The sequence below is a fragment of the Hakea prostrata genome, chromosome 2 (genome assembly GCF_041222555.1).
Source record: "Hakea prostrata isolate BN-2017 chromosome 2, UWA_Hpros_2, whole genome shotgun sequence".
Taxonomy (NCBI): domain Eukaryota; kingdom Viridiplantae; phylum Streptophyta; class Magnoliopsida; order Proteales; family Proteaceae; genus Hakea; species Hakea prostrata.
This window is the reverse complement of record NC_142601.1, coordinates 10479828-10551916: the sequence shown is the minus strand read 5'-3', so window position 1 is coordinate 10551916 and position 72089 is coordinate 10479828. Positions and strand designations below refer to the sequence as shown.

The following is a 72089-nucleotide window of genomic DNA, read 5'->3' as shown; positions in this document are numbered from 1 at the left end:
GGTAGATACTAGTTCGTTGGTGGACATATCTCTGGATGCTTTTAGAAAGTTGAAACTAAGTGAAAAGATGTTTGTCCTCTGCGGAGCTTAGATATATAGATTTATAGGATCCTCTACACGAGCAGAAGGAACAATCAAGTTAGACCTTCGAATTAGCGAACACCCATGCGACAGGGTCATTCAATCAAATTTTATGGTTGTTTGGGACTTCTTGGCTTATAATGTCATCTTAGGTCAACCCACCCTCTATGCTCTTGAAGCAGTAGTATCCATGTTGCACATGAAGATGAAATTCCCGACCAATAATGGTATTGGTGAGTGTAGAGCTGACCAGAAGTCTAGTCAACAAAGTTATGTCAAATATATAAAGAAAAGAGAAAAAATTAGTTCGACTATGGCTGTTGAAGTTAGAGATGATCGGAGTGAAAAAACAAGCAAAGAGTTGAACCAATCAAGAAGCTAAAAAGAATTTGTCTCAATCCAAATCAAGGAAAAATGATCAGTGTCGAGCAAGAATCTGATTTCAAAGCCAGATTGACTCAATTTCTAGAAGAAAACTCGAATGTCTTTGCCTGGTCGGTAGATGGTATGCCCGACATAGACAAACGAGTGGCCAAACACAAGTTATGTATTGATCCTCAAGCAATTCCGGTTGTTCAAAAAAGAAGAAACTTCTCTGTTGAAAAACACGAGGCAATTCGAACAGAGGTTCAAAAATTGAAACAGTTAGGGTTTGTAAGATCCACTGACCATCCGACCTGGTTGGCTAATGTGGTGATGGTAAACAAAGCAAACGACAAGTGGCAAATTTGCACGGATTACACCGATCTCAATAAAGCATGTCCTAAAGATTGCTATCCACTTCCAAGGATTGACCTTCTCATAGATGCAACTACTGGACATGAGATGCTTAGTTTCATGGACACCTATTCTGGGTACAACCAGATCTTAATGCACTCAGATAATAAAAAGCATACGGCCTTCATAACTGACAAAGATAGTTACTATTATAAAGTGATGCCATTTGGTTTGAAAAATGCAAGAGCTACCTATCAAAGAGCAGTAAATAAATTTTTTGCCAACTAGATTGGTAGAAATATGGAAGTCTATGTGGATGACATGCTGGTGAAAAGTGCCTCGTAAACCAACCACATGACCCACCTGGCTGAAGTATTCGACATGCTCGAACATACCAGAATGAAGGTGAACCCAGAAAAATGTGCCTTTGGAGTATCATTTGGAAAATGCCTAGGCTTCATGGTGTCTTAGAGAGGAATTGAAACCAATCTAGAGAAGATCAAAGCAATTCAGGATATGAAGCCACCAAGAAACATCAAAGAAGTATAGTGTCTCACTGGTCGGGTAGCCGCATTGAACACATTCATTGCTCAATCAAGTTATAAAGAGTGTGTCAAACCAAAAGACATAAATTTGGAATGAAGAATGTCAAAAGGCCTTCAATGAATTGAAGGAAAAGTTGTCACATCCTCCTTTGCTAGTTCGTTCGACCAAAGGAGGAGTTACTTCTATACTTTGCCACATCATCCACAACAATCAGTATTGTGCTCATCCAAGAGGGTACCGTTTAGAAACCAATATATTATATAAATCATGTATTAATTGATGCTGAAACTAGGTATCCTGAAGTGGACAAACAAGTGTTGGCTTTAGTGATTGTCGCACGAAAACTCCGACCATACTTTTAGTCACACCCTATTGCTGTGCTGACTAACTTTTCTCTAAAGAATATATTGAACCGACTAGACCTAGTAGGACGACTAGTAACATGTGCGGTCGAATTAAACGAGCACCAGATAGTCGACCATCAAAGGTCAAGCCTTGGTGGACTTCATCGTTGAAGCTTAACACACACAGGACGAGCGAGAAGATGAATTTATTTCCAAACCAATAAAAAGACGGGTCCTATCTGTGGATGTGTCCAGTAATGCACAAGGAAGTGGAGCAGGGTTACTTCAGTTACTTCGACAAAGTCTAGGAAGATTTAAAATAAAGTATGTGCTCCATTTCAAATTTAGAGCTTCAAATAATGAAGTAGAGTACGAGTCATTACTGGTTGGCCTTAAATTAGCAACAGATCTAGGGATCCATAACTTGGAAATCATAAGTGACTCACAATTGATTGTGAATCAAGTAAATGGGGTGTATGAAGCAAAAGAAAAAAGACTGGGCAAGTATCTTAGCTTGGTCAACTAGTATAGACAACACTTCACAGACCTATTAAGCAAGCAAGTACCCAGAACAGAGAACGAAAAGGAAGATGCACTCTCTTGTCTAGCCATAGAAGAACAAGACATTACAAAACTAGTGAACTATTTGGAAGAACTACAGAGTCCAAGCATATATGTAGTCGATCATATGCAGATACAAGTCAAGCAAGGCTGGATGGAACCGATCATTCATTATTTAGAGCGTGATCAACTTCCAGAAGATTGAAAGAAGCCTGACCAATTCAACAAAGAGCTCCTCGGTACACTATCAGAGAAGGCCAATTATACAAGAAATCTATAACCCGACCACTACTTCAATTATTAAGATCCCCAAAAACTATTAAAGTCTTGAGGGAGATATATGAAGGGATTTGTGGAGCACACATAGGTGCTCGGGCACTTGCTGATAAAATATTGAGGCAAGGGTATTTTGGCCAACCATGCAAGATGATGCAAGAAATTATGTTCGAAAAGATGCGACAAATGTCAGACCCATGCCAATGTACCTCACACTCTTGTTGTACCATTAACATCAGTTTTATCATTATTCCTTTTGTAAGATGGGGGATTGACTTGGTAGGGAAATTGCCTAAAGCATTAGGAGGTAGAGAGTACCTGGTGGTTACGGTCGATTAATTCACAAAATTGGTGGAAGCAAAACTTCTTGCTTCAATCAATATCGACTAGATGAAAAGATTTATCACTCACAACATCATATACAAATTTGGAGTGACAAAGATAATCATGTCCGACCATGGGAAGCAATTCGAGAATCCAATTTTCGCAAGATTCTGCAAAGATCAAGGAATTGAACACCGTCTATCCTCAGTAGCATATCCTAAGAGCAACAACCAGGTTGAAGTCATCAACAGGACTATGCTCGACAGATTGAAGAAAAGGCTAGACCAACTAAAAGGAAGATGGATTGCTAATGCACAGTGTTCTTTGGCCATATCAAACAACACCTAGAACGACCACTGATGAATCACCATTCCAACTTGCCTATGGAGTAGAAGCTCGCATACTTGTTGAAGTCTAGGTCGGATCTCTCAGAGAAGAAGAATTTGATAAAGAGGCCAACATTGAAGGAATGAAAGCCAACATAGATCTTATTGATGAAGTAAGAGAGAAAGCACAATATTGCCTAGAGGAGAATAAAAGGCGAATTACCACTTAATATAATGCGAAGGTAAAAGCGAGGCAATATTTCCCTGGAGATTTAGTTCTTCGCAGAACAGCTGCTTCAGATTTGACCAACCAAGGGAAGCTAGCTCCAAACTGGAAAGGTCCATACATAGTGATCCAGTATGTTGTTGCTGGAGCATACAATCTCTGTGATCCTGAGACCGGACAAGAGATTCCCTGATTATGGAATTCAAGCAACCTTAGAAGATATTATCAGTTTCATCTTTCAATTTTTTGACCCCTTATGGGTTATGCCTCAAATTTTGTTTCACTAATTAGCAACACTTTTGCTTTAGTAAGAAACTCAATTACTTTCGCTTTGTTAAGCAATTCAATTATTTTTTCTTTATTAAGCAAACCAATTACCTTTCTCTTTATTAAGCAATTCAATTATTCTCACTTTATTAAGCAAACCAATTACTTTTCACTTTATTGAGTAGTTTAGTACCCTGATCGAGGCTTACAACCCGGAATAGATATCCCAAACAAAAGGGATATCTTGAACTCAAAAATGCATGATAACTTGAATGCACACTTCTAAATTTGTGATTCAAAGTCACCATGCTCTAGGGGATAGTGTCCTGACCAAAAATCACAAAGATCATCGACCAAAAATATTCTAGGAAGACCACGATTTGAATATTTTGAAAGTCGAACATGTAAAGGTTTCACAAATAAAAATATGAACATTTACAAAAAAACATGGTCGATCCAAATAAGGACTCGACCAACTACACTTGAAGGATTCTACATAAAAGTCAATTACAAAAATGGAAATTCAAAACATGCTTGATCATGGTTTGGTAGATTGATCGAACTTTTCTTCCTCCAGTGACTCCTCCTCTCCCTGAGTCATTATCATCTGTCTCCTCTTCAGAAGAACTATGTTTCTTTGTGGGCTGTGAGCTGTTTGACACGCCAGCCTTAGGGATTGGCTCTTAGTCAGAATCCATAAAATCCTCTACATCCACTCCCTAAGGCTTGGGAAAACGTGGTTGACCTTTGCACCACTTGGGATGGGGAACTTTAAGGTCATCAAAGATCCCAAGATCGATCAAACTCTTAAACTCTCCAAGTCGAGGTCCTTGAACTCCCCAATAATACTCAAAAAAGTTTGCCTTCAAGCATACGATATCCTAGAGCTACCACATTCTCCATGAATTGACGAAATTTCTTTGTTCTCACCCATCTTCGGATCACCTCATGACAGAGCTCGTTAGGGAGGTCCCCAAAGGTGCTCGGAGCTATTTCTTCTATCAGCTTTAAGAGACGAGCAACCTCATGGTTGGAAGCCAAGAGCTTTCCCAGCAAGATGGAAACCTCTTTTTCCTTGTCGGCAAGAGATTGCTCCTTCCCAACTAGTGTTCCTTGGGTTTCCTCCAGCTGAATCTAAAGAGAGGTTCATTCGAACTCTATCGCAGCATTTACTCCAAAGTTGTAACCTCGCCGACCAGATTTGCTTCCCACGCAATCCAGGAATCCGTAGTCGAACGTAAGGTTGCTAATTCAACTTCTTGTTGCTTTAAGCGTTGTTCCAGTTGCTAAAGAGAGAAGTGATCTTCTTGAGCAGCATATAAAGTCTCACCTAGAGACTAGATGAGAGCAACCCATCCCGAGACAATAAAAGAGTCAACCATCAGAAGGTTACAAAGAAAAACAAAAGCAATTAAGCATAAATATACCGAGCATACCTCACAGTTACATTGTGGGCTCGGAGACGACTCATCCCACAAAGATAATTTTGGTCAGTAGGCAATAGAATGCCTGCCAACTAGTCATTGGCAACTCTGAAGCCATCTAAGCCATTAAAGATGGATGACTCACAGTTCAAAAACCAATCTGGTTGAAGAACCAAACTCTTAGAGGCAGCAGGTCTCGAGCACGAATCCTTTGGGACAAATGGCATGGTCAGCATCGTCGCTTTATTAGCAGGGTCCTCACGAAAGGGCTTCTTAAAAGGTTGCTCTTTAGTTGAAGATTTGCTCAGACCACTCGAGCTCATGACCTTTTTACTAGGTCATGGTGGAAGATCAAACGACCTTATCCTCTTCATAGCTTTGGAAGCCTCTCTTCCTTTAGAAGAAGAGGCTCAAGAACCTCGACCCTTGTCAAATTTGGTTGGCTACATGGCTTAAACGTCTTTAAAATCTTTTTGTATGGTGGCACCTTCAAACTTCTTCCCCGAGCAACATTGCATTCACAGAAATCAAACAAGGAGACTTCAAAAAATCGACAATGAGGAGAAGCACATATATTACTCCAGGAAATAGAAGGAATCTCACCAGGTAAAAGCCCCAATAATGGAGGATACTTGGGTATCCCGGGCAATATCTGTTGACTGCACGAAAATTCGGATCTTATGTTGGGATTCGTAGGATTTTGTCTCTAGCCTCCTGCGAAATTCGACCCCTCTCTAGGACCCCTTGACCACTAAATAGGGAAATTGGGAGTTGTGGGTGGTCAGAAAAAAACATATCTAGGGTGCCATCCCTTGGTGTTCGTTAGGAGAGTACCATACCTAAAGAAGTTACCATCCAAGTTCGATTGGTATGAAGTTCATTTGGACACATAGTACCAAAGGTCTTGGTCCTGCTTCTTAGCCATGAAAAAATGGAGAAATTAACAAAGCTAAAGTGGGGGTAACACCGACCTCGCGCTGTTGGAAAAAACCATATAAGCAATAATTTTGCGCCAATTGTTTGGTGATAACATTCCTGGGCACATACCAAAGTGATTAAGAATGTCTACAAAGACTGGGTGCACGGGGAGCATAAACCAACTTTTAAAGTCATCCTCAAAGACAACAAACTCTCCTAGATGGGTCTTATGGGCACACTCATGTTCGAATAATACTTGAAGAACATATTCATCGGGAATATCATAGCGCATCTGCACATATTCCAAGTCCTCTTTAGTCATCTCAGAAGGAAAAAACTTTAGACCAAAGGTGCTCGGATCAAAATCAATATGTCTGGGCGTACAAGGTTTTGACCTCTCTGCATCGAGCTCCTGCTTAGAGAGGCTATTAACCCACCTTTTTCTTTACGCCTTAAATCTAGCCCTAACACTTGTCTTCCTGAACACCAAAGGAATAAGGTTGAGATTCTTCAGAATCGTTGCTTCTAGGGTCACAATTAGACCCATGAGTAGAGGGCTTGAATGTTCGAGCACCATCACTTAGGGCATCATTCTGCCTGGTAACCCTATCATTCTCAGAGGTAGAGTTAGAAGATTCGTGGCGTCTAGACCTATGGGGCTTCGAAGCTACTGATTTTACCCCCATCTCTCTACGTAAAGGAGATTTCGAAACGAAAAGATTTTTCCAAAAATGAAGAATAAAAACAGAAAGAAATGGAAGAACAAAACAAACAACCAAATGCCATCACTTAATGCACATAAAATAACAAAAATGAAGAAACAGTAAGAGAAAGTGGAAGAAATTTATTGTTATAGTCTCAGAAGTAGAAGGAGACAACTAGCAATCAAACTGAGGGATGAAAAGAAGGGCTTGAAACAATCTCTGTTGCAGGCACTCACTTAGAATCTCAAACTTCCCTAGGGGAGGTCTTGGGTTCACACCCACTCGGCAGCATTAATATAAAAAGCTCCCCCCTGAGGAAGTACATCTTGGTGCGCGCAAGCTCGCCCGGATGAACCTCAGTTCTAAAAAAAAAAAGTGTCTTTACACCACCAGAAAGGATCTCAATCCAACGGCTTAAAGAGATGATTCATCAGACGATCAAAATCTTACCAAAGATTTTTGAAAAGATTCTCATCTAACAACAGAAGAAAAACACCATTTGACGGTTCACAAATCAAGAAGGTTGAACTTCATTTTGATTCTTCATCAAGGGACTAGAAATGCTTCATCTGAACGGTGAGGATTTTAAGCCTCTTGAGATTCAAACTGTCATACATCACCTCAAAAGACATGACCACGTGGCAAGAAATTAAGGGGTTTGAAGAACGTGCGCAACCTTTTTCGTCTACGCAACGTTCATATACAATTAATGCTCCAGCAGGTATTATCACAAACTTTGATTAAATGAAGACCTAGCTCAGCTTGATCAAAACTGTTTGAGAGAAAGTCCCTAAGTTCGAACATCAAGAATGTTCCGACCAAGTGACTAGGGGGCTTATGATATGGGAAAATCCCATTGGGTCAAATTGATAAAGACCAACCAGGTCCAATATGGTTCAACCAAGTCCTGATTGGACCATGAATGACCCAAGGTGCTTTCACCTAGTAACGTTTGCATTTAGAGTAGCAACCGACTCCCTTAGGATTAGGGATGGGAATCCTAATCAAGTCAAGAAGATCAAATTGTTCTTAGAGTCCAAGTCGAACTCAGCAATCATAATGCCAGTTAAACACTCTGTCAACGAACGAGACTTAATTACAGAGTTCAGGTCAAACTCAATCACTGCATAACCAAGGCAACTTCTCCCGAACTATTAATACCATACCCTCACTAGTTGTCAGGTACGCATTCTAGAATCATTCCACCTGGCAACCTACTTTCTGCAATCGGCTTTCTTCACCCAAGGTTGGGTACTTGACTAACTTGACTGTCGGAGACATGACTCGACCAAACAGGTTGAGCTTGTTCTTGTAGGTACACTTGATTGTGCAGTCGAGCATGAATTTTGCAGGAACACCTGCCATGCCCCATAAGATCAAGCTAACAAAGGCTCAGCTACTGGGAATTGTTCTTGATAGAAGTGAACACTTTCAAGAATTTTGTGAACAAATCAGTGAGTCTGGACTAACATCAGACGGAGTGTTGATCAACAGTTTCTACGAGTTGGAAACTTGTTGTGGATGAATACCAGAAGCTTATGAGGAAGAAAGCCTGGTGTGTTGGCCCTGTTTCACTATACAACAAGGAAGCCTCCGATAAGATTGACAGAGGCAATAAAGCAGCCATTCATGAAGATCAATGCTTAGAGTGGTTGGATTCCAAAGAGGTAGAGTCTATCATTTACGTTTGCTTTGGGAGCTTATGTCCCTTGGGTATTCACAATTGATAGAGATTGGGTCAGCATTGGAGGGATCGAAACACCCATTTATATGGGTGATCAGACAAAGCAACATAATAAAGCATCAAAGGAGTTGGAGAGATTAATCAGAAGAAAGATTTGAAGAGAGGAACAAAGAAAAAGGCCTCTTGATTCGAGGTTGGGCACCACAAGTGCTGATTCACACAGAGCAGTTGGTGGGTTTGTGACACATTGTAGGTGGAATTCATTTCTGGAAAGAGTGAGTGCAGGTGTGCCTATGATAACTTGGCCCATGTTTGCAGATCAATTCTATGAGAAGCTGATTGTGCAGATCTTGGGGATTGGTGTAAGGGTTGGCGTGGACATTGCTTGTCCTATGGCTGAGGGTGATACGGTTGTAGTGTATGTGAAGGGAGAAGAGATTGAGAAGGCAATAGGGTTGTTACTGAGTGGTGGAGAAGAAGGAACAGTTAGAAGGAAGAATTAGCGGAAATCGCAAACAGAACAATTGAAGAAGGGGGTTCTTCTCATCTTAACGTCCCACTCTTTATTCAAGATATCAGGCGTCAACTGACAGAGAAACATCCAGAAAAAAATAAGGAGAAGAGTTGCTTTCACTTGAAGTGACAACAAAGAGAGTTAGTTCTATATATTAAACTAGTAAGTTAATTTATTTTTCCGGATTTCCTGTGGTCTTACCTAGTCCATTGCACCAAGATGTGCTATGATCATTGTTTTAAGCAATATCTGTTCATGTCTATAATTGACAAGTGTACTTTTGATACAATTATGGTGATTGAATGATTGAAGGACAGGGCTTGGTGCATTTGGTAAACATTCAACATTGGATTCACTCTTTTTATGGCAATTAGATGATTGATAGTTACCAGTAGGATTGACTATGTGTGAAGAAAGAAGCCGCCGTTAGAACAAGAATAGAGAAGAGAGAGAACACCTTATTCCCCAGAATGTGAGATTGGGAGGAACTGCTCTTGATCCAACTGAAGTGGTTTGATTCTTGGTCTTCGTCACTTTAGTGGGGACAGCCATCGGACAATAGATAAGGATACTTTTTTCTCCCTTTGTTAGAAAGTCACGAGGGAATTTTCTAATCTATTTAAAAGCAAAGGAGCAAAGAGCCATAAAAAAATAATAATAATAAATAAAAAAGATGGCCAAACTGAAGGATTTGGAAGAGAGTGCCAATTGGGAGCATCTTTGATGGCTTCTAGTTCTAAGTTGTAGCCGAGAACCCTGTACATGCCACTGAGTTTGCTACATCAAATGATCCTTCAAGATCCCATAGTAGGCACCCACACCGCCTTTACGTGTATTGCTATCTCATACTATGTCTGTCTATATTGTGTAAGTGTCATTGTCTATGTCGTATGTAGATACTACCACATGTGTTTGTGGTTCCACATCATTGTCGAGAGCTCCTTTCATTGACTAAATGTCCACTAAACAGCGAAAGAAACTTGCCATTGTTGTAGGGGATAAGGGAGTCCCTTTTGAAGATAGCAGTATTTCTTGTTTTGCATATATTCCAACTTAGTGTGATCCAAATGGTACCACTGGCTCTAGATTCCGTATGTTCTTGAATTTTGAGTGAAGAAAGTGTATCCATTCTTATACTAAATTACCCACAAATTCATTTACCTCTAGTTCTAATTGCATGACACCATCGTTGTTTGGTCTTTGTGCTCTCTGAGGTTTGAGACTTTAGGAAGCAATACGGAAGGGGATTTAATTGTAAGAAGAGCACTACTTAAAGCCCTTGAGAATGGGCTGGACAAAATAGCGCTAGAGTTAGATTGCAACGAAGTGATTATCCAATTATCGGATGTTGGATGGGCTAGACATATTTCCATTAGGCCCATTCTAGATGACATTTTGTATCTGAAGTCCAAGTTTGAGTTAAGTGTTTCCGAACACATTCTTAAGTTTGTAAGTATTATATCAGATAATCTTACTAGAAGAGCTATGTCATTCGAAATTTCAACAAATATGCTCATTTCTACTTTTTGGTTGAGAGATCTTTGTATACCTTCTTCTACAAGCTGTGCTCCTTAATAGATTTTCTCATTATCAAAACAACAAAAAGATCTAATGGCATTTTCAACATAAAAAGCACAAACAACAACTACTCTCAACTAACTAATCCTCACTGTTAACTTCCCAAATAGGAGGAGGCATGACTAACCCACCTGTGCCCCCTTCCTCTCCCCCTGCAGATCCTCCTTGGTGGTCCTTCCTCTTCTCCTCTCCCGGCTCACTCTCAAACCCTAACCCCTCCTTGCATTTCATTAAGCCTTCACTTGATGGATCTTCTTTGTTTTCCCTCTATCCCAACTCGTCTCTAACCCTTGGAATTGCTAAGTGGATGTCATGCCTCGTCATTTCATTGCCCCCCCCCCCCTTCAAAGTTGTCCAAGATTCTCTCTCAAACCAATGGAACGCTTCTGGTTATCTGTATTCTTATTTGCTCAAGAAGGAGTCTTCATCATTAGATTCTCTAGCAATGAAGCTAAGATCCATGCCATGGAAGGACCTCCCTGGCAGGTTGGGAACGAGATGGTTGGGCTCCAGACATGGATTTAGAGAAAATGGACTTGCAGTCCATCCCCTGTGTGTGTTACTCTCTTATGTCCTTCCCTTGCACTTCTACAACAACTGTTGTCTCTACCGAGTAGCATCACTCATTAGAAAGCTCCTTCAGATGGTCGCAACCATTTTCAACCAAGACTAGTTAACTTTTGCCTGAATCTAAGTGGAGGTTTCTGCCTCTTCCTATCTCTGTTCTGGTAAGAGATGAATCTTACTCTGAATTCCTTCAAACCCTCATTTTTGAAAATGTCCCTGCTGTGAAAAATAACAATGCAAGTATCCACTGCCATAACAAGTAATATAATGATGAAAGAATGATCATTCCCTCGAGGACTATATGATAAGCACCAAACTAATTATACCAATTCTATTCAAACAAATAATAAGAGAGAGAATTATCCTAGACTAAGTTGCAAATTGAAATTGATGTCTGTTTAAGCTAAAAGCCTAGGGTCAGATTTCACCGTGTTTAATCCTTCCCACCTTTGATCCATCTTTATAATTTGAAATATATTTTTTGATTGATAGTCAAGATTCCCTTCCTTATCTTCTAGTCTCTCTCGAGTACTAATATAAATTCTCTCAATTGCTAATCCACTATATCTCTATGTGAATTAAAACAAGTAGGAGATCATTATCATTAGGTTCTATGGATTCCCATGTAATAACTGCACTTTTTTTAAAACCATGGAAGTATATTTTTATCCTACATGTAATTCATGGCATTTACTCCAACAAACTAAACACATAAATCCCCTATCAATTCATTATGATTAACGAATCAATTGATTAGTATTAAAAACAAAAAGTAAATACAGTCATTGTACACAATACTTAGAATTATATTGATGAATTAAATAGTGGAAATTCAAATTTAGGCTACATTAGATACCTAGAAGAAAAAAAATTAGTCAATTCTAAAGTAAAAAATATCACAAGAAACATTGAAAGTAGACAAAGAGGAAGAAACCTTATTCCAAAATCTCCAAAGTCTTCTTTCTTCTCCTTTACGTCTTCCTAAAACAGTCCTCCAAATAAACAACGTTTTTTCTCCCTCAAAAACCAACTTTTTTTCTCTCTTTTTCCTTCACTTTCGTGTCTCTCTTTGCCACCTTTATTTCCTATTTAGTCCTCTTAATCATATCTTTATAGATCATTCACTTTCCTAGAAGCAAATAAATCTTCTCAATCTTTTTTCCGTACAGATGAGAGAGAGGAAAAGAAGAAGAAGAAGAAAAAGCAACCCTACAAGTCTCCCAACAATTCTCTTTCCTTGTATGATATTAGCCCATCCACATGGAGAATTTCTATAAGATTCGGTGCTATGGCTCTGCTTTCCTTCTTTTGCTCCAAAAATTAATTATGAGAAAACACAAATTAGATCAAATATATACTAAAATCTAACAAAATGTAAACTAAAAACCAATTAATTAGTAGATACAAATTTTCTCATCAGCGCCCCCCCCCCCGCTATACCTTCGTTGTTCAATATTCAGTCACCTTGATTGCACTTCATCTTCCCCTGCTCTAGTGCCCTCTCTTTGCCCTCTAGTCAGCCATCCTCCTACTAACCCCATTGCCTTGGTTGTCTCTGTTTACAATCACCAACGGAAGCCTCTCCCCCCACCCCCTCACTAGTGAATCCTTTGATCCTATTAGAGGCCATAATTGTTTTGTGCCTATGATGAATGACAAAGAGCAATCGGGCCCCGCTCCCTTTGACTTGTCTCCATCCATCGCTGCCCCAACTCTGCTCTCTAACTCAATTGGTGTTGCCTCTTTCTCTATTGTCCCTAATACCCCAATCAACCCTGCCATCTTCCCTAATTTGTTCACACAAGAGAACTCGTCTGCTGAATTAATCATGCTTGTCTTTGCTACCTCGACTCCTTCACCTAGCCAATCTTTCCTAACATCTTTCCTTGATTCAACCTTGACCTCGTTGCTCCTTCCCCTTTTGTTCGTCACCAACCTGCTGCTTCTCTCTCTAATTTTCGTGTTAGGCTTGTTCCGCCTTTCTGGTCTCCTTGTCTCTCCTCCCCCTTCTAGCATCTTTGGTTCCATTTCTACCCCTCCCCCGATGATTACTAGAACCTAGGAGCTCCCTTTTCTGCCGTTTTCCCTCTTGGGCTTACGAAGACCCCCTCCCTTCTCCCTGCTCATACTCCCCAACCCATTACCCCCCCCCTCTCTTCCTTGGCCTAGCCCCTCTCCCTTCCCCTCCCTCTTCAACCCACCCCCACATCTTTTAGCCCTGCCCCTCCAACTTCTCTTCCCCTTACCGCCCCTTTGTTGCCTTCCCCTCTCCCCTATTCGTGAGTTGGAATCCCTCCTTTGGTGATAGGACTTCCCATACGGTCCCTTCTAATCATGTGCTTGGATGTTCTTTAGACTCAAAGCACCCTTTGCTTACCCTTTGTAGCTGCAGAAGCAACAGCTGATCCACCAGAGGTCGCCATTACTTTGAAGAAGATTTGATTGTCGATTTTCTGCCTTCTAGGTAGGAAAAAAGAATAAGAAGAATAGGAAACCTTAGGCCTTTTGCTTGTTCTCTTTGTTTGTATTTTGTTTGCTTTGTTTTAATTTTTGTTAGGCTTGTTTGGCCTTTAACCATTCCCAATTGTACTCTCACCCTTCCCATTTGGTTAATAAATTTTTTATTCATAAAATAAAAACAACCAATCTCTTTCCAATGGCGTTTTCAATATAGAAAGTACAAACAACATCCACTCTCAATCTAATGGCATTTCCAACATAAAAAAAAAACACCCACTTTCGGGCAAGAGATAATCACGACACCAAGATTTCCACAACGACCCACTACCATATGTGGAAAGAGTCGTTGCTACCAATTAATTACCTGTAAAGTTTCACTTAATAATTTTTAAACCCATCATTAATTATTCAAGAGAAAAATCTATAGAAATAGAGATATTCTGGTAGTTTATGCCACTCCGTATGACATCGGGAATCCTGGTTCATGCTTATCAGTTTGCGACCATCTTTGTTTTTTTCTGTGATATTTCAAATCACTTGTTGTGATTAGAGCTACGTAGGTCAAGCAATCATTGTTTTCTTCTGTTCGGGCAGTGAAGCAGGTCAAGCAACTATACTGATCAGTATGTGAGCACTTACGTCACTGATATCATCGTTTGGTTCGCCATCGTGGTCCAGCACCAGCTCTTCAAGCAAAGCCGTGAGCCACAGACCTGTTTGCCTGATCTATAAATCTCACCACCACCACCACCATAAAAATCTGCAGACTGCTTTCTTTCGAGAATTGTTTAATTCTGTGGGCTTGATCAATTTGAATCCCTCTGTTTCTGTTCCATATTTTGATCGATCAGTACCCATGTGTTCTTTCACAGATCACTGTGAGCTCCACTTCATTTTGATTCCTTTCATGGCGCAAGGCCATATGATCCCAATGACAGATATAGCCAGATTGCTAGCCCAACAAGGCGTCTTCATCACCATAGTAACAACCCCACGTAATGCTTTCCGGTTTAAGTCAGTCATCGCTCGAGCAGCAGAATTTGGGCTTCGAATTCAACTTCTGCAACTTCGTTTTCCATCTACAGAAGCTGGGTTGCCAGAGGGGTGTGAGAGTTTCGACAATATCAGTTCACCAGACATGAAGATTAATTTCTTCAACGCTGCAAGCATGCTTCAACCAGCTTTAGAACAATCTCTTCAAGAAATGAAGCCACGCCCAAGCTGCTTAATATCTGACATAGGTTTCCCATGGACATCCCAAACAGCCATTAAGTTTGGAATCCCAAGAATTTACTTCAACGGCATGTCCTGTTTCAGTCTCTTGTGCAACCAGAACTTAATCCGTTACAGCCCACATGAGAAAGTTGAATCCGATTCGGAGTTCTTCGTGGTTCCAGGTATGCCTCATCGAATCGAGCTTACAAAGGCTCAGCTACTTGGAATAGTTCGTCAGGGCAAACCAGAGTTCCAAGAGTTCTTCAAGAAAATTAGAGAGGCTGAGCGAACATCAGATGGTGTTATTATCAACAGTTTTTATGAATTAGAACCTGATTATGTAGACGAATACCAGAAGCTTATGGAAAAGAAAGTCTGGTGTATTGGACCTGTATCACTATACAGCAAAGAGAACTCAGAAAAGGCTGTAAGAGGTAACAAAGCTGCAATCGATGAAGAACAATGCTTGAAATGGTTGGATTCGAAAGACCCAGCTTCTGTTGTTTATGTTTGTTTTGGAAGCCTCTGTCCTTTGGTTCCTCCACAATTGCAAGAAATTGGGTTGGCCTTGGAGAGATTGAATCGGCCATTTATATGGGTGATCAGGCAAAGCAACAACAATAAACCATCGGAAGAGTTGGATAAATGGTTAACTGAAGAGCGTTTTGAAGAGAAAATCAAAGGAAGAGGGTTATTAATTAGAGGTTGGGCGCCACAAGTGCTGATCTTGTCACATGAAGCTGTGGGAGGATTTCTCACACACTGTGGGTGGAACTCAACACTGGAAGGAGCAAGCACAGGTGTTCCTATGATAACATGGCCTATGTTTGCAGAGCAATTTTATAATGAGAAGCTCATTGTGCAGATTCTGGGGATTGGAGTAAGGGTTGGTGTGGATATGCCTTGTCATGTAATGGAGGGTGATAAGGTTGGAGTGTATGTGAAGAGAGAGCAGATTGAGAAGGCCGTTAGGGTATTAATGGATGAAGAGGAAGGAAAAGTAATAAGAAAGAAAGCTAGAGAGATAGGAGAGTTGGCAAACAGAGCAGTTGAGGAAGGAGGTTCTTCTCATCTCAACATATCACTCTTCATTCAAGAGATCTATCATCTCTTAGGTCGCAGGGAAACATTCAGAAACAGTCAGGTAAGTAAGTTAACTTGTAATGGAGATGAGTAATAATAAACCTGTTTTGGGTAATTCTCCAATTTGAACAGATTCTAGATTTTTGGTTTAGTTCAGACTCGGATACTCCAATTGGAGAATCAAGTCTTTCCTATGATGAATCAAATTATTGATTCTTACAGTATCATGAGATGGCAATTGTACCTATACTTAAGATTCATGCATTGCTAAGTGTGGATATGAATTACTGGAAGAAAAAAAAAAAAAAAAGTGTGTACATGGGAAATGTGAACTAAACCGGATGGATTTGGGTATTCTTGAGCGGGTCCGCCAAAATAGATGAAACTAAGCCTAGTTTGTCGTCATGGTGGCAGCCCCTTTTGTAGGGAGGGCTTAGGACAAAGGTGGTCTCAAGTTTGAACTTCCATCCATATACATTTTTTCTTCTTCCTCTCCTTGTTTGAGCCTATAAACTCTTCATCGGTGTGACTAGGTTGATGATGACCTAAAATAAAAAATAAAAATAAAAAGTAAGGTCAAAGGAATTTTCAAAGTTTAAAGCTTTAAAAATGGCTTCAATAGGTATTATTATGAATGTGACTTCTTGTAGAATTCTTACTCTTTTATATTTAAAGGTAATGAAACCTCAACCCATAATTAAGTTGATTGGGCGGTTTTTTTGTCGCGGATGTAGAATTCACAATGAATGTTGAACCACGTTAATTCTTGGGTTATTGTATGTGAATGTTTATGATAAATTTAACATGGTATCAGAAAAAGTTCAGTGGATCGTTGTCAGAGATGTGGGAAGATCTAAAAAGGAGAAGATAGGTGTTAGAAGAACAAAGAAAGCTTCGACTAATTGATCGAATGTATGATTCTAGATCTAGAATCGTTTTGTATTTATATTTTCTCTTATGTTTTGATTGGAATGGATCACGAGTTGCCAGAAGAAGAAAAAAACTAATTTTGTGGAAGTTCGGCCAAAAGAGGGTGTTTAGTTGAAAAAAAAATCTAATTAGTCATGGAAGTTCACGAAAATAGAGGGTGTTGGGTGTTAACTTGTAGATTGAAAAAAAAAATTGCCAAGTTGAAGAATCTTGAGTGGCTGGAACATGAGAAAACTATTATTAAAAAAATGAAAAATAAAAGAAATAAGAAGAAGAAGAAAAGAAGAGAAGGATTCAATTGAGGAAAAGCCTAAAAAAATTATAATAATAAAGAAAAAAATAAATATATTTTTTTTTTTTATTATGGACGCTATACAAGTTGTCCACAGGATTTTGTATGAATGTATTTTATACGGGGTTAGGTGTTCCTAATGTTTTTGGGCGTTCCAAACTCAGTGGAAGTAATGGATCAAGGAGATTTTGCTCCGTTGGTATTTGATATTATGGATTCATACAGAGACCAATAGTTAGGTTCTTTAAATTGATATTCCCATGGCAAGTTCTTTTAACAATAAAACTCTCTCTTGAAAAAGTCATACATTTATTGCAGAACTTCATTCAGTCTCATGGTACTTACTCTTTCCCTCTCTATTTTTCAGAATTCAATTATAGTGGATTCGGGTGCAACCGACAATATGTATCGATCTACCCATCTTTTCCCTAATTTAAGCATTGTTAAGTTATAATCTTATCCTTCTATTACTATTGCTAATGGTACTATTGTCCCAATCCAAGGTCAAGGAAAATTGAACCTATTTTCAACCAAGACTGATGCATTATTTGTGCCATCATTGTTTGTGAATTTGTTATCAGTTAGTAAGATTACTCGGAGTTAAAATTGTAATGTGATGTTTTCAAAGGACAATGTAGTGTCTCGAGACAATTTAACAAGGACAACGATTGATGAAGGTAGACTGCATAATGAACTATATATGTTAGATCCTACAAAATAGTGCATTGACTTCTATGAGTAATCATGAGAAATCTCAACTCTGACATTAGTGTATGGGTCACCATTTTGATAGGATTTTATGATATTTAAATCTTTGTTTATCTTTTAATTCTACTGGTTGTGATGCTTGCTATTTTTTTGAACAACACAGATTACCGTTTCCACATCGTACTCATGTTTCAAGTGAATTATTTGATCTAGTGCATTCTGATGTTTGAGATTCTCCTATAGACTCTAGAGATGGATTCAGATATTTTGTTTTATTTTTTGATAATAAATCTCGGGCTACATGGTTGTATTTATTGTCTTCCAAGAATGAAGTGCTACAGATGTTTTAGGAATTTTGTCAAATGGTTTTGACTCAGTATTAGACTTGCATTAAAGTTTTGCGAATAGATAATGGGACAGTACACCAATAGGCCATTTCAATATATCTCAAAAATTTGGGAATCTTACATCAAACTTCATGCGCAGACACTCCTCAACAAAATGCAATTGTTGAACGCAAAAACAGATATACTTGAGGTGACTCAATCTTTATTATTTAATGGGAGTCTTCACAAGACTTATTGGTCAGATGCTGTCAGCACGAGTTGTTACTTAATCAACCTTTTCCCCGGTAAAATTTTGAACTTTAAGATACCCTTAGAGGTTCTATATGATTGTCCCATTGTGATGTCTTATCTTTGAGTTTTTGGTTGCATTATGTTCATGCCTAGGGTGGTGATAAATTTGACCATCGTGCTCGCAAATGTGTGTTTTTGAGATACTCCTCTACTAAAAAGGGTTACAAGTGCTTTGACCCATCTACTGAAAAACTTTTTATTTAACGGGATGTGTCTTTTGATGAAACTCAGATTTTTTTCTCTAACAAGAATCAAACTCAAGGGGAGCTAGATTATAGTGAATTTGTTCTTGTCCCGTTACCAAGTATACCAGACAACATGTCTGTAAAGGGTGATGCTAATGAAGACAATGTTATGGGTGACACTACTGAAAATAGTATTATTATAGGTGATGTCACTGAAGATATTGACATAAATCTACATGGTGAAGAAACTACAAGTGTACCTATTGCAAGAAATGATACAGTTGAAATTGTAGCGCAATTACCAATTAGCAGATCTACTCAATTCTCTTAACCTTCAGTGAGATTGCGGGAGTGTACCACTTATCATATAGCTAAATTCCCAATTCAATCTCATATAAGTTATGATCATATCTCCTCTCATATTTTGCATATCTTTCGGCCAATGAAGACCATAAGGAGCCGACCAATTTTATTGAAGCTAAGAATTCACCTAAATGGGTGAAGGCTATGAATGAGGAACTAGAAGCTTTTCATAAAAATAAAACATGGGATATAGTGCAACTCCCAAGTGGCAAACATCCAATTGGATGTCGTTGAGCCTACAAGACCAAATTCAAGAGTGATGGGACTCTAGAGAGGTATAAAGCAAGGCTTCTTGCCAAAGGATATACTCAAACATATGGAGTTGATTATAAAGAGACATTTGCTCATGTAGTTAAAATGAATATTGTAAGAGTGTTGATGTTGGTTGCCATTAATTGTGGATTGCCACTTTTGCAAATAGATGTAAAAAAATGTCTTTTTACAGGGAGACTTACAAGAAGAACTATATATGGAAATCCCTCCAGACCACCCATTAGAAAAACAAGATGGACTTGCTTGTAAATCAAATAAAGCAATATACGGCCTAAAGCAATCACCATGAGCATGGTATGAAAAGTTAAGTATAGCTCTTATTAGATTTAGATTCACTAGAAGGATCAAATTCCTCCATGTCTGTGAAGAAAGCTTCCACTGGCACAACAATAATTTTGGTATATGTGGATGACACTATAATTACTGGAGATGATCATCAAGGGATCAATACTCTCAAAGAATATTTGAAGAAGACTTTTGACATCAAGGACTTAGGACAACTTCAATACTTCCTTGGAATTGAAGTTGCAAGGTCTAGTAAAGGATTATTCATCTCTCAAAGGAAATATGTTCTTGACTTGTTCAAGGAAACTGCAAGTTGAATGTGAAACTAGCCAACACACCTATGGATTACACTTGTAAGCTTGGTTTAAAGTATCGGTATCAAGTATCGTGTATCAGTTAGGTGATTTTAAGAGACGTATAGTCCTGTATCGAGTATTGTATCGCTTTGGCTAATGTATTTTAATGTAATTCAATGGAGAGACGTATTGAGATGTATCGTATCGGTTGGGTCAAATATGGATACTTATCGGCTAGTATCGTATGGTATCATGGGATACTTTAAACCTTGCTTGTAAGGTTACTAATAATGATTCTCCATTGCAAGATAATAATTGTTTTCAAATGTTGGTTGGAAAATTGATTTATTTGACCGTTACCAGACCTGACGTTGCATATGAAGTTATGCATAATCCTACCAAAGGGCACATGGAATTGGTTAATCACATACTATGTTATCTGAAGTCTTCTCCAGGAAGGGGCAAGCATGAAGAAGAATAGATACACAAACATTGAAGGATATTGTCGATGCAGATTGGGTTGGCAATCCTACTAATCGAAGATCAACTACTCGCTTTTGCGTATTTGTATAGAAAATTTAGTCTCTTGGAGAAGTAAAAAATAAAATGTTGTTGCTCGTTCTAGTGCAGAAGCTAGCAGAGTACAAAGCAATGGCATTTACAACTAGTGAATCAATTTGGATTGGTGTCCTACTTCAAGAATTGGGGGTGAAAAGTTCTAAAAAAACCATGAAGTTGTTCTACAACAATCAAGCGGCTAGACACATTGCCTCTGATTCGGTGTTTTATGAAAGAATCAAACACATTGAAGTTGATTAAAGAAATTTTCAAAGATTAAAGCTTTCAAAATGGCTTCAATAGGTATTATGGCTTTCAAAGGGTTGGGATTGAAATACAATACTCATTTATGCTATGCCTGCAAATACAATGACTCTATAGCTATGCCTTGTAAGATACCCATCATCACTCCAAAAAATCTCTAGGATTAAACCACAAAATGTGATATCTACATTCACCTACATATTTGTAGAAGAGTTGTGCTCAAATCAAGCTTCTTGGTATGGCTAGGTAGAGCATAGATTCTCCAACTTTGATATGGTGTATGTAATTTGCTCTCATATATAACAGTATCATCCACCTTCTATACCATGTAGTCAAATGGAAATCCTACATCTGAGAAATGATAGCTATTTTAATCTTTGACATGGGTTTCCAATGGACATCCCAAAATGGTTTTTAAGTTGGGATCCCAACATTACCCGAAAAAGAAAAAACTACTTCAACGACATGTCTGATTTTACAAATCAGCCCTATAAAAGGGATTTACATATCACCTTCTGAGAATTACATTTGTGGATAGCAAACTAATGGATTGTTGCAATTGCAGGTTCATAGTAATTATCTAGAAAATTGAGGTTGACTTGAAACAAGGTATAGGCAAATTTCTTAACATACCCATGACTAAGTACCTTCTTTGACTAGCCCTTTTGAAAGTTTCTGTGTTGTCTGACGTATGATATCTTGATTTCCTCCAAGTGGATTACAAAAACAAGTTTGACTTCAATGATGCACAATTAGCACTGTGATGCTAACAAACAAGACCTCGATCTTGATTGTCCATTTTTTGAAAGTGTGAAAACACACTTTTCGGAAATGGACAATCAAGATCAAGATCTTGACCATTCGCTGTAGGTGTTGTGCATTAATTGCGCAACATCCAAGCAATTTCATGCAAAACCAAGAAGATCACAACTTTTGAATCCTAAAGTGCCACCTTTCAAAAGTCATGCAAGTGTCTTCCATGTAGCAGCAACAAAAAAAATCAGGTGACAAGAGTACCCTATCATGAAATAGCAAATGCTTATACTCAAAAGAGAATAAGGAAAAAAAAATTGAAAAAGGCAGTTGCACCTATAATTAAGATTTATTAATTATTTATCAATCAAAAGAGAGAACTAAACTAGGTTCATGTGGTTTGGCTGATAAAGAAGATTCAAAAAGTGGGTGGTGCATTCAGCCTCAAAAGAATTAAGCCTCAATAAACAACAAGTACTATACTACTAGTGACAGCAAAACAACTCTTCAAAAATAATTTAACATGTACAAGTCAAGAGAATCAAAGATCTGAGGTTAGAATCAAGATCTTTTACAAAGATCAACTGGGAACATAATTAAAATGGTTGGAGCTTTGGTGAGGAGCTTTCACATGTATACCCCAAATAACCAAGTCTCAACATTTTTAGCTACTGGCTCAATCGAAGCCTTGTTAGCCACCCTTATGGCTTCATCTCATTCGATATGGTAACCTGATTCTAAAGCAACACACCGTATAACTTCAACCTTGGATAATCTACATCTTAGTGATCCTTACACAGGATCTGACCAAGTGATGTGGGGTCCCCTCATAAAGTGACAATAGTCAACAAACATGTGGAAATTAAGAGTTCCTCTTAGCCACTATATTTGACTAAATGGGAGAGGAAATCTCTCTCTCTCTCTCTCTCTCTCTCTCTCTCTCTCTCTCTCTCTCCCTAATCTCTAAATCACATGGGTGACAAACCCATTAATGTGGATGGTAACTCCTTTGACAAAATGACATTGGAGATAAGGTAATGTCCATTTTTCTTCTCTTCAGCATTCCCCTCTCTAACTATAAATAGGGGTGGGGGGGGGGTTGCTTGATTGTAGAGAAGCAAGATAGAAGGGAAGTGAAGTTAGAAATCTCTTGAGTGAACTCATCAAGTGCAGAGTTCTAAGATTGAGTGCAGTGTATTTGCATTGAAGTAGTGGATTTGAAACTCTTATAGGGTTGAGAGTGTGAATTGAGAGAGGGTGTATAGGGGTATCCAGCTTTGGATATAGGGTTGGGTTTGGTTATAAATCCAAGCACTGTACAAGGGTTGTATTACTACTTTCTCATAGTGAAAGGTCCAATTACGCCCGTGGATGTAGACAAAGCCGAACCACGTATATTGTTGTGTCTGTGCTTCTTTTGTGATTATTTCTTTCGTTATCTTTCACATGGGTCCCACACAAGTACTATTCACGTGGGCCCCACACCGGCACTATTCACACGAACTATTCACAAATACAATTTTGTATTATTTTTCTCTATCGATCTTTTACACAAGCGTGAAAAGAGTGAATCATCTTTTGGTATTTTTTCCAACAAGTGGTATCAAAGCCTGGTTTGTGTGACTGTTCGTAAAAGATGTCAATGAAGGCAAGCGTTGTAGGACAAATGATTAGCTTGAACGGGAGCAACTAGATGATATGAAAATCCAAGATGGAAGATTTACTATATTGCAAAGACATGTATGCTCCCATAGAAGGTGCATCGTCAAAACCAAAGCAGATGTCTGAAGCAAAATGGAAAGTCCTAGATAAAAGTTGTTGGGTTCATACTCCAATGGTTAGATGATTCTATTTATCATCACATTTCAACAGAAACTTCAGCGCATTCATTATGGCAAAAGCTAGAAGGTATGTATGAGAGAAAATCCGCTTACAACAAGGCATTCCTTATCAGGAGACTTGTAAATCTCAAATACAAGGAAGGGAGCTCTGTGGCAGGACACTTAAATGAGGTACAAAGTATGGTTAACCAACTCAATTCTATGAAAATGACACTTGATGATGAGTTATAGGCTTTGTTATTGCTAAGTTCGTTGCCAGAAAGCTTGAAGACCTTAGTTGTATCCCTCAATAACTTAGGTTCTGAAGGAAAGCTCACAATGGATATAGTAGCTGGAAGCCTACTGAATGAAGAGACAAGGAGAAAATCCTCAATCTCATCTCACAGTGAAGCCCTTGTCATTGAGAAGTGGGGGAGAAGTAAAACTAGACCGCCTCATCTTCATGAGAAATCACATGGAAGATTCAAGTCAAGAAGCAAGATCATGTGCTACTACTATAAAAAGGTAGGGCATATGCAAAAAGATTGCAAAAGGCTTAAGGCACGAATGGAAAACCAAAGTGAGGACAAAGAAGACCAAGAAACCACTGCCATTAGCTCAGATGGAGATATTATTATCGTCTCAACTAGTGACAAGTTTTGCCTCACTTCTACATGCCATGACTCAAATTGGGTCATTGATTTAGGTGCATCCTTCCATGTTACCCCTTATAAAGAATTCTTTACTACTTTTGAATCAAGTGATTTTGGTACAGTAAAGATGGGCAATAGTGGCATTTCAAAAATCGTGGGAAAAGGTAATGTGTGCATCAAGACAAATGTTGGATGCCAATTGGTTCTCAAAGAAGTAAGGTATGTGCCAGATCTCTGTTTAAATCTAATCTCTGCAGGAAAGCTAGATGAAGAGGGATACCATTACCATTTTGGTAATGGTCAATGGAAACTTACCAAAGGATTTCTAGTGATGGAAAAAGGTAGCAAATGTTGCACTTTGTATAAAACACAAGTGCAAATATGCAAAGCAGAGGTAATTGCAGCAAAGGAAGAGTCTACATGGAGAATTGTGGCATCAAAGACTTGGTCACCTAAGTGAGAAAGGTATGCAAATTCTCACAAAAGGAAATCTTCTGCCAAACATTAATTGTACAAACCTAAAACAATGTGTTCATTGTTTAAAGGGAAAACAACATCATGTTACCTTTAATAGAACTTCTTCCCAAAGAAAAGAAAAATTTTGGAATTAGTGCATTCGGATGTATGTGGTCCTATGAAAGTAAAAACTCTTGGGGGAGCTTTATATTTTGTAACTTTTATAGATGATGCATCTAGAAAAGTGTGGGCATATGCATTAAAAACTAAGGATCAAGTTTTTAATGTATTTAAAACTTTACATGCCTCTGTTGAAAGAGAAACATGTAGAACTCTTAAATGTGTTCGTACTAACGATGGAGGTGAGTATAGTGGATCATTTGAAGAGTACTATAAGGAGCATGGAATTCGCCATGAACAGACTGTTCCAAAGATGTCACAATATAATGGTGTAGCTAAAAGGATGAACTACAACATTATTGAAAGAATAAGATGCATGCTTTCACATGCAAAGTTGGCACAGTGTTATTGGAGGAGAAGCAATGCGCACAGCCGTTCATCTAATCAACCTATCTCCATCAACCCCTCTGAATGGAGATGTTCCTCAGCAAGTCTAGAGTGGAAAGGAGGTATCCTATAACTACTTGAAGGTGTTCGGTTGCAGAGCCTTTGTGCATGTCCCAAAAGATGAACGAACCAAAGTTGATGAGAAAGCAAAACAATGTATCTTCTTAGGTTATGCTACTGACAAGTTTGGTTACAAGTTATGGGATCCAATTGATAGAAAGGTGATCAGAATCAGAGATGTGGTCTTTCTAGAAGACCAAACGATCCAAGATTTTGATAAGATCAAGAAGCCTCAACCATATAGTGACGATCTTATTGACCTTGGTCCAAACACTTCACCATTAGTGAAAGGTGAAGGGGAGATGTTCAAGAAGATGATGGTGATGGTGACAAAAACAACACTCCCACCAATGGTGAACAAATGGAGCAACCGACTCACAAACCTCCAATTGAGCATGAGTTAAGAAGATCCACCAGGCCATGGCGTCAATCTACCAAGTATTCACCTAATCAATTTGTTATGCTAACAAATGCAGGTGAACCAGAATGCTTTGAAGAAGCAAATGACAGCAAGCATAAAGATGAGTGGTTGAAAGCTATGCAAGAAGAGATGGATTCTCTACATAAGAACCATACATATGGCTTGGTAAAGTTACCTGAAGGTAAGAAAGCACTCGAGAACAAATGGGTGTTTAAGCTAAAAGCCCAAGAGAAAAGCTCACAACCAAGGTACAAGGCAAGATTGGTCGTGAAGGGATTTAGGAAAAAGAAAGGTATTGACTTCGACAAAAAAATTTCACTTGTAGTAAAAATGTCTTCTATACGGGTGGTGTTAAGTTTAGGTGCTAGTATGGATTTGGAAATCCATCAACTAGATGTAAAGACGGCCTTTCTCCATGGAGATTTAGAGGAAGAAATTTACATGGAGCAGCCAGAAGGTTTTGAAGTTAAAGGTAAGGAACACATGGTTTGCAGGTTAAGAAAGAACTTGTATGGCTTGAAACAAGCACCAAGGCAATGGTACAAGAAGTTTGATTCATTCATGATGGATCATGGGTATAACAGAATAGCATCAGACCATTGTATGTTTGTTAAGAAATTTTCTGAAGAAGATTTCATTATTATTTTGATCTATGTTGATGACATGTTGATTATTGGTGAAGATGTCAATAAAATTGACAGGTTGAAGAAACAATTAAGCAAGTCCTTTGCCATGAAGGATTTGAGAGCTGTACAACAAATCTTAGGTGTAAAGATTTTTCGTGACCGAGCAACTAGAAAGTTATGGTTATCACAAGAAAGGTATGTGCAGAAGGTACTTGAAAGATTTAATATGAGCAAAGCAAAATCTGTAAGTACCCCCCCCCCTTAGTAGTCATTTTAAGTTGAGTAGTGAACAAAGTCCCTCAACTAAAGAAGAAAGGGATGAAATGAAGCGCATTCCCTACTCTTCAGTAGTAGGAAGCTTGATGTATGCCATGGTCTGTACTAGACCTGATTTTGCACATGTAATAGGAGTTATTAGTAGATTTCTATCCAATCCTGGAGAGGAACACTGGGAAGTAGTGAAGTGGATAATGAGATATCTTAAAGGTACTACTAACATTTCTCTGTGTTTTGGAGGCCAGCCACCTATGTTACAAGCATATATAGATGCTGATTTGGCTGGAGACATTGACTCCAGGAAATCCACATCAGGATACCTAGTTACCTTTGCAAGGGGAGCAATATCATGGCAATCTAAGCTGCAAAAATTTGTGGCTTTGTCATCTACCGAAGCAGAGTACATCGCTGTTGTTGAAGCATGTAAAGAGATGTTGTGGATGAAGCAATTCACTCAAGAACCTGGTTTGAAACAAGAAAAGTATGTCGTTCACTGCGACAGCCAAAGTGCAATTCATGTAAGTAATAATCCAAGTTTCCATTATAAATCCAAACACATCCATATAAGATATCATTGGATACAAGATGTATTGGAATGAAAGCAGTTGTAGCTTGAAAAAATCCATACTGACAGAAATGGAGCAGATATGATGACAAAGGCTCTACTAAAGGGAAAACATGATTACTGTAGAAACACGGCAGGCATGAGTTGTCCCTCCTTATAAGATGGAGGGGGAGTTTGTGGGGTATTCTCATAAAGTGAAAATAGTCAACAAACATGTGGAAAATAAGAGATTTCCTCTCAGCCACTATATTTGACTAAGTGAGAGAGGAAATCTCTCTCTCTCTCTCTCCTAATCTCTAAATCACATGCGTGACAAACCCATTAATGTGGACGGTAACTCCTTTGACAAAATGACAAAGGAGATAAGGTAACATCCATTTTTCTTCTCTTTAGCATTCCCCTCTCTCCTAATCTCTAAATCACATGGGTGACAAACCCATTGATGTGGACAGTAACTCCTTCGACAAACTGACAAAGGAGATAAGGTAACATTCATTTTTCTTCTCTTTAGCATTCCCCTCTCCAACTATAAATAGGGGTGGGGGGTGGGGGTTTGCTTGACTGTAGAGAAGCAAGATAGAAGGGAAGTGAAGTTAGAAATCTCTTGAGTGAACTCATCAAGTGCAGAGTTCTAAGATTGAGTGCAATGTATTTGTATTGAAGTAGTGGGTTTGAAACTCTTGTAGGGTTGAGAGTGTGAATTGAGAGAGGGTGTACAGGGGTATCCGGCTTTGGAAATAGGGTTGGGTTTGGTTATAAATCCAAGCACTGTACAAGGGTTGTATAACTACCTTTCTCATAGTGAAAGTCCCATTACGCCCATAGATGTAGGCAAAGCCGAACCACGTATATTGTTATGTCTGTGCTTCTTTTGTGATTATTTCTTTCGTTATCTTTCACGTGGGTCCCACACAAGTACTATTCACGTGGGCCCCACACTGGCACTATTCACACGGGCACTATTCACAAATACATTATTGTATTGTTTTTCTCTATCGATCTTTTACACAGGCGGGAAAAGAGTGAACCATCTTTCGGTATTTTTTTCCAATAGTGAAGGATAGCAATGGGGCAAGTTTGTGATTTCATAATACTAGTCACTCTACAATATCAACATCTAATTGTACTTTTAGTTTAAATGATGTGTTGCATGTTCCTTCCATCACAAGAATCTACTCTCAGTTAGCAAGTTTACATCTAACAACAATGTTGTATTAGAATTTCACCCTTATTCTTGCTATGTGAAGGATCCACAAATAGGAACCACATTGCTCCAGGAATGCTTAAAGACAGCTTGTACCGTCTTCCAGAGGCTCTAAAATTGATTCGCCAATGTTTTTGCCCTCCATTCACATTGGGGAACAAGTATCTAGAACAGTATGGTATTACTTTCTGCACATCCATCTACAAAATGGCTAGATTCAATAATTCGCCAGTGAATGTTGCCTTTGCAAGCATCAAAATTCAATAAAATTTGTTTGTCTTGTCAAATGAGAAAGGCCCACACACTCCCATTTGGAATCAATAAAACAACTGCTTCGGTTCCTTTTGAATTGGTTGACCCAGACGTATGGGGACCCTCACCATCAACATCTATTTCTGGTTTTTGATACTACATTAGCTTTATTGATGACTTCACCAGCTTTACTTGGTTATTCCCACTTATAACTTGATTTGAAGTATATTCAGTACTTACAGCTTTCATTCTCATGTTCGCAATATGTTTCAATGTAATACCAAGATTTTTCAATCTAATGGTGCTCTTGAATATCAAGTACTTAGACAAGTTTTTCAAGAAAGAAGGCATTACACATCCATACTTGTGTCCCCATACTTCAAAACAAAATGGAATGGCAGAGTGGAAGCACTGGCACATTGTTGGGATGGGTCTTACATTATTGGTCAGATCTGCAGTTCCAGTGAAATTTTGGTCATCTGCACTTGAGACAGCTGCCTATTTAATAGACTTCCAACTCCAGTTTTACAAAACTAGTCTCCATATCAAGCATTGTTTGGCTAGAAACCTGATTATTTGATGCTCAAGACTTACGGTAGTGCATGTTAACCATGGTTGCGTCCGTACAACAAGAACAAGCTTCAATTTCGCTCCACTCAATGTGTTTTTGACTGTTATAGTAGTAATCACAAAGATAACAAATCTTTTGATCCATCTACAGGTCGAATGTACCTATCACGAGATGTGATATTTGATGAAAATTGCTTTTTTCTTTTTTAGCAAAGCAATCAGCTCCAACCTTACAACCAAGAGCACAACCAGCCCTCCCTTTGACTATTACACATCACCACATCCTTCACAACCCACAAACAAAAGTAAAGCCAACTGCACTTAACCCAAGTCCAACCACTCACCCAGAACACAAATCCTAGCACACTTATCACACCAACCTCACCACAACAATTACTTATCACCCTTAACCCACTTGTTTCTAATCCCACAATAACATACCCAGCCCATTATTCATCAACCCATCAAAAATACCCAACACCAAAACCCACCAAATCTTCATCAAATGACAACTCGATCCAAATCTGAATAACAAAACTAGCATCAAAATTGAACCTCCTAACCACCAAATGGCCCATTCATAGTGCTCTAATGGCTGACACTAATGACATTGAACCTACATCCTACACACATGCCACTAAAAACAAGAAATGGAGGGAAGTGATGAGCAGTGAGTTTACTGCATTCCGCACATGAACATTGGTCCCACATCATCCATCTATGAATCTGGTAGGCAACAAATGGATCTATCGAATTAAGTGCAACTATGATGGCTCCATTTCATGCTACAAAGCAAGGCTTGTAGTCAAAGAGGTTTCATCAAAGAGAAGGTATTGATTATTTTGAAACGTTCAGTCCAGTAGTGAACCCAACCACAATCCAAACAACTCTCTCCATAGCTATCTTTAATGGTGAACCCTCTAACAATTGGATATTCAAAATGCATTCATCAAAGGCAACTTACAAGAAGATGTATGCATGGAACAACTAAAAGGTTAAATTGACCCATCCTATCCAAATCATGTATGCCACTTATGCCACTTCAGGCTTGCATTATAAGGCCTCAAACAAGCACTACTCCAGTGGAATCACAGGCTCAGAACCTTCTTGGTTTCAATTGGATTTCAGATTTCACCAACGATACATCTCTCTTTGTGATACTTGCAAGACAAATATCATGTACTTACTAGTATATGTAGATGACATTATTATCATAAGTAATGCACCTGACCATGCATCTCCAAGACCTAGTCACTACACTGGGCAATGAGTTTGTCATCAAGGATCTTGGCAACTTGCATTACTTCAATGGAATAGAGGCAAACCAAATTCCACAAGGCATCACTTATCTCAAACCAAATACATCTTAGATTTACTTTGTAGAGGGAAGATGGAGGAGGCCAAGCCCATACTCACCCCAACTGGCGTTGTGGGTTCGCCCATTACCCTAGTGACTTTAGATTCACTTAGACCTATGTACATGGTAAATAGGTGTCTAGATGTAGTGCCTGGTGAACCCTTGAATGCTACTACCCTTTTGACAAGGGTATTGAGGCCAAGTAACTTGTGATGTCAGTGGTTGGGTCCTATGAGCATCAAGCATACCCACTGTCATCATGAGGTGGTAAGGTTGCATATGCATAGTGTTGGGCTCGTGTTACTTTCAACACGTTGTGTGATTTTCGTGGGAAAGCCACGAGAGCGTCCACCTATGCATGTGTGGAGGACCATAGGGTTAAGAAATGGAATCCAAGAGATATCTCCAGTTGAGGATATCATTCCTAGGTGGAGAAGGATATCAAACCAAAAGATGCTTCCCGTTGAGGAAATATATCTGGACCATATGTAGTACGAGACCATATGACCATGCATTGGGCCTAGAGTTATCCCGGACACGTGCTAGTTCTCAGACCAAATGGTGATGTGAGAGAGCGGTGACTTATTCCTCAGCCACAGATTGATGTGACTTGACCAACAACCACGGAGAACCCATGAGACACCTCTTGTTGAGGGAGAGTGACAACACCACCTAGAGGAGGCTAGTGTATAGTTTAATGCATGTCTATCATAGAAACCTCATGGTTAGAGCTAAGGGCATACTTGCATACTGATAACTTTATGAAATAGAGTTAAGATTGGTAACTTTATACTTGAGATGACTTGATTTAAAAGTATTTTGTCTTTGTTTTAGTGATAGTATTCATTAGATGTTGTCTTATTTAGTCTTAACATGTTGCATCTTGTTTAGTTCATTATTGTCACCCTTACATGAATTTCTCTTAAGATTTGTGGATGAATTTGACTGTTTCTCTTTCTCTTGAAAATGTAGGTGAAGATCCATAATAGAAGAAGAACCTGTCCTCTAATTTTGTTGTAAAGTTGCTGCAGCATTGCTACAACAACAGAGCAGAATATTCTCAGATCCAATTCAAATGGAAATGACCAAAAAGGGCTAACTTAAGTGAACAATATTCTTGTAAATACATGATGGTTCTCAACCCTTGATCTCAAGAGGAATGTTCTAATCTTATGGCCAGAATCTAACCTAATGATTGAAGGCATTTATGGAAGAAAGAGAAGAGAGGCAAAAGGAGAAGAGATTGACACACACGGCTGAAAGGAGAGGTGGAGAACGAATGCTGGAGCTCTTGTGGAAGCAAGGAGCTGCTGGAGTTGCTGATTTGCTGGAGAAGAAGGCTGGAGCTCGTGTGGAAGCATTGAAGCTTTAGTTTCTTCTTGTTTTTATAACTCTATCTTCTTACTTTCTAGTCTCATGACAACTATACTTGGTTTTATGTATTTGAATTCTGTTATGGGCTAAATCTTTGCTGTGTTGGGATGATAGTAGTACCTAAACCTGAATTTTGAGATGTAACTAATCATGTGTTATTTAGTTTTATTGCAATCCACTTTACTGTTAATGAATTCAGCATGTTATATTGACTAATTTCAGTTCTTGAATGATCTTTCTTGAATGAATGTTATGATTTCATTAATTGGAAAATTAATGGAGTCTAGGTGTTTGTTGAATTGTGTGAGTTAGCATAATTTTTAATTAGGTTGTGTTGATTAGTAGGTTGGGTAAGAATACCCAATTACCTCACATTACCATTGATTGGATTGGGTTTAAATTGCATTCATACATCAATTCTTCATAGGAATATGCATATGTTGATTTAGGATGCTAGCTTATGTGTATTGGAAAATACCATATTGCCATTCATTCCATGTTATTGATATATTTTGGGGTTGTAGTATTACTTTAGTATTTGCATTATAAAATTCAGGGGAAGGGAAACTTGACTCCCAACACTATTTTCACTCATTAAGTTCCCTCTATTTCTTAATCTACTCTTTAGTTCTTTAGTTTAATCACTTGTTATTTGGTTAATTAGTTAGTCAATCACAAATCAATCTTGTTAATCTCATTTAAATCAATTTTACTTTTACATTGAAAGTTAAGGATAGAATTCTCCGTGGGATCGATATTTTACTTATCATTTATTACTTGATTGCGACACGTGCACTTGCGTAACATCTTGGTACACAAGCAACACATACTCATTCATTATTCATGATTGTTATTGTAATCGTGACATGATGGATGTGTGATACATGGTTATGTTGACTTCACTGATTTCCATTGAACTCACTCCTGTATATATATATATATATATATATATATATATATATATATATATATATATATATATATATATATATATATATATATAGCGAGAGAGAGAGAGAGAGAGAGAGAGAGAGAGAGAGAGAGAGAGCTTATCACATGTTATGAGGACTCCATTCAAATGGAGGATCCGCCGCAAACAGAATGCTTTGAATGACTAGCGAGCGTGGAGATGGAGTCACATGGAGCTTCATGCCCGTGCTCCAATTGCTCCTATGGGACTGTGAACTATTGAGGGACCGGTAGTGTCTTTGGAGATTATAGTTTCCCTTATAGCCCTTTTTTATGTTCTTATTATTGAGCCCATAGAGAGGGACGATATCATTTTTCATCAGAGAACCTAGACTTCCACTGTGAACATTTTTCCTTTCATTAACTCTGATGAGTAAACTTGTCACACCCCACCCAGCTAGATCCAATCATACTCAAATGCCCGTGGGGTGATACACTACAGGATCTTGGTTCAATGACAAACCCATACAATTACATGATATAGCATAATCCAAGGACAAGAATAAATCAAGTGTAAATAACAAGTTACCAAATTTGAATTTTCAACAGGTTACAATCATCCATTATCTAAAGCTAATCAAAATGGATATCAGAGTTTAAATGAAGAATAGTTTGTTTGCCACAAAATTAAACTAAATTGGTTCTCTAATGGAATCCAGCCCCATAAGAACAGTCATGGCATGGGCTTGAAGCTCCATGCGAGTCTACATCTTCTTTAGTCACTCCTTCAAGAAAGTGTGTCGATGACGAATCCTCCATTTGGAAGAAGTCTTTATAACTTGCAGTGTATTCTAATAGAAACACGCATATAAATAGAATGATTTCAATAGAACTCAGTGAGGTCAACTCAACATCATATCATGCATTTGTTCACAAGGTCCCACACCACATATATAGCATAAATATTGATAATGTAATTAATGATAATGATATGATATATGAATGATTATGACTTTATGCTCCAAACTCTATCATGAAGTCTCTATGGTAGACACGCATTAAGTCATACACTAGTCTCCTCTGGGCAGTCTCATTCATTCTCCCTCAACAAGAGACATCTGTTGGGTTCTCCACAGTTGTTGGCAAGTCACATTAATCCATGGCTAGGAATATAAGTCACCACTCGTTTGGCATGAGAACTGACGCGTGTCAAGGATTTCTCTAGGCCCAATATTGCATAGTCATACAGTCTTGTACTACATGTGGTCTAGATATTTCCCCTATGGCACCAACCAACTCGGTTCAGTATCCTTTTCCACCTAGAATTGGGATCCTCAATGGGAGGCATCTGTTAGATTCTATTTATCAACCCTATGGTCATTCACATATAATGGTCAGGATGCTCTCCATGTTCTCTCATTGGTTGGTTACCGGTCTTAAGCGCCCATAAGCCCTTATTTATTATATGCAACCCTACCATCTCATAATGACAGTGGGTCTGCTTGATGCTCACAAGACCCATCACTGACATCACGGGTTACCATACCCATATCGAAAGGATAGTAGTATTCATGAGGTTATCTAGCCAAACATTTATAGACAACTAGCATTCATGCACTTAGGACTAGATGCGCATTCATATAAGGTCACTAGGGTAATGGGCGAACTCACAACCCTAGTTGGTAAATAAATACAAGAGAACTAAGTCTTAAATCCAATCACAAACATTCTCATATCATCAACCACAAGGTTCGAGAAGAATAGAAACAACCATACTTACCTTTCATTCGCGCAAAGTCACACATAATCACAAGATAATAAATATCAAAATTAAAGCAAGATATCAATAACGAAGCTGAAATAACATCACTGAACATACAAGACTTGGTAGGGTAATTAGGTAAGTAATTAGGCTCAAAATAACCCTAGTTGCAGAAGAGAAAGAATAAGTAACAATGAAAATCAAAGAGTAAGGACTGGTTGAACAGGTTTAACCCCCCCCCCCCATCCACCTAGTTTTGGGGAAAAATCCATATTTCACCTCCGATTCAAAATCGGATCAAATCGAGACTTTGAGGACTTCTAATTAATAGTAATAGGGTCCTAAAAATATCAAAAATTCGTCCCAATTAGGCCTCAAACGAAAAGGCCCAAATTCAGCTCTCGCGAGTGCCTACGGGTGTCTCTAAGAGCTTCAACGTGAAATTGTTTGCAACAAAACCAAAGGGAAACATAAATAGAACTAATGGAAGGAATTCAATGCATTAAGTATACCCAAACTATCAAAATCTAACATTCATTATGAAGAAAACACCATTATTTTAGGTTTAGAGAAGAGAGGTTGAAGAACACTCACCTTTCTCAATGTTTCCACGACAATTTGGGTCTCAAAGCATCACCACATGGATGGAATCCAGAAACCGGAATCCTCCTTGGTTTCTCCTCCTCTCCAAGCTTCAGCCACACTCTAGCAATAGAAAATGCGTTTAAAGGTGAGTGGAGACCTAAAATAGGGTTTTTAATCCCAAATTCTCAAAACTGCCCAGAATCTGGGGATGGGCGGTCGATCTAAACCTATCAACAGGTCCGATCAATCAGCCCTTGGTTGACCCCTCAACCAAGGTTTGATTCCAATGATTTTCTTCTTGAATGAAAGGTCTTTTCAATACCTACGTTTGGGTATATCTACCTCGTCATTTGGATTCTTTATCATTGGTTTCCGAACATGACAATATAATCTTTGAATCCCCTTGTGATTGACCCTCTCTCTCTTCTTAAATTCTAGGAGAGGTGTCGAATCATCACTAGGGTCATCCACTAGCATTGGGTCCATCTCCAAACCTTCGGGCTCAACTTGAATGACCCACAGTTGTTGCCAACTCGAGTTTCGGGTTCGAGGTCTTGAAACATGGGTTAAAGGGTTAGAAATCCAGGGGATTTCACAAAACTCAAATAAATTTGGATAATGACTTGGATTAATTAATGGATGATTGTAATAACTTGATTATTATAACTTTGATCTTTTTACTTTAATCTTTTGTTGCTCTTTGATTATATTATATCGTATTGTGTTATGGATTTGTCCATGAACCTAGATCTTGTAGTAAATCACCCCCACGGGTATTTGAGTATGACTGGATTCGACTGTGTGGGGTGTGAAAGCTGAACCATGTCCCAAGTGTTATTTTTATTAAGGGCAGTAATCTCATCCATCATAGCCTTTATCCAAACCTTTGACTGACTAGCTTCAGAAAAGCTAGCTGGCTCTGTATGAGTACTAATGCTAGTGAGGAATATTTGGTGCTCAAGAGAAATATTATCTTACACACATAAGCTTGTATAGGATGTGTTGTTCTATGATAAGTAACATAATCCTGAAGCCTAGTGGAAGGATAAGTTGCACGAGCTGACCTGCGGAGAGGAATAATAGTTGTGTCTTCGGTCATTGATTCTGGTACTACCTCTTCAAATTCACCAATAATGGGCTCAACCACTTGGGTAAGGCCATCATTTGTGCTGCTCAACAACTGGTTGCTCATTATCAACATTCCTTCCATCAAGCAATTCCGGATCTCTAAGATCTGGAAGAAGGTACAAGAAAAATCAATATCTAGATCACTCAAATCATATTCTCCAGTCTCCCATTGATTTGGATCCCTGCCAAGAAAAAATGTATGAGTTTCACCAAATTGAACATCACGGGATACATAAATTTTCTTTGTTGTAAGATCAAGACATTAATATCATTCTTTGTTAACGAATATCCTAAGAAGAGGCATTTCGTAGCCTTAGGGATCCAACTTTCCACTATTTTGAGAGTGAACATGATAAGTACACCCAAAAACTCTCAAATGAGAGATATTTGCCAGTCTTCTTAGTAGAATTTCCATTGGAGACTTATTTTTTATTTTTCAAAATTTTACTTGGAAGCCGACTGATCAACTAGCAACTAGTTAAAATTGCATCAGACCAATACCTTTTTGGAAGATTAGCATGGAACAAGGACCTTATTACCTCAAGAATGTGGCAGTTTTTCCTCTCCGCCACTCCATTATGTTGCAGAGTGCCAACACATGAAGTTTGGTGAATGATACCAAGACTTCGAAGATAGGATTCAAATGGAGCATTGGTATACTTGGTACCATTGTCAATTCTTAGAATCTTAATATGAATATTATATTGAGTTTCAATCAACTGAGAAAAAATTATGAATATATGCAACACTTCAGATTTAGAGGATAGTAAATATACCCAATTGGCCCGAGAATTATTATCAATAAATGTGATGAAGTATTAAAACCATCCCAGTAACTAATAAGAGCATGTCCCAACATCTGAGAGTACCAATTCAAACAATTCAGAAGACTGATGAGAACTATTAGAAAAAGGAAATCTATGTTGTTTGGAATAATGGCAAGTTTCACAACACCTAGAATCAATAGACAAAGTTGAATCAAACATTTTTAATACTTGGTTAGATGGGTGTCCCAACTGCCAAGTGCCATAATTGAGAGATAGTTTCTTTATTAATTTTAACCACCATAGCTGTAGTCGGCTCATCCAACAAGTAAAGCTCTCGCACACATCTTTCTTCACCAATCTTCCTTCCTGTGATTTTTTCTACAAATACAGCCTTTTCACAGGAAAAGAAGACATACCATTTAAGTTCTCTAGTTATCTTACTTACAAATAACAAATTTGATGACGAGGATGGCACAAATAAAACTTTAGATGGAGTATTAAAAAAGTTCATTGTGTCGCAGCCTTGAATTGAAACCTTTGATCCATTTGTCACAGTGATAGGAAGCAAAATTCCATCCATATCCTTAATATCATGTAAACATTGAGAGTCATTGCACATATGGTCAATTGCACCAGATTCAACTATAAAATAATTTTTACAAGTACAATAAACGGCAGAGACTTTACCAAATGATTATACCAAGTTTCTAGATTCAGAGGAAGAGGTGTCTCAAGAAACTGTTATAGTTGAAGACTATTTTTTCCCAATGCTACAATATGCAAATCTGGTGCAGAGGCTTGGGCAGCTACTTTATTGTCTGTGCCTTTGTTCCTAGATGGTCGAAGATGAGGATGCAAATGTAGCATCGATCCTTGGTATGTTCATCTCGATTGCAGTGTTCACAATGTAGCTTTGAGCGATTTTTATTTTCTGTAGCGGCTATTGGCTGCAGGCAACGGTCGGGATGATGCCACATGTACAGAAGACGATTTGACGGTGTTAAGTAAACTAGCAGGGATAAATGTGTAAGTACATCTCTCTTTCTTTTTTTATTTAAGTATCTAATATTTTCCAAATTTACAAAACCAAATCCTTGATTCTAACTGATTCTAAGCCCTTGTTTAGCAAACCCTAGTTGAAGACTAGTTTTTATGGAATTCTTCTTTTCCACAATTAACAATTCCCCCAATATTGATAAAGAATCAAAATACGATATTAAGCGGTTTTTAATAAAACAACGTCCAAGCCTTTTCCACTCTTCCAATCTAGCACCACTTGGCTCATTCCTAAATGAACTCTTTTGGCAATCTATGATGGCGTACGTTAGTACATTTCAGTCGTTGAGGAATTTGTTGTTATTCGAGTAAAGAAATGAATTTGAATTCAAAAAGTTACAAATTCAAGCAACAATGAGAACAATGATGTAGCCATAAACAAATTGAAAAGGGGTTTTTGATTTGAGAATTTGTGAAAGTTCCATAGCCCCATATGTATGGTGTGATTCTTCAAGATCATTATAGCTTGTCTTTGTTCTCTCTTGGCTTCATCTCTGATGAGCACTATTTGTGAAATTTAAAAGTAACCGCAAGTGCATGGTATCGTGTAGCTAACGGGTCGATCTCAAAGAGATATGCCACTTAGAATTCAACTTCTTAATAGTAATGCGGGAGTTGAATGATTCAATTTTTGTTAAACTAATTAACTAAACTAAATCATCCTAATCCATGCATCTAATGCAATCGAATTAAAACAAAAAATAAAGCAAACACAATCAATGCATAAATAAAAGACAGGAAAAAAAAATGCAAACAATAAAAATAAAAGGAAAAGGGAAGTGATCCGAGTGTCAGCTCTGGATCGAGGGAAGGGGAGTATAATAATAATGACTTTGACCGTGGACCCTTTGCCGTAGCTTACAGTCCACCGATCGGGGGAATGGATATTAAAGAAGAAAAATAAAAAAACAGTGCAAAAAGTAAATAACAAAGCAATACACAAAGCAATAAAAGGAAAAGGAAGCCTTAACCAAAAAGAGGACTACTATAGGCATCTCTGATCAAGGATCCAGAGGAAGGGAGAATGATAAATAAATGCTGAAAGTAAATTGCAGAAAGTAAATAATAGAAAGTAAATTGCAGAAAGTAAAAAGGAAACCTTAACCAAAGAGAGGCACGACTATAGGCATTTCTTGATTAAGGATCCAGGGGATGGGAGAACAATAAATAAATGCTGAAAGTAAATCCTAAATTAAGAATATGGAGGGGTAGATAGAAGCGGGAATGGAGGGAGGAGAGAAGATTAATAAAGAATGTTACTTACTTGTGAATTGAACAAACGATTCAAATCTCAACCAACCCTAACAACCAGATCTAGATCTTGAATGATCTAAATCTACAATTGCTAGACCCAGAGAAAAACGAATCTAAAAACTTGAAACTTGAACTTGAATTGCATTACATAAAAAAATTAAACCTAAACATTCAATCTAGAAAATTTAAATCTCACAAATACAAGTAAAGAAAACTAGAGAAAACCTAAATAAACTGAAGAGAGAAGAAAGAATGCTTCTACTAAGCTCTAAGACACGTTCTCCTTTGATGGAGTCTACTCTCCTTTTATAGAGTTTACATAAGATATGAGGCACGACTGAATTTGAATAAAACTCAGGGTTTCTATCTGACTCAGCCAATTAGGGATTTGACGTACTAATCGCGCCGACTTAAAGAGATTATATGCATAATTCCACCGTTGGATTTGAGGTTTAAGTAGTCATAAAGCTCTTCTCCAAAAATCAGCATGATCGGACATCAGATGATTGTTCGTTGAAGGGTTTGATCGAAACTGGACAGAGACATTCAAAAACGGGATTTTTGCCTCTTCCTTCTCTAAATATAATTATTTTTCCTCCATTTCTTTCTTTAATTAAATCCCAAATAGGAAATAAGATATTGAAGTATGCAAGGACTCTTTTCTCCATTTGGACTCTCTCAATAATATCTCTGTAGATTTGATTGATAATTTACAATCTCAACCCTACATCAAATTTGGCCTTCTTTATCTCTTCAATATTTCGGAGTTGACCCATAATCACACATCTCTAGCCCATCATGCTCCAGATCAGGCCCATTTTCGCATTTGAGAATTTGAATGGACTTCTTGACGTGTAAAATTGTATGATTCAAGCCCAAAACTCCAAATATTTGCTTAAATCTTGAAAAGTCCTAAAATCTGCAAAAACAACATAAAACCCAAGGTAACTCCACTCTAAGTGTATAAAATGCATGCTTTATGACCTAAGATTTCACACATAAATGTGCTCATCAGATTCCCCCACACTTAGACTAAGCTTGTCCTCAAGCAAAAATTAAAGACAAATACAAATGCGGTGTAAGAAACTAGTGCAACAAAATAAATTCTAACTCACTTTCGTAAGAATCACGGTTACACTTAGCATGTGCAACATGCCTTTAAACCACTAGGTTACCCCTAGAGGACGAGTTTTGTCTCATGGATGTTTGCAGTGAATGTACATCCAAAATTCCAATTTTAGCTCAAAATAAAACATTGCAAATTCCAACTCTAACCATTGGTAAGTACTCATACAAGATCAATAGCTATGACAATTTTTCTCACCATTGATTTAAGATCCCCCAAACTTGAACTTTATTACCCCATATTGATTCTTGAGACTTAACATATATCTCAATCAAAGTCTCTCCTTATATCTTTCAAATACACCTCTCCTTTAAGCAAAACCACTCATAAAGTAAGGGGATCAAGGACTAAGGTTTTGAAGTATTTTTGACCAAACAATTTTACCAAGGCATTGATGACACTTGTATTTATTTCTCTTTTTTTTTTTTCTTTTGAGTAGTGAACTCTACATTACTCCACTACGGTTGGCTTGAATGACATGGTGGAGCAAACACCTGAAACCCAAGTTACTTTGTAGCTTTGCTTAGCATATGCCCACATAGACAGTGATGCGAGAGTTCTTTTCAATAATCTCATTCCTAAGAATTTCGATCAAGTCACCTCGATTCCTGATTCGGAGTGCTCTGTCTAGTTCCAATGAATTCAACTTTTACTTTCTACTTCTCTTTTTTTTTTTTTTTAGTCATGTCATACACGATATTGATCTCAACTTCTAGCTAAAGAAACAAGGATCCACAAAACTCATAGATGGTCCAACGCCTTAAGTTAAGGGCCTTTTATTTTTCTAAGGAAAATCTCATCTCAACATATATACAAGTTACCTTCCTCTCAACAGGGTTTTTATGTGTTCATGATGGGTACCAAAATCATGCTCATTTCACACATCGTAGCAATTGAAAGAGTATGTATACTAACCAAAAGTCAAAGTTAAAATCTACAAAGAAGCTATACCCCCCCCCCCACACACACACACTTAAGTAATGCAATGTCCTCAATGCATGATGAAAAGAAGAATAAGGGCAAGGCAAAAGAGGGCATACCTTGGAGTTTCTCAATCACCGGTGTAAAAACACTCATAGAGATCAATGATCTCTACACTATCAACACTTGGCATTTCAAGGAAAGGCTTTAAACGTTGACCATTCACTTTGAAAATTTGGTTAGAATGAGGATCAATTATTTCCACAGTATCATGGTTAAAAACACGGTGAATAATAAATGGACCTTCCCATCTAGTTCGCAATTTTCCTGGGAACAAATGTAGCCGAGTATTGTACAACAAAACCTTATCACCAATAGAAAATGATTTCCTAACAATATGCTTATCATGAAAGGTTTTAGTTTTAGCCTTGAAAATCTTTGAGTTTTCATAGGCTTCATTTCTAAGTTCCTCCAACTCAGATAGTTGGATACGACGATGGATACCCGCATCGTCAAGATCAAAATTGAACTTCTTGATTGCCCAGAAAGCTCGATGCTCTAATTCAATTGGGAGGTGACAAGCTTTACCATACACTAAACGGTATGGGGATAGACCCTTAAATATATGGGTATTAATTTAAATAGATTATTGAATTCAACTCAACTATATGAAATACTATATATATATAGAAAATATTTTAAATTTTGAATTGTTATCAAACATAATTGTTAGTTGACTTCCACCATCTTTTCGGAGTTTACAATCATATGACTATACATGTCGGCATTAAAATATATCATGACTAGACGATGATGTGAACTATATGGCGATAATATTTGACTATAATTGAATTGCCATGTGTCATATATATAGAACCTGACTTTCCTTTTAAGCTTTTAATAAAAATGTATTTTAATACTATAAATAACAATGACATAACAAATAAAAATTGTTAACATCAATTTCTTCTATAAACTTTTGTCGGGAAAAAAAAAGTTTTATAAACTAATTAGTAAGTTTTAGTTAGAAAAAGAACTAGAATGAGTTGATTATATAATACTGTTAGGTTTTTTATTAAAAATCTATATTAAGTTTCAGAATTTAGTTTTTTACATTTCTTTTATTTAATTATTTTGTTAGCGTGTGGGACCCATGAGGTAAGGGTAGTAATGAAACATCATGAGTAAAGGAGGCCCTTCATGACCTTGGTTATAAGGCTCTTTATGACATTGATCATTGGTCTTGATCGTGGTGGTATGGTGGGGTTACTGGAAATGTGGAATTTACTTCAATTCTAACTCTTGACCATCTTTTCTCATTTCAACTTCATGACCATTCATGGCCATTACCATGAGTGGGGTTGAGGTTATTGAATTGATTAAATCCAATTCATTGCCTTAAGAATCCTAAGGGGTGTAAGGTGAGGTTTGAGCCTATATAAACCCAATATTTCCTTGCATGTGGTGTGTAATTGAGACACTCCTCACACTTGCATAATTTGTGTTACAAAGTTAATTTTTTTTCTTTGAATTTGTCTAAGTGTTGTGCTCTATCTTTTGGCTCCTTGAAGGGACTAGAAGAACTACCTCATCTTCTAGTTGGAGGTTACTTTATCTTGGAGGTGGTGGTGCAAAGAACCCTTGGTAGTAGGGTGCATCAATTACCTTAAAGACAGCACTCAAGGTATGACTCAACCTCATTGTTCGGTGGTTCGTTCAGTTGCAACGTCAAGCTCTCCGGAGTGGCTAAGGATCTTCATCTCTCAATTGTATTGCAATTTTATTTTTTGTGTTTTGAAGAATTTGTAATACAATTACCCCAACAAATACAGTTGTCATAATCAAGAGTCAACTGATAGAGAAACATCCAGAAAAAAATTAAGGAGAAGAGTTGATTTCAATTGAAGTGAAGACAAAGAGAGTTACTTTTATTAAACTTCTAAGTTGATTTTTTTTTATTTTTTATTTTATAATTCTAGTGTTGGATTAGTCCACTGCACCAAGACGTGCTATGATCATTGTTTTAAGCAATATTTGTTCATGTTATACCTAACAAGTGTACTTTCGATACAATTATGGCGATTGAATGATTGAAGGGAAGGGCTAGTGCATTGGTAAACCTTCAACATTGGATTCACTCTTTTTATGGCGATTAAATGATTGAGAGTTACCAGTAGGATTGACTAAGTGTGAAGAAAGAAGCCGCCATGAGAACGAGCAGAATAGAGAAGAGAGAGAACACAAGAGGTTAGATTCAACTTGGGTTGATTCTTGGTTTTCTTCACGTGGAAGAATTCTCTACATGATAATTTTAATGACTGATATCAAATTGCTTTTTCCTTTCTTTTCTTTTGTTTTCTTTTCGAGTCAGCATTAAATTTTTATAAAGCTATCCGAGGAAACACCCCAGGTAGCTAGAAGAGAGTTATCTACAATGAAAGGGAGTGCGGACAACCCTCAAAACATTAGAAACCCTTTGCTTATGTGTCTTCTAGGTTATCCCATAGAGACTATTCATAGGAAAACTTAAAACCCTAATCCCAATGTAATTACAATTTTACCCTAGTATTAGTAATTGAAACAGTAGTAATCGACCCAAACCCTGTTTCAATTGCAAATACAACTAAAACCATAATTACATGGACTCACAGAATACAACACACCCAAACCCAACAGGTCTCTTGTGATCTTTTGCTTGGAGGTTCCTCAAACTAAGAGACCCCTTTACCTCCACTTCATAGTCGCAAAAGTAGCAAGCAATCTACCAGAGTTGTCATCACTTTGAAGAAAGAAAATAAATTCGACAATTTTTTTCTTTCTATGAAGGAAAAGAAAAAGAGTAGAAAAACTTATGTTTTTTCCCTTGTTTGCTATGTTATCTTTGTTTGTGTTGTTTTTTTTTTTTTTTTTTTTTTGGGTCGCTACTCTTTTTTTGTATTTTGTTTGCTTTGTATAGTTTATGTTAGGCTTGTTCGGGTTTGCCATTCCCTTTTGCATTCTCTCCCTTCCCTTCCTTCCCCCCCCCCCCCCCTTCTCCTCTTTGGTTATCGAAAGGGGGGAAAAATCACTTTTCTTTTTTGTAGGAAATAGAGTCTTTTATTTAGAAAGAAAAGCACGATTACAACCTAAACATAAAATATCAAACAACATAAACCAACAAAGATGCTTGGGAGGGGAATTTATTGTTAAAAAAGCATCTTGAGTGAGAGAGCCTTCTTTTGCCAAGACATCTGCAGCCATATTAACCTCTTGAAGAACATGACTGAAGGAGATAGATTCAAACCAACCGTATAATATCTACTATGATTGGAACACCTTCCAAGGTGCTTCATCTGGATTTTTCCTTAAGATGCCAAGGAGAGCTTGGTTATTAGATTCAACTTCCACCATAGTCAGATTAAAATCGATGGCCCAAAGTAAAGCATGCCGCATCACAAGCGCTTCAACAATGAGTATGTCATGGGCAGCAGCTCTAGGACCAAAACAGAACAACATATGACCCCAATGACCCCTCGCAATTCCTCCATAACCACCTACCATTCTTTCTTTAAACAGTGATCCATCAACAGTCAACTTAAGATATGGTGGTTTTGAGGCCACCCATTTAATCAAAGAAGTTCTAACATCGTGTACCTACATTGTATTGGGGCCTGGCGATGGATTTGTAGATCTTTATGAATTTGAAATTTAACCTGTGAAGGAGATGTGTTAGTATTAAAATAGATTTACCTACTATAAACTTTCCACAAAAGCCATAACGTCATCAAGTTGGCAATAGCCACATCAGCGCATCACCAAATAACCATTGAGTCACTAACTAGATGACTTTCTCCACAATTGTCCCATTGGTAGTCATCATAGGAAAATGTAAGTCATCCCAGACTATCTTTGCAAGAGAAAACTGCACAAAGATGTGTGATCTAGTGAAGTTTGCAGCTCTCCACAGTGAAGGCAGACATTGGGACATGAACACCCTCTTGGTATTAAAAGAGAAGAGTGGGGAGTTTCTGATGAAGTACTTTCCATAGAAAGTGGGTGACTCACAGTTAGATTGGAACTTTCCACAACATTTTCCACAATGTAGCCGAAATGGAATACATGTGATTGTTGTTCAGAGCCAACCTGTAAGCTAAACGAACTAAAACCTCCCTGACGATGTCCAATATCAAATAAATCAGTCCTCTTGGGCTGAAAGTGGTAAAAGAGTTGCAAATATATATTTTTTAATAATATTTGGTGGCCACCACTGCTGCAAAATATACCTATTTCATGAATGGGATCGTTCATCAATGAGTTGAACCACTTTCATCCGAGCAGAGGAAGCAAAAGGGGGAGTGATCCTTCTAATTAAATAATCCAAAAATCCGCGTTTACCCCTTTACGTTTACCGTGTGAACAGGGTTTTATGAGTTCGGTTCGGTCTGATGCAAACCAACCGGTCCATCTGAGCGGTTCGACTGGGTATAGTAAATGTAAATAAACGTGTATTCCATACTACCAGCCTATACGTATATACGGTTGTACAGTAACCGTATATACAACCAGTTCAAAATCGTAAGAAGCTAAAAACCAACCCGCCCATTTCATTTTCATTTCATTGCTTTGCTTGAAGGCTGATCTCAAGTTACAACGAAATCGCAGCAGAGAGAAGAAGAAGAAGAGGAAGAAGAGGAAGAAGAAGCAGCGGTGTTCATCGCAGAGGAAGAAGAAGCGTGCGTGTTCATCGCGATTTCGTTTAGCTTGAAGGCTGATCTCGAAGTTACAAAATCGCAGAGAAGCAGAAGAGAGAAGAAGAAGAAGAGGAAGAAGAGGAAGAAGAGGAAGAAGAAGCAGCGGTGTTCATCGCAGAGGAAGAAGAAGCAGCGGTGTTCATCGCAACGATTTCTGTTTAGCTTGAAGCATCGTTAGTTGAGTTCGAAGAGGAAGAAGAAGCAGCGGAGAAGAAGAAGAAGCAGCGGAGAAGTAGAAGAAGCAGAGGAGAAGAAGAAGGAGAAGAAGAAGAAGAAGGAGGAGAAGAAGAAGAAGCGATGCTCCATCTCGATTTAGAGAAATCGATTTCAGATTCGGTCGTATTGTCTCGTCTCCTCTCTCGTCTCTCGCGATTCTTCTTTCAAAAAGGTAATAACCAACTCATAAAACCCTTACCATGGAAATTCCCGATGATGTGGTCGAAACCCCGATTTGGTCGTTGCTTAAAGATGAAAAATGCTCGTTACTTGATGTGGTCGAAACCCCGATTTGGTCGTTGCTTAAAGATGAAAAATGCTCTGTAATAACTTGATTTGGTCGGTTTTCTTTAGTATTTGTTGTTTTACCTTTTTGTGGGGTTGTGGAGGGGTTTAATGTTGTTGTTCTTTTAGCATTCAAATGTAAGTATAGATCAATGCGAAAGGGTGAAGGTAACTGTAAGTTTGTAAGTCAAATAATGACACTAATGTGTGGAATGGATATTGGAACTCCAAATATAGACAACAAATACTAGTCATAATACCAATGATTAGTAGTAGGTGCGGACAATTAGTAGACTGTACAATGAAAAAGAAACATATAAAACCACCTGGAAATAAGGAAGCAATGCCTCTTCTGCTTCCGAGGCATTTTTGACTCATCAAAATCCCGAGCCACATTTGGAGACCGGTCCGTTGATGATCCTTTACCCCCAAAGAAGTTGATGATCCTTTACCCCCAAAGAAGTTGATTAGAAAATCAAGTTGATCTTCATGAAGATGCACTAGCATAGGAAGGAATGCAATGGTTAACCTGGATCGAAAAACCAAAACATAGCCATGCTTCGGAAACTTATAATCGGCTCATCGTCTACTCGGACAACGAGGTTGGAATCTATATTGTACATCCAAAACTATTGTCATGGTTTTCACTAGGTCATATGGTACTCTATTATTGTTGTAAATGGAATCCGAAATCCAATTACACTAGCACCTTTTCGTATCTTGCATAAAATTGATGCATTTGGGTAAACTTTTAGAGTGTCTTAATGGTTCTCATTTCAATTGGTAAATCCTGTAGAGAGAATGGTTAGTTTAAATTTTTCGAGCTGCTATTTTGAACGGTGACCTTGTATAATGAAGGGTCACCTGGGTGTATCCGGGTTGTCATTTGTCTCCTTCTTCAAGTGGGTTTAATTGGTGCAATTTGTTTATCTATTTATTGTAAGTCTTGTCTTGAACAAGTTTACCCTCGGGTCAGCTTGTTTGATAGGTGTGGTTAGTGGCACATTTCCTTTCTAAAAGTATGTCAATAACACTTGTGCATGACTAGCATAACAGTCTTTTCCTTAGAGACAAGATCTATTGCAGCTTGATGAAGTTTTATGCTTTGCCAATTAGTTTGAGTTGGTATTATTGATGAAGTTTTATGCTGCCAATTAGTTTGGATTTGCATGTTGAATGTGATTAGCCACAGCATCTATCATTTAGTTTTTTATTTTACGGTTTAGGGCTGCATGTTAAATTTGTGTTAAATTTGGTTGGACCCTTTTGTTTATTATTTTACAGTTTAGGGCTGCATGTTAAATTTGTTATAGTTTACTTTAATTTGTGTTAAATGTTGATTATCCAATATGTTTTTTGATATGTGCAGCAATTAGAGTTGGAGTAGTATATGGGCCGTAAGATGGCAAAGAATCGGAAAGCATGTGCCATCAAAGCGGAAGGCTATGGCAAAGGATAAGGGGAAATCGGTGGTAGAAGGTGATGAAGAAAGGGGCTGGTTCAATGATGATGATCCCCAATGCAATCCCGAAAGATTAAATAAGCAAGCTATAGCCGAAGGAAGGGAAGTGGACATTCCTTCTTTCGAGGTCGTAGGTTTAGCAGCCAGATTTAGAGAGATCGGTTGGGAAAAAATACTTGAGGTAAATACCAAGTGTTATGAGGACTTGGTGAAAGAGTTTTATAAGAATTTGATTGTCCAAGGAGTTGGGGAAGAGATTGGAGCCATAAGCAAAGTTAAAGGGGTGCAAATAAAGTTTGATATTTGTAAGTTAGCTGAGATTCTACAAATCTCAAATGAAGGTGCAAAAGTATTCTGGGAGCCTAAGAAGAAGTTCGATGACTTGATTAATGTGGATGTGACATATAGGGATATAATGCTGAATTATACGGGTGACACGAGGCATGTGAAGTTGAGGCAGCTGAAACCACTTCCGCACGCCATTGCATACATTGTGCAACACAATGTTGTACCTCAGCGGGTCACCATGACACCTTAAATTCATTTGAAGCTTATGTCACCTATTGTGTGCATACAGGTAACAAGTTGAACCTACCGTACATCATTATGAAAATGATGCAAAGACGCTAGATTGGCACCTAATCGGGCTCTCCCCTATGGCAAATCTGCGACACACATTTTTGAGCATTATCATATTCATCTCACGTGGTGGATTCTGAAGTGGGGAAGAAGAAGAAGAAGAAGAAGATGAAGAAGAAAGATGCAAAAATATCTCGCCAAGAATTTTCGGTTTGGAATACTATTGGGAGATGTAGGAGCAGAGGGTGCAATGTAGGAGCACCGGTTGGTGAGGGTGTTGATCAGCCGGATGGAGCTAGATTGTCAAGATTTGAGAGAGAATTTGCTATCCTCGTGGGTGATGTACGGTATATCCGTCGGCGCGTAGATCAAATTGCAAAAGACTTGCAGCTTTCGGATTTATCGGATCACTCAGATGGTTCTTCTGATTCTTTATATAGCTTGCTGAATCTTTAAATAGCTTGCTGAATGATTGAGTTCCTCAAATCATAAAAGGATAAGGTAATGTTATTTGCAAGGAACTTATTAGCAGCCTTCGCTCTTATAAAGTTTAATTTAAATAACAATGTCCATTTGTATGATGTGATTAAGTAGATATGCCTTAGAGCTGAATATGTTTAGTTACTCTTAATTATTTGAAAGAAAATTGCAAATGTCCATCTGCCTAACTGAGACTAGTTTGCAAACCCCAAAGAGAAAGTTAGATTTTACCATGAAGATACATCAAGTAGTTGTAGTGTCTGAGTCCTAGTCAAGGGTAGTTTATGTATTAGTCAAGGGTAGTTTAGCATAACCTCAAGTGAGGAGTTATTAACGAGGTTATTATGCCTTTCTCATATTTGCAAGATAGATCAATTTTTTGAATGCTTTGATGGAATGAGGAATTCTCGACCAAGATTGGCCAACAAAGGTATATGGAACTTGACATGTTCTGCTTTTGAGCGCAATAACCACCTTGCATCCAGCATCCTTTGCTTCGGATCATTGCAAATTCCCACCGGTATGTTCTTGATCAACATTCTAATATCGGTATCCACACTGTCATCTTATGTCCTGAGGTCCCTGTGTTCTTAACATGTGACACTTGATTATTGTTCTGGGGTAACCCATGCGTATTTATTTCTTTATCTATTTTATTATCATATACATGTGCAGATCGAAGCATGTCGAGACAAACCTAAAGGCAACTCGTTAATGGGATTTCTCTTGTACTTTCCTTTCATGATGAAGAGCAAAAGCATGAATGTGATGACAAAAGTTTACACTATCTAAATGCAAAATGTGGAGATGCGGCTCTCATATTGCAGGTAATTGTTGTGCTCACAAGAATTTATCTATCCACTTTTCCTTATTAAATAATAGTTGCAGGTAATAATTGCAATTTTCTTAATTTCGGATGCTATACTTCCCGGGATCGGCTTAATTGCAATTGACTTCCAGACACCAATGACAAAGGAAAAAATTCAAGATGGCACTCAAAAGGCGATTAGTCTGCCGGGGCTTCCGGTTCCATCCATTTGGAGTTTGGGAATATTTTTCTTTATTTCATTAATTCTTGTAAAGTTCCTATTGGCAATGACTCACTCATCCGTAAGCATGCTTTCTCTCGCCCATAAGTTTTTCTCAAGAATTAGCAGGAGAGGTCGTTATCCCGGCGTTACTATGTCTTCAGAGAGGGTCCTGCATATCGGTCCTTGGATGGCGAAGAAGGGTCAGTCCTTAGCTACGCCCAGTGTTCAAAGAGTCGAAATAAGGTGATGGATTATGGTTCTGAATTTGCATCTCAGAACCACTATGAAGGATGTGGAGAATACACATTCTCATACACGACAAGAGATGATTTTGAGCTCGCATTTTTCCCGCATTTCCATCTTATTTCTGTTTCAATCCACCTTAACAATTCTCGGGATAAGGATATACATTGCCTTCTTAGTCGATTTTTAGATGGTTTAACATTCATGGCTAGTGATAACAAAGTCTTGCTCCATGTGACAATCCAAGGAGAGAAGCAGTAACAATTGTCGATCCTTGCTGAATGTGAATCATTCGAAATACCGATTGATGTGGATAAGATAAGGTGGAGGATATAAAATCTTCCTTGCAGACGGAACTTCCGTGCTCCCGTTATAGTTTGAAGTTGAAAGTACAGAAGTTTGAGTTATTATCTGCTGCAAATATTGGAGGGATTAGTGATGCTAAATTTTGTTTGGTTGGGCCATGGCGAATGTGGACTTTGGGGTTCAATCACGGGAGGTCCATCTAAGGAGCTTCGCTAATCTCTTGTAGCAACTCTACAATTGGCCGTGGTGATGGTGAAGGTGCCAATGTATTATCTGCTGGTTCTGCTGGCACCGCTGTTGTGCACTTCGGGACCCCCGGGAGTTTCCAATGTATTACGCCTATAACCATCGAAGCGGTACAATAGGTGCACCAGGTGGTCGCTTGGATTGGTTGAATTCAATAACCTAGTTTTTCAGCTTACCTTCCGATGACACAGAGCAAGAACTCAAACAAGGAATCAGCTGTGGATGATTCACCTTATGAAGTGACTTTTGCCTTTAACTTGGTGGATGCCGCTTTGAGTTACGAGCCCTACATAAAAAATTTGGTGACCGGTGAAGAGTCGGACAACCGTATGTGGCATGTCCGTTGGCTGCCGCTTCATTGAATATTTCTAATCAAACTACGTCAAATTCTATAGACAAAGGATTACAAAATAAGGGTGCAAGATCTAGGGCTTCTTCTTTGTGCATTATCTGGATCCAAGAATGCTAAAAGTACCTACAGTGTGGAACATCTTCGCAAGATGGGTTATGTTAAAGTGGCTAGGGAGGCACTTGTAGAAGCAATGTTGAGAACAAACCGTAAGAATGGCCTCTTATGGGAAGTAGAATGTTCTGAATCTCATATTAACTTGGAGACTTGCCATGATACAACATCTGGTCTTCTTCATTTGGTTGCTCAACCGCAGCACCTTTTTGCACCCGATGTGGATGAATCGGCTGTGCATTTGCGTCTAGGTGGAATGATGTTCAGCAGGCACTTGATAGGGATGATTTGATTTCTCGAGACAATAATCTCTCGAAGGCGCGTCTGCCTCATCACCTCCCCGGAAACCATGCTTCAAGTCTAGACTCAAACCGTGGTTCCGTGGTGGGTCCGATGGATGAGATATGTGAGGATGCATTTCATGTTGACAAGATCAGTTCAAGCACATGTAATACCCGTGGATCCCAATTCTGTTTTTCCCTTGATGGAGCGCTCGGTTGGAGATGATTTACATATGTGTCATGCTGGAGCTTTTTCACATAGTTTATCTTTTAATGAATCAATGTCAGGACGAGGGGTGGGAATCCCTCATGCATCATCCCTACATGGTGAGGGTTTTCCAGAATTTAGAGAAGGCTATTACTTATCCGAATCATGCCCTCCATCGTAGTTATCTCGCAACCAACCAGTCCTTGCCTCGTAATGCCGGATACAAATCAAGCAAAGGTGGCCCAAGGTGGAAATGGAAGTAGTGGATGGTATCAGGATACCTCACTGATAATTTTAGAAAACCATATTTCACATGTAGGTGACCATCCTGAAGAATTCCAGTTCTTAGAAAGTGAGGTTCCATCTACAAGTTCTGGTGGAATCTCCAAGGCAAAGGGAAGACTACTTCTCAAGAATATTGGCATGAGGTGGCGAATGTATGATGGGACTGACTGGGATGACTCAGGGAGGAGTGCACTGCTTACCACAAGCACCATGAATACAAGTGGCAGAGATGCTACTGTTTGTTTAGAGCTTGAATTATGTAAGATGGATCTTCGGTATGATATGTTTCCTGATGGTGAAATATGCATGTCAAAACTTTCTCTTTCGCCTCAGGATTTTCATCTTCTTGATAGCAAGAAGAGAGCACCCTGGAAGTTGGTATAGCTCTATGACATTTTATGCTTGAAGTTTAATTTATACTGACACTCTCATTTATAGGATTCAGACATTTGAATAATGCTTATCCTTTTAATGTTGAAGGTTTTAGGAGATTATCATTCAAAGGATCACCCTAGAGAGTCCTCTCGCCAAAGCTTTCAAAGTTGGATTTGGAATCCATACAGCATCCTTCTACTCCCGTTGAGGAGTACCGGTATGTTCGGATTTAGATTTTTCGTTTATTCTCTCGCTCTCAACTTAGCTTTTAACCTCTTTGATGCCGGATATATTTAATTTAAAATTTCATCTCGTAAAGTGCAATTTTTGAGGCATTTACCAGCGGTTCCGGGTTTTAAGTAATGATAAAAACATGAATATGGGGCTGCAACAGGACAGCTGGTCCGGCTTTTTAAAACCCAATCCAGCCCCAAATGCTCTTAGCTAAAAGCCCATTCCAGCCTCGGCCTTGACTCAAGGCCTAAAATTCTTGTCTTTGTTCCCGAACCCAGACGAGCCAAGCAAGCCCAAACTCGCCCGATATTCTTTGATTAGGCCAGTGCCGGGACAAAGGTTGCCCCGTCCCTATCCCTAGCCTTGGTTCTACTCCTAGCCCCGCCAAATGTAACATAAAAAGTCAATTGTTTGACCGTAGAAGAAAACACAGACGTAAATAACATTAACCGTAAAACAAAATACCATTTTGGCCATGATCCCTTTCACAACTGCTTGTGAGGTTTAATTTTTTTTTGGGGTCCTTTTGATTTGTCCTTTTATAAAAACGGTATAATAAATACTTTGCATCATTGGAACCTTGGAGGCATCATCTCAATTACTAATATGGTTAAATACATTTTTCAATGCATTATGTCATATAAAAATCAATCTTGGGCGGCTCTTAACTTTGTAGGTTTTCTCTTGAAAGCCTCTACTTCAAATCTTTTGCTTAGATACTTAAATGTTCCTCATTGGGGTAGTTGGCATATGAAAGATAATCAGTTGTGCAATAATGGCTTGAATTGGTATTGGATTCTTGTTTACAAGAATGGCTATTTCGAATTGAACTTGTTTTGTGTTTTGCATCATTAAAACACCTGAAGCATTTTAATTGGAATCTTGATCCTAGAAGGCCCTAGATTAAGAGTAGTGATTTATGACCTTCAACTTTTGGCCTTAATGTGCTAGTGTAATTGGATTTCAGATTCCATTTACAACAATAATAGAGTACCATATGACCTAGTGAAAACCATGACAATAGTTTTGGATGTACAATATAGATTCCAACCTCGTTGTCCAAAGAGATGCTGAACTGATTATAAGTTTCCAAGCATGGCTATGTTTTGGTTTTTCGATCCAGGTTAACCATCGCATTCCTTCCTATGCTAGTGCATCTTCATGAAGATCAACTTGATTTTCTAATCATCTTCTTTGGGGTTAAAGGATCATCAATAGACCAGCCTCCAAATGTGGCTCGGATTTTGATGAGTCAAAAATGCCTCCAGAGAAGACCAGTCACTTGGTGGGAGTGCTATCGTAGAAGAGGCATTGCTTCCTTATTTCCAGGTGGTTTTATATGTTTCTTTTTCATTGTACAGTCTACTAATTGTCCGGCACCTACCGCTTGAGAATATTGAATCATTGGTATTATGACTAGTATTTGTTGTCTATATTTGGAGTTCCAATATCCATTCCTCACATTAGTGTCATTATTTGACTTACAAACTTACAGCTTTAGGATTGTATTATCCCCATCTTCAAATATCCAAACGGTTATTGTGATTGTTGGCCTTTTTGCCCTTTTCTTGCTATTTCAATTGGTTGAGCTTATTCATCGCACTATCGCATTAAACTTGCCGCTTTTGGTCTCATCATTCACAAAGTTTGTTTAATTCAGCGGTAAACCATGATATCTACTATTTGGGTGATAAGTAGGAGCATCACTTATTTTCTCCAATATATTTATTCAAGGATCAACATCGTCAAATGTCGTATTTTTAAAGGGAACCAACCCCTTTCAACCATGCCTTTCCTCCAACAATGACTTCATTATAGTTGTTACACATTGTCTTTTGTTTTCTTGCATTGATCAGGAATCCTTGTTGCCATGCAATATTGTCATCCTTCGTGGTCTGGTATTAAGAAGTAGGAACTAAAAAGCAACCTAATTATCAAATATAGAAGAAATCATTATGTTCAATGCCATAGTGAAACAATTATGATACTTCCAATATGTCTAATTTATAAAATCCAATTTTTGCTAACACATGTTCAGCTACCAATAGGGAATCGGCCCGGGTGACTATGTTCTTCTTTGATATTGTGGTGAGAATGTTCTTCTGCTGTTGCAGGCGTTTCTTTAATACGGACACATTCTGTTTCAGACTGACTGGATTTTTCTATTCATTACGTGTACTAACAATTTAGTACTGGTTACCTTCTTTCTCTATGATAGGTGGTGAATCTGATGGTGACACACAGAGGAGAGAAAGTTGAACCTCCATGGAAAACCTTATGTGGTTCAATATTTGTCTTGTGGATATTTGATCAGCACTTGTGTTGCACTCTGTGGCCAGATACAACACCACGTTGAATCACCACCCCATGAAAGGCACCACAGCTGATTCTTCTATGTGTGCAATTCGTTGTTACCCCTCTGAGTTGATCTAGGATCCATTTTAATATGTTCACTAAACCTTCTCACTGACTGGATTCTTTTCTTTTATATCCCCGGAGTTAATGTAAATAAATTCTCTTACATGGACTTAGATGAAACAACACATTCACATTAGTATTTGACTACATTGTCCGATCGGTTAATTTCTTTGTTAACAAGTGAATTGAATATCTTGCCGCACCGACAGGTTCACGCATTTTTGTTACAATGCAAATAAAGCATACATTCATATGTGAACGGCATTTTCGCCTATTGAAAGTGTTATTTTTTCTTTTGTATGAACGTGAAAATGTGCTAGTTCCCTTTTTATTTTTTCGTAACAAGGAATTTGATACTTTTTGATCTCCGGATGAAATGGGAACCAACCCCATTGGTGTATGTGTTCTCATGAAGAAAGTACTTGGTTCCCTTTTAAAGTTCGCCAACGTATTTTCTCTCTCGTGTTGACAAACGAAGCGGGTTGGTTCCCTTTTAAATGTTGAATCGGCCCATTTGCTCTCTCGTGTTCACAGCACGAAACGGGCTGGTTCCCTTTTAAACGGAATCGGCCCATTTGGTCTCTCGTGGTTCACAGCACGAAACGGGCTGGTTCCCTTTTAAAAGGGAATTGGCCCATTTGCTCTCTGTGTTCACAGACGAAACGGGCTGGTTCCCTTTAAAAGGGAATCGGCCCATTTGCTCTCTGTGTTCACAGACGAAACGGGCTGGTTCCCTTTAAAAGGGAATTGGCCCATTTGCTCTCTCGTGTTCACCAGACGAACGGGATGGTTCCCTTTTAAAGGGAATCGCCCATTTGCTCTCTCGTGTTCACGATGACGAAACGGGCTGGTTCCCTTTTAAAGGGAATCGGCCCATTTGCTCTCCCGTGTTCACAGACGAAACGGGCTGGTTCCCTTTAAAAGGGAATCGGCCCATTTGCTCTCTGTGTTCATCAGACGAAACGGGCTGGTTCCCTTTAAAAGGGAATCGGCCCATTTGCTCTCTGTGTTCATCAGCACGAAACGGGCGGGCTGGTTCCCTTTAAAAGGGAATCGGCCCATTTGGTCTCTCGTGTTCATCGACGAAACGGGGGCTGGTTCCCTTTAAAAGGGAATCGGCCCATTTGCTCTCTGTGTTCATCAGACGAAACGGGCTGGTTCCCTTTAAAAGGGAATCGCCCATTTGCTCTCGTGTTCACAGACGAAACGGGCTGGTTCCCTTTAAAAGGGAATCGGCCCATTTGCTCTCTCGTGTTCATCGATGTAAACGGGCTGGTTCCCTTTAAAAGGAATCGGCCCATTTGCCTCTGTGTTCATCGACGAAACGGGCTGGTTCCCTTTAAAAGGGAATCGGCCCATTTGCTCTCTCTCGTGTTCATCGACGAACGGGCTGGTTCCCTTTAAAAGGGAATCGGCCCATTTGCTCTCTCGTGTTCATCGACGAACGGGCTGGTTCCCTTTAAAGGGAACGGCCCATTTGCTCTCTCGTGTCACATACGAAACGGGCTGGTTCCCCTTAAAAGGGAATCGGCCCATTTGCTCTCTCGTGTTCCCAGCACGAACGGGGCTGGTTCCCTTTAAAAGGGAACTGGCCCGCTTCGCCTCGTGTTCATCATACGGGGCTGGTTCCCTTTAAAAGGGAATCGGCCCATTTGCTCTCGTGTTCACATACGAACGGGCTGGTTCCCTTAAAGGGAATCGCCCATTTGCTCTCTGTGTTCCTCAACGAAACGGGCTGGTTCCCTTTAAAGGGAACGGCCCGTTTGCCTCTCGTGTTCACGACACGAAACGGGCTGGTTCCCTTTAAAAGGGACTCGCCCCATTTGCTCTCTCGTGTTCACATACGAAACGGGCTGGTTCCCCTTAAAAGGGAATCGGCCCATTTGCTCTCTGTGTTCCCAGACGAAACGGGCTGGTTCCCTTTAAAAGGGAACTGGCCCGTTCGCTTCGTGTTCATCGACGACACGGGCTGGTTCCCTTTAAAAGGGAACGCCCCATTTGCTCTCTCGTGTTCACATACGAAACGGGCTGGTTCCCCTTAAAAGGGAATCGGCCCATTTGCTCTCTCGTGTTCCCGCAGCACGAAACGGGTTGCTCGCCGTTTAAAAGAGAATCATTCCCTTTGGTATGTGTTCACATAACAAAACGGCGGTGAATTGATTTGGGTTCGTAGTCAAATTAATATGTTCCATCACACTGTTATAGTCACTGAAATTATAAATTGAAGACTTACAAAGAATGTTTAAAGCCACGATGTAACACTAATAAAAGGGAATCAATAATTTAAAAAATTTAAACCATATATGGGTTGAATTATGTGTTTCATCACCGCTTAACTCTCATATGGACAATATATATCAACGTATTATATAATTGATTCGGTACAATATCATACATTAGAGGTGAACTTGTTTTGACAACTACTTCCAACCCTACAAATACATTGTGATAAGTGTTTGACATAGATAGAGTACATTTTTTTGAAATAAAGTACTGAACTACCCATCCAGTTTACTATTGTCCTACCGTATATGTTACAGTAGTGACATTGAACGTACGGGGGTTAAATGTTTCTTGAATAAAGTACATAACAAGAAAGTAAGAATAGCCAAACACATAAGAACAAAATTACAAGATGTTCCAATGTAATTTTGTCCAACAGTCTTTGATTTTGCCGTTGATGATTAAGGGTTCGCCTTGCAGCATCCAAATTCATCGGATTGCGACGTCGGTCGTCAAATTTTGGTGGCAATCTCACCTCATGTCCTCGACTATTCACACTTTCGTAAGACGTTGAAGCTGTAGAATGTACATACGTTGCTGCTTCACTGCCACACATCTGATCTACCCAAATAAAAGAAAATGGATGCTTTACACCATTTGGGCACCTATAAAATCTCCGACCTGGATTTTTTTTTGTATGTGAAGTGAGGAGCAACATCCTCCCTTGCCCGCAATAGCATAATGGAGTTGGTTGCTCCATACTTGTAGATGACCCATCTTCACAATAGCATCCACCCATTCCGCTGTTTCGTATCACTGAACTGCAGCAAAATGAATATTTGAAAACACATTAGTTATTGAGTTTTATATAGACCTATACAAATGTTGCCCCTTTGCGAAGACAATGTATTATTTTAAACGCAGACTTTCAAGTACACATATACGTAGATATTGCGAGTAAACCCAGTGTGAATTGTTACAGATAGTAAGAAGCTCGAAACCAAATGCAACGGGAGTTGGTTTACATTATTCAAAAAGCATACAGATTCACAACGGAAAGTAAGGGAAGATTGTTTGTACCAAAAGTGGATGTGATTGGCTCTGATATTGGTAGACTCATAATCACAGGTATCAGGAGAAGTGAATTCCAAGTAATTGTTTGAGATAAATTACACAACAACTTGAACCCTCATTGAATGTGATATGCTAGATTGGCCTCTATTGAAGCATTTAATTTTTGGTCCCGCCTCATTTACCCCGAAATCCACTTCAACTATGTACGAAGAACATAAATACTAAACCAACAAGGGGAAGTTTAAGAACAACCATGACGGGCATGAGTGAACTGGTTTATAATTATTAGTAATTTTATTATTATTATTATTACTATAAAATTCATCCAGAACAAAAACAGTTTTTTTACAAATTTTAAACCTACCTGACTTTGGTTCATACTGATTAACTTTGTAATCAATTAAAAAGTAATGGGAATTAAAGAATGCTATGTACAACTATGCTGGTGGTGGTACTTAATAAAACATGCTATTTTACAAAGCAATTCCCATACACCCGATTCCATTTACCTGAACAACACCCAAAATAATTTAGGTTAACATTCCGTAAATTCTCGATAAACATGTGGATTGATAAGGTAAATCTTACCCGTTAACCGAACAAAATATTCTTAACAAGTGAGACACGGAATAGCTGGAAGTAAGAACTGCAAGGAAAGATGGAAGAGTCGAACTGGAAACCGTGGAGAGCGTTTATTCTTCTTCATAACCTTAACACCAGATACCTGGAACGTTTGCTCTAAAACGTTCCGACCCCTTCTTCATAACCTTAACACCATTCTTCTTCTCCTTGTATATGGTAACCGGGAATATTTCTCTTAGCCTCCTCGTTGCCGCTTCTAGGGCTGAAATCGTGCAACTTTGGTGAGAGAGAGGATACGATTGAACTTGATAATTCAAATGGAGAAGGAAACATTAAATGAGCTATTTATTTGTTGTAAATATGGGCTAGGCCCGGGCCCATATGAATCCCGAATCAAATTGTTCATGTGTCCACATACTCGTGACTCTATTGAGCCCAAATTTAGTCCAGCCCTGCTCTCTTTTTACCCTCATCAGATCGGCCGACGGTGATTCGATCAATTTGATTGGGTTTCACTAACCATGGTAAGCCACTATTACAATGATGTGAACAAAAAATGGCGCCAACTGGGAGCCATTACTTGTCGCTTGTCACCTCGAAGCAAAATTGCAATTTTTGGTCTTGGTTTCGGATAATGAAAATTTTCTTCTCTCGTCTCGTATAAGCACATTAGTGATTTTCCATTTGCTCTCCGGAATCGATTGAAGCACCGGTTTTGGTTATCTGGGTAAACTTGTATTCGTTGAAGCAAAAAGAGAAGTGAATGCAATGGGTGGTTATTCGTGTGTCACTCCGGATTTGGAAGAAAGTTTTACACAACAAAATCGTAGATAGTATCACCTGCTCTCACGTTTCTCCCACAATATTATTCAAGTACCACTAAAATCTTAACGTAACTCCATTTGAGCCTCTGCTTTGAAGCAGAGCAAGACCGTAACAACTCGGTGGTGGCGTTTACCTCATTCAAATTGCAGCTGGTGAGTCCGATCATTTTGTTTCCGTTATTTGGTATAGAGAGTGGCTTCGTTGTGATATTTGAATAACAAACGCCACTATTTATGCTGCTCATATTTATATTTGTCTTTAATCCACATATTATGAAATGTGACCCATGAAACTTCAAATATCCATTGATTCGTTGGTCCACAACATGCCCAACTTTTTCACTTCGTCTATTCACATGAAATGATTTTGCTGGACAATAATATATGATGTGATTTCTGATACTCTACTATATATATATATATATATATTTGGTTTAAGGATTAAGAAGATTAATTTAGGTTTTTTTTTCGTAGATAATGTAAGTAGACCAAGTTGATGTTGCATGTATTAGTTTAAACATCACTTCGTTTAGTTAACATTGAACAAAATGATATGGTTTGTTATTTGATTGAATTTTATATATGTGTATCCTATTTTATTGATGTTGAATACACATATACGCTTGCACCTAGTTGTATTTCCGTCCAGCATCTTATTCTCGACCATTATTGGTATGTTATACTTCCCTGCAAATCTCGTCATGACCAACAATTTATATATATGTTCTGTGGGAATTGTTTGTATGACCATTTTGTACAGTGTTTTAATTCTTTGTATGACCGTAAATTGTATCAGTAGGATTGTTTATACATCTATTTGGATTTTGTGTTCAACATATCTCAGACCCGGTTATTCTACTTTTACTCTTTCTACAACCCAATTTTGTCTACTACTATATCATGGTTAAATGGTTATATTGTAGCTGAGCTACCATTATAAAGGAAATTTCTCATATTAGATAATTTGATATTTATAATTCTCATGCATTTCCATATTTATTGTGCACATTACATATGAAAGCGAATGACTTCTATATTTTCCTGGTTTTGGGTCCATATGTACCCGTGTAAGTCGTTGTTATTCAGTTTATTAAATCAATTTGTGATACGATTTTAAATTGCACCGTTGTCTCATCGACTTAATTACTTATAAGTTTTATGCATCGAGAAATTTGTGTTCCCGGAAGTTGTCATGTCATATTGTACCTTAAGGCTTCATCTTTGTTGTTTATGAATCTTAAATCTTCGGGCCATTCCTAACTTTTATTAATGTGTACTTGTGGTTTACTATGAAAGTTTCATCAAACAATGGATGACAATGTGACACCTCGATTAGGCATGGAATTTAAATCATTTGATGAAGCGTATGACTGTTATAATAAGTATGGGCGCATGAGTGGGTTCAGTGTTCGGAAGAGTTATTTACACAGGAGCACGACAGATAAGAGTGTCATCGTGCAACGCTGTTTCTTGTGTAGTAAAGAAGGATACCGAATAGAAAGAGAGGGGAAAGGGAAACAACATCGTCCTGAAACTAGAACAGGCTGTTTAGCAAGGATGATTGTAAAAAGAGATCATGAAGGACGATTAGTAGTTGACAAATTTGTGGATGAACACAACCATGTTCTTCATGTTGAAGAAGCTGCACATTTGATGCGCTCCCAGCGTGCAATATCAAGTACCCAAGCCACGGAAATAGCAATGGCTGATGAAACGGAATGGGAACAAGAATGACATTTAATTTGATGGGTTTGCAAGCGGGGGCAATGAAAATCTTGGCTTCACAAAGAAAGATTTGCAAAACTATTTGAATAACAAACGGCAGCGTGATTTGGCATATGGGGATGCCGGGAGCTTGATGCTATACTTAGACAATCAACGAAACTTAAACCCTGCATTTGTTTATTCTGTACAGATGGACAGTGAGGACAAATTGACTAATATATTTTGGGCTGATCCACAGATGCAATGTGATTATCAACTATTTGGTGATGTGGTTGTGTTTGATACTACCTTCTCGCACAAACAAAGAAAATAGACCATTGGGTGTGTTTGTGGGATTTAATCATCATAGGACTCCGGTCGTATTTGGAGCCGCCTTGCTATATGATGAGACCACCGAGTCATTTGTATGGTTATTTCAACTTTTTTTGGAGTTAACGGTGATAAGAAGGCAATTACAATCTTCACCGATCATCGATGCCGCAATGGCGAGGGCACTAACCGAGGTTGCACCTAATACACGCCATGCATTGTGCACTTGGCATCTATTGCAAAATGCAAAGAAACACCATGGATATTTGATGAGTGACAAGTCACAGCTTCTTCAAAATTTTGAACAAATGCATATACCATTATACGAAGTTGATGAATTTGAATATGCATGGACCAATTTAAGAGAAAATCAAGGGGTTCTAAACACTAGTTGGCTAGATAGAACATATGAAATAAGGGAGAAATGGGCATGTTGTTACATGAAGAACTGCTTCACACTAGGTGTGAGGAGCACACAGCTTGGCTGAAAGTTTTAATGCTGATTTGAAACAATGTCTTGGCCGCAAACTTGATCTTCTAAGGTTTATGAGACATTTCCAGGATGTTGTGGACGCAAAACGTGCAAATGAATTGAAAAAGGAATTTGATGCACGTAACGAAGTTCTTGGGGGTGCACATTCGTTGAAACCTATGTTGAATCAAGCTTACTAGCTTATATACTCCAACTATATTCAAAGAGTTTTTGAAGGAGTTTGAGTTGGTGGATAGTCACGCTATCAACAGCCGTAATGTCGCAAATATGTATGTTGAATATGTGATTTTGAAGGCAGATGCAACTGGTTCCTTTACGGTGGAAAGCATACAGTAGTATTGCGTAATACGAGAGACCGAAAGCGTAACATGTAGTTGTAAGAAATTTGAGACTGTTGGGATCTGTTGTGCCCATATGTTAAGAGTTTTCCATTATCTCCAACTCATGTGCATTCCGATAAAATATTTTTTAATGAGATGGAGAAAATCAGCCCGAGATGTGCACATACTTGACGGGACACGAAGAGAAGGGGATGCAAGGTTTGAGGCTGATGGAGAAGTAAGTTGCTTACAGCGAACTAGGCTAATTACTCCGTCATTTTTGAAAGTCATTAACCAAGCATGTGAAACAAGTTTTGGTTATAACATACTATGTAAGCATCTGAATGGGATTGTCAACGATCTAGAACATGTAGACGTTCCTTCACATACTGACCAACCCTCCGAAGTAAATGGTGAAGCGTACAGAATTTTACAGTTAAAACCAAAACAGCCTCGAAAAAGGGGATCCGGAAAAAGAATCAAGCCCTGGCATGAAAAAAGTAAAAAGAAGAGGACTGTCAACCTAGTTGAAGGACAGGGCTCCATACAAGTATCATTGCCAGAGTCTGATTATTTGTCAATGTTTGACGGCTATAACACATGCTCAACTCAGGTAAATTTATTTTATTTTTCAGCCAAACATTGACATTGTTCATATAATTTTACCGATGTTGCACAATTACTCTTAACTATTTGTGTTGTTGGATTATACAAAGACTTACCTTCCTCCCAATATTCAGCTCAACTTGGTGTAAGTACTGATAATTCTTCATCTAAGGTAACTGCATTAAGTGATAATCTCTCCTTTCTATTGCTCATTTATGTAAATAATTTCAAACTTATTATTTGCTTCTATTTTGTCGTTGGATTATACAAAGACGTACCTTCCTCCCAAAATTCAGTTCAACTTGGTGTGAGTAACGATAATTCTTCATCTAAGGTAAATGCATTAAGTGATAATCTCTCGTTTCTATTGCTCATTTATGCAAATAATTTCAAACTTATTATTTGCTTCTATTTTGTCGTTGGATTATACAAAGACGTACCTTCCTCCCAAAATTCAGTTCAACTTGGTGTAAGTACTTGATAATTCTTCATATAAGGTAAATGCATTAACTCGATAATCTGTTGTTTGTATTGCTCTTTTATCTTAATTTCAAACTTATTATTTGCTTCTATTTTGTCGTTGGATTATACAAAGACGTACCATCGTCCCAAAATTCAAGATCGCGTGGTGACATTTGAGGATGCAGAAACGAGTGTCTCATTTTCGGACAATGAGGGACATACATGGGTTTATCATATTCAAACATTTTGTATTCCCCTTTATTTTGTATATGGATAGTGGTAGTACTTTGTATCAAACAATGACGGACATTATCTCAGTATCATTCAACTATATTGGTTACAACACCACTTTTTTTTTAATATGCATAGTGGTAGTACTTTGTATCAAAGGATGAGGGACAATATCTGTATCATTCAACTATGTTGGGGCTGGTTCACAATTTTTTTTTGTATATGCATAGTGGTAGTACTTTGTATCTAAGGATGAGGGACAAGATTCAGTATCATTCAAACACACTCGGTTAAAGCATTCCGATGATCTTTCGGCCTGGAATTTTGGTTACATCTTATCCAAATTTAGCAATGTCAAGAAAATAAATTTGATATCCAACAAGCTAAAGGAAGCACTCATATTGATTTTAAGATTCTTGATCCATAAAAGATAAGTAGAGTGGAGGAGACATCATGTCATTTTGTACCATGTCTCTTCATTGAATAAAGGGGTTGGTTCCCTTTATAAGGGAATCAGCTCATTTGGTCTCTGTGTTCACAGATGAAATGGCTGGTTCCCTTTAAAAGGGAACCGGCCCGTTTCGCCCATCTCGAGTTCATCGACATACAGGGTCTGGTTCCCTTTAAAAGGGAACTGGCCCATTTGCTCTCTGTGTTCATCATTTTAAAAGGGGCTGGTTCCCTTTAAAAGGGATCTGGCCCGTTTCGCCTCTGTGTTCATCGACTTACGGTCCGGTTCCCTTTAAAAGGGAACTGCCCATTTGCTCTCTCGTGTTCATCATTTTAAAAGGGGCTGGTTCCCTTTAAAAGGGAACTGGCCCGTTTCGCCTCTGTGTTCATCAGATTACAGGGGCTGGTTCCCTTTAAAAGGGAACTGGCCCGTTTCGCCTCGCCGTGTTCATCGACATGAGGGTCCGGTTCCCTTTAAAAGGGAATTGGCCCATTTGCTCTCTGTGTTCATCATTTTAAAAGGGGCTGGTTCCCTTTAAAAGGGAACTGGCCCGTTTCGCCTCTGTGTTCATCAGATTAAAGGGGCTGGTTCCCTTTAAAAGGGAACTGGCCCGTTTCGCCTCTGTGTTCATCAACTTACAGGGTCTGGTTCCCTTTAAAAGGGAACTCGGCCCGTTTGCTCTCTGTGTTCATCAGACGAAAGGGGCTGGTTCCCTTTAAAAGGGAACTGGCCCGTTTCGCCTCCGTGTTCATCAGATTACAGGTCTGGTTCCCTTTAAAAGGGAACTGGCCCGTTTCGCCTCTGTGTTCATCAGACGAAAGGGGCTGGTTCCCTTTAAAAGGGAACTGGCCCGTTTGGCCTCTGTGTTCATCATATTACAGGGTCTGGTTCCCTTTAAAAGTTCCTCAACGTATTTATAACTCTCAACACAGAAGTGGAAAATGGAGTGATTATGTTTGAAGTCTTGTTTCAACCCCAGGAGTTTTGATGGAAAGAGGGAGTATCTTATTGATTCCCTTTTCAATGGAAACAACCATATTAATTTAACGGATCACAGAGACTGGAGGGGTTAGTTCGTTTAAGAACGGAGCAATGTTAGTGTTAACTACACAAGTTTAAAATAAATTCCTTTTCCGAGTTCATGCGTATGAAGAAATAACACAACGCATTTAAGAGGAGGAAAAAAATTCCATTTCCGCGTTGACGCGTCTATCACTATAAGCAAAACATACAATTCTATGGAGAACAGAATTTTATTGCAAATAAATTTGAAAAAATCAGACAATCTGCTCTGAAATCAAACAAGGTAGTCAAAGTCTCATGTTAATGCACAGTTTCATCACTGCCAACCATACGAATTACCAAACACCACTTGAACCTGTAACAAACCCCAACTCGCCTAAAATTACTTCATACATTCCGTATGGGGAGATAAACTCAATCAACCTATCTCATTACATTTAATCTTAGCTTAACAGAATTTTGGGTGTGTATATGGATGTAATCCATGAATTCCACACATAGTATATTCAAATATCAAAATATAAGAAATATCACACATAGTATACTCAAATATCAAAATATAAGGAATATAAAGAAACAGCAACTGGGAACCTTACTACAACTTGTTATCTGTCTATTAAATAAGCATTGTTCTAAGGATTGAAACAAAGAATCCCATTTAGCAAAACATCCAAATTACATTTAATCCGAATAGTCAACCTATTCGATTCGATTCAGATGCATCCTTCACCTCAAGCAGAAGGTGGTGAGGAGTCCGGAATATCTCGGGATGCCCACCTTATTGGCAACTTGATCCACGCGCATGTCTTGAGATATTTGAAAATTTGTTCTCAACACGCTCAAAATCATCTCCAGTCATGTATGGATCAACAGCAGGTTGTGCTCCTACACCTGGAGGCTGCACTCCTACATCCGCCATCTCAAGATGGAATTTTTTTCCATGGATTTTAACTTCATTGTTCTTCTTCTTATTCTTCCCACTTTCACAATCCTCCCCCTCAAGATCAATCCCATAGGTAGTAAAGATTTGGGTAAGCAGCCGACCATATGGGAGAGCACGATTGTGGGCATCTTTTGCATACTTCATCATTATGAGAATAATGTACGGCATGTTGAGCTGCCTCCCTGAATGAATGCAATGGGTGACATAGGCTTCAAAAGAACTCAGCCGTTCACGGTGACCTCTTCGTGGGATAATGTTGTGTTGCACTATGTAAGCAATTGCATGAGGAATTGGTTTCAGGTCCTTCAACTTCACGCTGGTGTTACCCGTGTAGTGAACCATTATATCACTATAAGTCCGACCAACATCAATGAGGTGATCAAACTTCTTCCTAGGCTCCCAAAAATATATTTGTCCTTCACTTGAGACTCCTAGCCTTTCACCCAACTCATGAATATTCAAGGCAATCTCCACCCCTTTAACATTGGACAGGGCATATAAGTTTCCCTCCTCCTCCTTGAATCTCAAATTGGAATAAAACACTTTAACCAACTCGGTAATAACACTTAGGAGGTAACTTTAGGATGTTATCCCACCCAATCTGCTTAAACCTATCTGCTACACCTCCTCTCTGAAAAGAAGGGATGTCTACATCCCTTCCTTCTTCTATACTTAGCTTATTAATCAGAATAAATGACGCTTTTGCTTCGTCATCCACCAAATATGAAGCCTCGCCTTGCTGTTGCTTTTGTTTCCCTTTTTTAGCCCCTTTGGCCTTCTGTTGTGTGGTTGCCTTAGGAGCCATTTCCAAGTGAGACTTATGGTGGTTTTGCCTGCATAGATGCAACAAAACATATTAGCTAAACAACATATTATTAACATGAAACTAAAGTATAACAAAACAAATACTAATTATACAGATGAGAGTCATGAGACAACATTAAAGAGAGAACACAAACAATCTAAGCATGAAAAACATTCAGTCTAGACATTAGTTATTCAAAATTGGATGCCAACCATTGGCCTAGATTGAAACCTAGCCCGAACAAGTCATATTATAGACAAACATTTCCACGCCCATGTGCCAAGCAATGTGAAACCCAGCCCTAACCTTGACCCGGAAACCTTGTTATTTGTAGGTCCGATGACCCGAAGTAAAGTAAGAAGTCAGCTTTGGGCCATCCCAGTAGAGGACTTGGTGTCTGGCTTTGAATCCATGAAAGTTGATGATGAGGTTCTATTTATGGAAACTGAATCCTGATGGAGATCTAATTAGTTGATGGACTTGGAGTGCTCTCTATCTTGGTTTGAAGGCATTTCTACCTATTAGGTAAGTCACTTGACTTGTGTGCAAAACCCCTTTAGGTTTGGATTTGATCTGGACCTTCAATTCCCTGTTTTGGCCTTGTTTGTCGGCATTGGTCGACTGATTGGTCGACTGGGCCAGTCGACCAATCCACTCGACCAATGAGTGCTGTCTTTGGCAATTAGGTTGATTCTTGCTCTATTTAAGCCCAACCTCGAGTCCACTTCGTATTTGCTGCCTCCAAACCATCTGGAACGAACCAAAGACCTCTGCAAGTCATCTCTCTTGCATCCTTGGTGTTTTCTTGACGGATCTTCGTCGGAACTCTTCTTTTTGCATCAAAAGGTATGTCTACTCTCTCTTCTTCTCCTCCATCTTTGTTTTTCTTTCCTTTTTGAGTTGAGACAGTAGAAGAGATGCTGCATCCTCTGTTGCAAACATCTCTGAACATGTTCTCATGATCATCCTAAGGATTTAAGGCTAGAACAATGATCTTAACCAAGATCATTGCAAGCTTTTGAAGGATTCATGATCAAACCATGATTTAATCTCTGTTAATCTTCTAATCTGAATTCTGATCTCTTTGGATCTTCTTTCATTGATCATGTTAGTGGTTAATGGTTGTGTTTTCTTTCCATGATCCATAATCCATAGAATTCTAGTTGTTCTCTTCTACCTTACTATGTGTTCTTCATGATGCATGATAGTTACATATATGGTAGGTTTTATTTCCTTATTTAGATTTATGCTTCTAAGCCTTATTCCATGAAGACCTATGCATGTTTTCATGTTTTCATTACCGAAAGCAATGATCCATCCTCCTATAATTCTTGTCCTTGTTTTCTATTTCAAATTCATCAAGATCCATATTTGAGTTAATTATGGTAACTTTTTGTTTCCTAATTTGGATCTTGATACCTTGATTTGATTAGTGTTTTGAGGTCCCCTATATGCTAGAATACTACCGATGTAGTCTACCCCTTGATTAGTACCCTTTTGAACCACCAAATTCGGATTTCATATCTTAAAACTCTGATTTTATAGGCTACCGTCTGCGCATTGGTCGATCTGATTGGTCGACTGGACCACTCGACCAATCCACTCGACCAATGAGTACAAACTCCGGAATTGGTCTGCTTTCGGATGTTTTGATATATTTTCTGTTAGGGATCTTTCCTAATATGTTGTATATACTTGTTTAGGACCTTCTTCTCAAGTTTGCCAAGATCTTACTTGATTTCTTAGGATCCTTTTGCGAGTTATAAAAGGTAAGGATGGTTATTTCCTTAATTACATAGATAGCATGAATCTAGTTTCTATATTTGAATATCATGAATATGTTTCCTAAATTAGATTCTTACAATGATATACTACTGTTGCATAACTTTGATTACAGTAGCATTACTTATTCATGTTGAATTGATTCATGTATGATTTACTTACCAATGTTATACAAGTGATTGTAATACTGATTTCTTTCCATATATGAAGTTACCATATATGTGATGATATGAATTGATGCATGTGTATGCTTACGTATGGTTTGGAAAGGAGAGGTGTCCTTTTGACACTTCTGTTCTTGGACTACTACGGGAATATTATGGGATGTTTCCGGAGATGCCCTCTGGACACCTTCCTAAACTGTTGGATGACATATCTAGGATTGTCTAGTAGTGTTTGGCTAGGATGTCCTGTTATGTCAGGCCCTAATCGGAGGGGTATTGAGACCGAACGACCCGTGGTAGCAATGGGGATTCATGGGCGCTCAAGACCGGTAACCAACCCGTGAGAGGACAAGAATCACATTGTGGGGGCCATTTATTGGTAGGGTTGCATATGGTTAGACTTGGGCTCACGGGCGCTTAAGACCGGTAACCAACCCGTGAGAGGACGTGAGAGCTTCCCGTTTACCATATGTGGATGATCAATAGGGTTGATGAGTCCGTAGTCCGAGTTGGTCGGTGCCATAGGATACGCCGACTCTAGTGTGAAGGATACCGGAAAGGATCGTCGGGGACGAGGAATGGAAGTATCTGGATCCGACTTGATGTAACCAAGTAGAAGACTTGCATTTGGCTAGGTTTTACCCCGACATGCGCCAGAACTTATACCAAATGGTTGTGAGAGAGTGTGTTGACTTAACCCCAAGGTTTGCTTTTGCCGAGGTGGGATGAAGGACCCATTACCAATCGGCTGCTCAAGACCGGTGAAATGATCCGTGAGAGAATCCAAGATATCTTAAATGGTTGAGGATGTGAGTGGACTTTCCTAAAGAAGTACGGTGCTATGACTTAAAGCATGTCTGCCAATAGAGACCAGCATCCATAGAGTTAGATTCATTCATTCATTGTTTGTCTCATATCATATTGCATTTATGTTTGTTACCGGGAATCCCGCCATTTATGTTATTATGGATTTTAACCTTCCCCTCACCCGAGTTTCTTTGAAACTCATTCCTTTATTGTACAATGTTGTTAGACTATCCTGCGAGTCCCGAGTACTATGACGGTCCCTATGAGGAAGCGCAAGGCGAAGAGGCATATCTCCGGGAAGGTGATTGCGGTTACCACAATTACTCTGAAGATCCCGCGAGTGGTTATGCTCCGTACGATGCTTAGTTCGACCATTGAGTGGAGGCGTCCTTGTGCTATTTATGAGATCTATACCTACAAGGATGTCGTCTATAAAGTGGAGAATAATTTAGTTACCCAATGTACTTGCTACTGGGATTAGTTTTTGTCTAGTTTATTCTTTAGAGCTACTTTTCCGCTGGATGTAAAGTGGGATTTTTGCTTCACTTTACTTATCTTGTTTGTTACTCGATTATATCTATTATTCTGATTCGTTTATGATTCATTCTTTCATTATTGGATCTATGATTTATCTTCCGCACTCTTGTTATGATTGTTCATGATTATGTTATTGTTTATGTGGGAGGTTGATCACTCGATACCTGATCTTCGGGCTGTGGATCACACTCTCGGGTATGCCAGATAGGGTACCGGCTGGGAGGGCGTGACAGTCCACCCACACTCAACACATCACAAACACAGGGAAATAACCCTCTAATGTTAACACCAAAAATGCTTCAAATGTACAAACCCTACCAAGTTAAAATAAAACCCATTAACACAAAAACGGGTTTGATCACAAAATTATCAAAGTGAAGTACTTTAAGTTCTAAACATTAACGAATGAAGTGATAAAATATCCACAGATTGCATAACAACATCAGCATTTGAGTATTTTAGGCTGAGGCCCCACTTCTTCAGCATTCCACATGATACTAAAGGTACATCACTATAATTTGTAGCTCATAAAACATTTATTCGCACTTATAATAATCTTAACCTAGGCCAAAGTACATCCACGGCATCATCACCTATCAAAAGCAAATAATAAAGGAAGTCCAAATCACAAAATCAGTATGACAACAAACAACCAAATTATTAAATGCCACAATATCATCAACATTGCTCGTCACCACCATTTTTATTGCTCCCCTGCTGGGAAACCAACTTATGTTTGCCCAATAATGGATGTTATCATTGTTTCAAATATTCTGTTTTCAAAATTTATTCATAACCTCGTCATTGTAAATGACTCCATTGAGAATTACGACACTCCACTAAATAGTTGTATATCCAAAATAATAAAATGCATTGGTTTGAACAATGAATATGCTAAAGATAGGATCTTATACGAAGGTATGCATTAACAGAAATCAATTATACTATAGCCATCGACATGAAAGGACTTCATCCAAATAAAAATTTCCAGAATATGAGTGCATGGGTGATGACCAAGGTCCCTGGGAATGAAAACCACATATATCTCAATATTGTCCTACAGAAGTTGCATCATCAAAAGGTTCAGTCATTTCGCTGAAGGGCAAGATGGCGGGATAAACCGAAATTTCGAACCTTGTTAGTAGCACACATCAAAAGCCTACATCTTTTTTCCCCTCTCTCTCTTGACCTCTTTAATTATGAGGTATGTCCTTGCTAGTTGAGCTAATCCCTAGAAGATGAGACATTTACATCAAGACTTAAATAACTTAAATAACTGTAAAATTTTTCCAATTTGCAGAAATTGATGGAAAGATTTCCAAGTGCCTAATCACAATAAATAAGTCAAGGTTTTGCATCCAACAATCTCAACATGACTTCTTGCTTTGTGCAATACAACGAGTTCAACTACACATTCGGTAGGCTGAGATAAAAGTATTCCCTATTAAACAACACACACTTTTTTTGATTCTATTCGAGAAATGCCAAATACAACCAACAAACAACAAAAGAATGGATACCCACAAAGGGGTTTCTTCTTTTTCTGATAGAGTAACAGTACAACCAACAAACAACAAAAGAATGGATACAGCCCACAAAGGGGTTTCTTCTTTTCCCGATAGAGTAATGCAGACAAGGGCCGAAAGCAAAGATGTCAACCTATACATGAATACATGAAATGCGATTAAATAGACCCCATAAGGAGGCCATGAATTTACATAATACCGGGAATGCGAAAAACAAAGACACCGCCCACTGCATACAATTGGATCCCACAAAAGTATGTATATCTGCCCACCCTTGCTCAGAAGTATGCT

General features: G+C 38.6%; 1 protein-coding gene and 2 pseudogenes across 1 annotated transcript; all 3 read left to right on the top strand.

The window, feature by feature from the left end:
• The first annotated feature begins 8053 nt into the window (after positions 1–8053).
• LOC149023692 (UDP-glycosyltransferase 73C3 pseudogene) lies at positions 8054–9041 on the top strand (annotated as a pseudogene).
• A 5236-nt stretch (positions 9042–14277) lies between these two features.
• On the top strand, positions 14278–16812 carry LOC149023691 (UDP-glycosyltransferase 73C3-like). Its single transcript, XM_089144206.1, has one exon. It carries the CDS (start codon positions 14374–14376, stop codon positions 15907–15909), a length of 1536 nt encoding a protein of 511 aa, XP_089000332.1. The 5' UTR covers positions 14278–14373; the 3' UTR covers positions 15910–16812.
• A 31697-nt stretch (positions 16813–48509) lies between these two features.
• Positions 48510–61348, top strand: LOC149023690 (autophagy-related protein 2-like; annotated as a pseudogene).
• The last annotated feature ends 10741 nt before the right edge of the window (positions 61349–72089 follow it).

Coding starts and splice junctions, on each gene's coding strand:
- LOC149023691 (XM_089144206.1), top strand. CDS start 14,374: ATGTGTTCTTTCACAGATCACTGTGAGCTCCACTTCATTTTGATTCCT.